The sequence below is a fragment of the Zonotrichia leucophrys genome, unplaced genomic scaffold, assembly GCF_028769735.1.
Source record: "Zonotrichia leucophrys gambelii isolate GWCS_2022_RI unplaced genomic scaffold, RI_Zleu_2.0 Scaffold_55_320004, whole genome shotgun sequence".
Taxonomy (NCBI): Eukaryota; Metazoa; Chordata; class Aves; order Passeriformes; family Passerellidae; genus Zonotrichia; species Zonotrichia leucophrys.
This window is the reverse complement of record NW_026992260.1, coordinates 1-69,698: the sequence shown is the minus strand read 5'-3', so window position 1 is coordinate 69,698 and position 69,698 is coordinate 1. Positions and strand designations below refer to the sequence as shown.

The window sequence follows — 69,698 nt, the reverse complement described above, 5'->3', positions numbered from 1 at the left end:
GGTGGGACTGGTGGGACCGGTGGGACCGGTGGGACTGGTGGGACTGGTGGGGTGTTTTGGCGGGAATTGGGGTGGTGGGACACCTGGGAATGGGGTGGGGGGCACACTGGTGGGACTGGGTGGTACTGGTGGGATGTTTTGGGGGGAATTGGGACACTTGTGGGGAAGGTTTGGGGGTTTTGGGGTGCGTGGGGTCATAGGACACCTGGGGAGGGGTCAGGGATACTGGTGGGATCTTCTGGAGGGATTTTGGGGTGTTGGGGTTTTGGGAGCATTCAGGGGACATGTGGGGGTCTGGGTACTCTGGGGGTCCCTCCTGTGACACGTGGGGGGCTGGGGGGCTCTAGGGGGGTCTGGGGTCCCTCCTGTGCCAAACTGGGGGGTCTGGGGTCCCTGCGGTGCAAATGGGGGGTCTGGGGGTCCCTCCTGTGCCAAATGGGGGGGTCTGGGGGTCCCTCCTGTGCCAAATGGGGGGGTCTGGGGGTTCCTTGTGTGACAAATGTGGGGGGGTCTGAGGGTCTCGCGCACTGCACGAGGCTGTGACCACGCCCCCCCCGGATTAACGCCCCCTGCCCACCCCCGGGTAAGGTGTTGGTGGTGGGGGGGTGTGTGTATGGGGGGGGGGGTCGCGGCTCTTAAAGGGCCCGCGCTATAATTAGCCTAAGCGGCTCAGCGCGTGCCTTAAGCGGCTTTCGGGGCCCCTCGCACGAGATTCCCCCCCCGGGACCCCCCCCCCACGGGAATCCCGACGGGCCCCGGGGCCGCGGGGGGCGACGGGAAAACGGGGTCACACCCCCCCACCCCAAAAAAACGGGGGGCAAAGGATTCTGGGAGAGACCCCCCCCAAAAAATGGGGTGGGTTCGATGGGGGGAGGGACCATCAACCCCGCCCCCGCATTAGCCCCGCCCCTTCAGGTGTCCACGTGACCCCTGACCCTGCGGGACCCCCCCCCTCAAATCCGGGGACCCAGTTTGGGGAGGGGGTCCCAGTTTGGGGTGTTCCCAGTTTGGGGGAATTGGGAAGAACTGGGAGCCCAGTTTGGGGTAAATAGGAGGGAATTGGGAATCCCAGTTTGGGGGAACTGGGAGGGAATTGGGGGTCCCAGTTTGGGGGAACTGGGAGGAACTGGGAGCCCAGTTACCCCATGAAGACCCCCGCCCCTGTGACCCCCCCCCAATAACCCCCCCATTCATCCTTAATAACCCCAGGACCCCCCCCAGAGCCCCCTGACCCCAAATCCCCCCGGTACTCGAGACCCCACGACCCTCACCCTGTGACCCCCCCCCTCCCGGGGACCTCCCCGGGACCCCCGCCCCAATAATCCCCCCATTCATCCCTTAGAGCCCCCCTGCTCCATGGACCCCCCCCCAGGGACCCCAAATCCCATCGATACCCGGCACCCCACGACCCCCACCCTGTGACCCCCCCCCCCGGGGACCCCTCCCCACGACCCCCGCCCGCCCCCCACTACCCCCCATAAATTAACCCCCTCAAATTAACCCCTCTTAGAGCCCCCTCCCCCCTCAGGGACCCCCTCCCCCAGCGACCCCGACCCCAAATCCCATCGATACCCGGCACCCCACGACCCCCACTCTGTGACCCCCCCCGAGGACCCCCCACGACCCCCGCCCGCCCCCCCGGGACCCCCGCCCCGCTCTCACCTGCGCAGCTGCCCCGGCCCGCGGCGGGTCCCGGTGCCCCGGGGCCGGATTAGCCCCGCCCGGGGATTAAACGGCGACAAATCCCCCGGGGGCGGCCCCCCCGTGACCCCCCCTCCCCAAATTAACCCCCGTGACCCCCCCTCATTGATCACGGGGAGCCTGGATTGCTGGGACCCCCCCCAAATTAACCCCAGGGACCCCCCCTCCCCAAACCCCAGTGATCCCCCCCGGTGACCCCCCCTCCCCAAATTAACCCCGGTGACCCCCCCTCATTGATCACAGGCAGCCTGGATTGCTGGGACCCCCCCTCAAATTAACCCCAGGGACCCCCCCTCCCCAAACCCCCCAATGGCCCCCCCTCCCCAAATTAACCCCAATGGCCCCCCCTCATTGATCACGGAGAGCTTGGATTGCTGAGACCCCCCCTCAAATTAACCCCAATGGCCCCCCTCCCCAAACCCCCCAATGGCCCCCCCTCCCCAAACGCCCAATAGATCCCCCTCCCCAAATTAACCCCAGTGACCCCCCCTCCCAAACCCCAGTGACCCTCCCAGTGACCCCCCTCCCCAAATTAACCCCAGTAACCCCCCCGCCCCGAACCCCAGTGACCCCCCCCTCATTGATCACGGAGAGCTTGGATTGCTGGAACCCCCCCAAATATCGCGGGACCCACTCACTCATTAATAACGGGGGGCTCAGGCAGCCGCGACCACCGAATAACGCCCAGGACCCCCCCAAATTAACCCCAAGGACCCCCCCATTAAACCCAGGGGACCCCCGTCCCCAGTTAATCCCAGGGGAATCCCCAAAATTCGGGACCCCCCCCAGGACCCCCCCCCCGAAAATTCAGGATCCCTTTCATAGCTCGGGGAACCCCCGGAAATTCGGGAAACCCCCGAAAATTTGAGACCCCCTCCCCCAGAAATTGGGACCCCCCTCCCCCCAGTAATTTCAGGACCCTCCGGAAATTGTGGACCCCCCAGCCCCCCGAGAATCCGGGAACCCCCAGAAATTCGGAACCCCCGGTAATTTCGAGACACCCCCCCCCCCATTCTGGATCCCCCAGAAATCGGACCCCCCCCCCCGGTAATTTCTGACCCCCCCCGGTAATTGCCCCCCCCCCTTTAACCGTGCCCCCCCCCCGCAGTTCCCGGTGCGGTTCCGGGGGGGCCCCGGGGGGGTTTTGGCGGCGGCCGGGCCGGGACGCGCCGTTACCGGGGAGCCGGGAGCGCCCGCCCGGGCACGCGCGGCCCTTTCGGGGCCCCCCCGGCCCTTTCGGGGCCCCCCCGGATCCTTTTGGGCCCCCCCGGATCCTTTTCGGGGCCCCCCAGCCCTTTCGGGGCCCCCCCGGAACGGTTTGGGGTCACCGCGTCCTCCTGGAGCCCCCCCAAACTGAGACCCCCCCCCCCCCAAAATCTGAGTTCTCCCATTGATAACTGGGACCCCCCCCTGGAATTTTGGGGATCCCCCCAGTTGAGACCCCCCCCCCCCGCCAAAAATCTGAATTCTCTCATTGATAACTGAGACACCCTCTTTGGAATTTGGGGACCCCTCCAGGAATTTTGGGGACCCCTCTATGCTTGGGACCCCCCCTGGAAATTTTTGGGGGTTCCTCGTGGAATTTTGGGGAACCCCCCATAAATGATCCCTCAGCCCAAACTCTGTTCCCTCATTGATATCTGGGACCCCCCCGTGGAATTTTGGGGACCCCCATGCTAGAGACCCCCACCCCAAAATCTGAGTTCCCTCATTGATAATTGGAACTCCCCCCATTGGAAATTTGGGGGTCTGTCGTGGGTTTTTGGGGACCCCCCCCTTAAAATCTGGGATCTCTCCGGACTCCTCAGTCCCCCCGAAACTTTAGCGACCCCTCCCCAAATTTCTGACCCCTCCCAAATTCCTGGCTCCCCACCCCAAATTCCCGATCCCCCCGAATTCCAGACCCCACCCTGAATTCCCGACCCCCCCCAAATTCCGCACCCCCCCAAATTCCTGACCCCCTCCAAATTTTTCGTTGCCCCCCAAAAAATTTGGGACCCCTCTGGGATTCCCTATCCCCCCCAGACCCCCGAGCCCCCCCATTTTGAGGAGGGGTCTCCCAGTTCGGGACTGGTTGAATTGGGAGCGAACTGGGAGCGTTGGGGGCTCCCTTGGAGGGGGGAGGGGGACGGACTTGACCTCGAGTGACCCCGCTCAAGCCACGCCCCAATTAGCCACGCCCCCCAAATGGCCACGCCCACCGCTTTGATTAAAGGCGAGCGTGGGTGGTCTGAGGGCTCCCAGTGCTCCCAGTAAGATCCCAGTGCTCCCAGTAACCCCCAGTTCCCCCCCCGTATCCTTTCCCAGCTCCCATTCCCAGTGCTCCCAGTAAAATCCCAGTGCTCCCAGTTCCTATTCCCAGTGCTCCAGTATCCCCCAGTTCCCCCCATATCCTTTCCCCGTTCCCATTTCCAGTGCTCCCAGTGCTCCCAGTCCCCTCCAGTTCCCCCAATATCTCTCCCAGTGCTCCAGTTCCACCCAGTGCTTCCAGTGCTCCAGTAACCCCCCCAGTCCCCCAGTATCCTATCCCAGTCCCCATTCCCAGTCCCTCCAGTTCCCCCAGTTCCCATTCCCGTGTTCCCAGTACTCCCAGTACCCCCAGTTTCCATTCCAGTCCCCCCAGTTCCTCTCCCAGTACTCCCAGTTCCCCCAGTATCCTCTCCCAGTGTTCCCAGTAACCCCAGTTCCCATTCCCAGTGCTCCCAGTACTCCCAGTGCTCCCAGTTACCCCTCCCAGTACTCCCAGTTCCCCCAGTATCCCCCCTCTCCCCGTTCCAGCGCGGGCCCTTTAAGAGCCCCCCCCACCGCCAGCCCCAATTCTCTCAACGGGGACGGTGGGAACGCCGCGGAGGCCACGCCCCCTTCATTAGCATAGAGCATTTACCCCTTAAATAGATAAATAGGTGGAGCGAAGTGTTGGGGCGGGGCCTGGGAGGGTCTAGGGGTGTTTAAATCTCAGATTAGCATAAGGGGCGTGGCTTGTGAGACTTTGACCTGGTTATTAGCATAAAGGGCAGGGCACAGACATGCAGAGTGTATAATTAGCATAAGGGGAGGGGTTTGGGGATATAAAGTGATTTTAGCATAACAGGCGTGACTAAAAGTGATTAATTAGCATAAGGGGCGTGGCTTTGTAGTCTGACAGTCACTATTAGCATAAGGGGAGGGGCCAGGCAGCTTCAAGGTGGGTTATTAGCATAAGGGGTGGGCTATCTGAATATTATAATGAGTTATTAGCATAAAGGAGGGGGAAATGGGATTTTTAAATGTTATTAGCATATGAGGCGGAGCATATGGGCTCTATAATGGATCATTAGAATAAGGGGAGGGGCATAACTAAACCCTGGCATTATTAGCATAAGGGGAGGGGCATTCCGGGGGTTGTAAATGCTATTAGCATAAGGGGCGGGGCTTGCCAGCTTTAATATTCCTCATTACCATGAAGGGCGTGACACGTTGAACTTTAACCTTCCTCATTAGCATAAAGGGCATGGCAAGTTAAGCTTTAACAAGGTTCATTAGCATAAGGGGCATGACAAATTAAGCTTTAACACTCCCAATTAAGCTTAACCTCTCCTCATTAACATAATAGCCATGGCTAATGGAGATTTAACGCCCCTCATTAGCATAAGGGGTGTTGCAAATTAAGCTTTAACCCTTCTCATTAGCATAAGGGGCATGGCAAGTTGAGCTTTAACCCTCCTCATTAGCATAAGGGGTGTTACAAATTGAGCTTCATTCCTCCTCATTAGCATAAGGGGCATGTCAAACAGAGATTTACCACTGCTCATTAGCATAATGGGCATTGCAAATTAAGCTTTCACACTCCCAAATTGGGCTTTAACCCTCCTCATTAGCATAAGAGGCACGGCAAGTTGAGCTTTAACACTCGCAAATTGAGTTTTATCCCTCCTCATTAGCATAAAGGGCGTGGCCACACCCCTCTATAAACCACCGCCGGCAGAAGAGGCGGCACAAAACCGGCTTTAAAAGGGGGCGTGGCCAGAAAACCCCGATGGGCGTGGCCTCAGCAGGACGGGGCGTGGTAAAACCCTTTGTGGGCGTGGCCTAGGCGGCGGTGGGCGTGTCCCCCGAGCCCATAAAGCGCGGCGGCGCTCGCGGCCCCCGCGGCGTTCGCGGGTTCGAGTCCCGGCGGGAGCGGCGGCGGCGGCGGCGACACCGGGAGGGGGGGGGTGGACACCGGGGACAGCGACAGCGACACCGGGCGGGGGGGGGGACAGCGGGGGGGGCCCCGGGGACACCGGGGGGGGCCCGAGCATGGCGCGGGACAAGGAGAAGCGGAGCTGCGGGCAGGTGGTGGCCGAGTGGCGAGCGTTCCTGTGGGACCCCCGCACCCGGCAGTTCCTGGGCAGGACCGGCTCCAGCTGGGGTGAGTTCCGCGCTTTTTGGGGCTTTTCGTTTGGTTTTATTTTTATTTTTATTTTTATTTTTATTTTTATTTTTATTTTTATTTTTATTTTTATTTTTATTTTTATTTTTATTTTTATTTTTTATTTTTATTTTTGTTTTATTTATATTTTTGTTTTTAATTTTTATTTTTGTTTTATTTTTATTTTTTGGGGGGGTGGGTTTATGGGGTGACCCCCCCTCTCCCCATTATTTTTTAGGGGTGTCCCCGTTTTATTTTTTTTTTTTTAGAGGGGGGGTGATGATGGGTGAGGAAATTTTGGGATCCCCCCCCCCCCCTCAACAGGTTAATGAGGGGGGGAAGGAAATTTTGGGGTGTCCTTGCACCTCCCCCATCCCAAAAATTATAAGGACCCCCCTCAAATAAGGGGGAGGTGGGACCCCCCTAAAGACCCCCCTCACCTCAAATTTGTGCATTAAATGAGGGGGGGGCTGCTCAGAGACCCCCGAAATGTGCCCAGACCCCCCCCAAACCAAAAGGGCCCCCCCAAAACCGGGTGAGAATTGGGGACCCCCCCCCAAAACCGGGTGAGAATTGGGGACCCCCCCCTTTAAACGCCGCTTTTTCTGGGGGGCTCCTTTAGAGGAGGGGCCGAATGAACCCAAGACCACCCCCCCCAAAATTAGTAAAATTTGGGGTGGGGGTGCTTAAACCCCCCCAATTTTTTAGGGGGGTCTCCCCACCCCATAGGAGCCCCCCCCCAAAACTGCGTGAGAATTGGGGACCCCTCCCCTTTTAACGCCGCTGTTTTTGGGGGGAAAGCTCCATTTGAGGAGGGGGGGAATTAACGCAAGACCCCCCCCCAAAAACGCGCAAAATTTGGGGTGGGGGTTCCTTAAAGACCCCCCCCTCTTTATTTAGGGCTGGACCCCCCAAAATCCCTCAAAAAGCGGCGCTGGGGGAGGGGAATTTTGGGGTTCAAAAGGACAAATTGGGGGTGGGGGCGGGGGTGGTTTTGTGCCCCCCCCCCCCCATCTGTCGCGCTGTGGCGACAAAAGTAGGTCAGGCTGGGGGTGGGGGATGGGAACGGCGGGGACCCCCCCCAAAACGGGGGGGGCCGAACCAGCCGGACCCCCCCCCATAACGGGGTGACCCCCAAAATTGGGGTGGGGGGCGCGGGGAGCCCCCAAAATCCCCAAAACCCCCCCAAAAATCCCCCCCCAAAAGGTCCAGATGGTGCGGGGGGATTTAAAGCGTCTGGGGGGGGGATTTGGGGGGGCTCGGGGGTGGTTTTGGGGGGATTTTCGGGCAATTTTCGGAGATTTTTGAGGGATTTTTGGGGTCTCCGAGTGGAGATTTGGGGGGTTCGGGGCAGATTTTTGGGGTTTTTCAATGGAATTGGGGCAGTTTTGGGGCGTTCGGGGCAATTTGGGGGGGGCTCGGGGGAGTTTTGGGGGGGTTCGGGGGGGTTTTGGGGGGGTCGGGGTTGGTTTTGGGAGATTTTTGGGGGAATTTTATGGATTTTAGGGGAAATTTGGGGCTCCGAGTGGAGATTTGGGGCAGATTTTTGGGGTTATTTTAATGGGATTGGGGCAGATTTGGGGCGTCCGGGGCGATTTTGGGGGATTTAGGGGGGACCCGCGGGTCTGGGAAGGTCGGGGTTGATTTTGGGGGATTTTGGGGGAATTTTATGGATTTTAGGGGAAATTTGGGGTCTGCGAGTGGAGATTTGGGGGGTTTGGGGCAGATTTTGTGGGGTTTTTAATGGGATTGGGGCAGATTTGGGGCGTCCGGGGCGATTTTGGGGGGATTTAGGGGGGACCCGCGGGTCTGGGAAGGTCGGGGTTGATTTTGGGGGATTTTGGGAAAATTTTGGGGGGATTTTTGGGGCTCCGAGTGGAGATTTGGGGGGTTCGGGGCAGATTTTTTTTTATTATTTTTTTTATTTTTCATTTTTTAACGGGATTGGGGCAATTTTGGGGCGTTCGAGGAGATTTTGGGGGGGGATTTGGCGTTTCTGGGGTGAATTAACTAAAATTCGAGGTGTTCAGGGCAATTTTGGGATTTTTTACAGGATTGGGGCAGTTTTGGGGCTATTTGGGGCAGTTTTTGGGGTATTTAATGTCTTTGGGGTGAATTAATGAGAATTTGAGGTGTTCGGGGCAGTTTTGGGGGTATTTGGGACAGGTTTTGGGATTATTTTACATTTATGGGGAAAATTAATGAGAATTTGGGGTGTCTGGGGCAGTTTTTGGGGTTTTTTTATGGGATTAGGGCAATTTTGGGGATATTTGGGGCAGTTTTGGGATTATTTGACGTTCATGGGGTAAATTCATGAGAATTTGGGGTTTTCAGGGCACTTTTTGGGGATTTGGGTTTTTCATGGCATTTTTGGGGGTATTTGGTGCCAAATGGGGCAAATTTATGGGGTTTTTGTGCGATTTGGGGCAACATTTGAAGGTTTAAGTGAATTTTTGGGGCAATTTGTGGTTCTGGGGAAGCTTTTGGGGGATTTTGATGCCATTGGGGCATTTTCGGAGGGGGTTTGGGGCAGGTTTTGGGGTCCCAAACCCCAAATTTGCCTCCTCAGAGCTGATCCTCCTCTTTCAAAGTGATTTTATTGGGGTTTATCCCAAATTTTGGGGATTTTCACCCGTTTTGGGTGGGATTTTGGGGGTTTTTCATTTGTTTCCATTGGGATTTTTGGGGGGTTTTTCCCCCATTTTTAATGGGATTTTTGGGGTTTTCCCCCCATTTTTAATGGGATTTTTGGGGTTTCTGCCCCCAGGGGGTTTTTCCTCCCTGGGGTTTCATTTTTAGGGTCCCCGACCCCCCGATTTGCCCCCCAGGGCTGATCCTGCTGTTGTACCTGGTGTTTTACTTTGGAATTTACACCAAATTTGGGGTTTTTTCCCCCATTTCAGTTGGGATTTTGGGGTTTTCCCCCCATTTTTAATGGGATTTTTCGGGTTTTTTCTCCTTGGGATTTCGTTTTTGGGGTCCTCGACCCCCCAATTTTCACCCTTCAGGACTGATCCTGCTGTTCTACCTGGTGTTTTACTTTGGAATTTACACCAAATTTGGGGTTTTCACCCATTTTTTATAGGATTTTGGGGGGTTCCCCCCCATTTTTAATAGGATTTTTGGGGTTTTTCCTCACGGGGATTTCATTTTTGGGGTCCCCGACCCCCCGATTTGCCCCCCCAGGGCTGATCCTGCTGTTCTACCTGGTGTTTTACTTTGTAATTTACACCAAATTTGGGGTGTTTTCCCCCATTTTTAATGGGATTTTTGGGGTTTCTGGGGTTTTCCCTCACGGGGATTTCATTTTTGGGGTCCCCGACCCCCCGATTTGCCCCCCAGGGCTGATCCTGCTGTTCTACCTGGTGTTTTACTTTGTAATTTACACCAAATTTGGGGGTTTTTCCCCCATTTCAGTTGGGATTTTGGGGGTTTTCACCCATTTTTTGGGATTTTTGGGGTTTTCCCTCACGGGGATTTCATTTTTGGGGTCCCCGACCCCCCGATTTGCCCCCCAGGGCTGATCCTGCTGTTCTACCTGGTGTTTTACGGGTTCCTGGCCGGGCTCTTCGCCCTCACCATGTGGGTGATGCTGCAGAGCGTCGACCCCCACGTGCCCAAGTACCAGGACCGGCTGCTGACCCCCGGTGAGACCCCCGGGTGGGCACGGGGGGTCTGGGGGGGGGGCTTGGGTGGGGGGTCCTGGATTTGGGGCTGAGGGGGATTTGGGGTCCTGGGGGGGTCTTGGGTGAGGGGTCCTGGATTTGGGGTTTTAGGTGGGGGTCTCTGGGTGGGAGTCCATGGGAGGGGTCCTGGATTTGGGGTCCTGGATTTGGGGTCTGGGGGGGATTTGGGGTCCTGGGTGGAGGTCTTGGGTGGGGGGTCCTGGATTTGGGTCTGGGGGCGTCCTGGGTGGGGGGTCCTGGATTTGGGGTCCTGGGGGAGGGGGGTCCTCGATTGGGGTCCTGGATTTGGGTCTGGGGGAGATTTGGGGTCCTGGATTTGAGGGGTTTGGGGGGAATTTGGGGTCCTGGATGGGGAAAGGGTCTGGGGGGGATTTGGGACCCCCCCCACACGTCCTCCTGTGACCCCTTTGTGACCTTTGTGTCACCCTGACCTTGTCACCCGGTGTGACCTCCCTGTGGCACCGCCCCACAATGTCCCCAATCCCCAAAAATGTCCCCGATGTCCCCACATTGTCCCCATTGCCCCACCAATGTCCCCAATCCCCCCATTGCCCCTGATGTCCCCAATATCTCCTCATGTCCTCAATGTCCCCTCAATGTCCCCAATGTCCCATAAATGTCCCCACTGCCCCCAACCCCTAAATGTCCCCACTGTCCCCTCAATGTCCCCAAACCCCCCAATGCCCAACGTCCCCAACATCCCATAAATGTCCCCAATGTCCCCCAAACGTCCCCAACATCCCCAATGTCCCCCATTGCCCCCAAGGTCTCCTTGATGTCCCCATTGTCCCTGATGTCCCCAATGTCCCCAATGTCCCCTGGCTCTCCCCCATGTCCCCAATATCCCCTGATGTCCCCAATGTCCCCCAAACATCCCCAATGTCCCCACCCCCCCATTGTCCCCATTGCTCCCAATCTCCTCCCAATGTCCAAAATCCCTTCAATGTCCCCAATGTCCCCGCTGTCCCCAATGTCCCCAGTGTCCCCTGATGTCCCCAATGTCCCCAATGTCCCCAGTGTCCCCAGTGTCCTCAATGTCCCCAATGTCCTCCCATGTCCCCCGATGTCCCCGATGTCCCCGCTGTCCCCTCACTGTCCCCAATGTCCCCTCACTGTCCCCTCACTGTCCCCGCTGTCCCCAGGGCTGATGATCCGTCCCTGTGCCGAGGGTCTCGATGTCACCTTCAACGTGAGCCAGAGCCAGACCTGGCAGCCGTACGTGAGAGCCCTGCACCAGTTCCTGGAGCGTGAGTGCACTGGGGGGACTGGGGGGGACTGGGAGGGGACTGGGGGGACTGGGAGGGAACTGGGTTATACTGGGAGGGACTGGGTTATACTGGGAGGGACTGAGAGGCATTGGGAGGGGACTGGGATGGCCCAACCCCATACTGGGATGATCGTATTTATACTGGGATGGAACAAACCCATACTGGGATGGGTTTATCAATACTGGAATGACTTTATCTACACTGGAACACAACAAACCCATACTGGGATGACTGTAACCCATACTGGGATGACCCTAACCATACTGGGATGACCCTAACCCATACTGGGATGACCCTACCCATACTGGAACACAATAAACCCACGCTGGGATGACTTTATCTATACTGGAACACAGTATAGATACAACAAGCTCGTACTGGGATGACCCTAACCCATACTGGGATGACCCTACCCATACTGGGATGACCCTAACCCATACTGGGATGACTCTAACCCATACTGGGATGACCCTACTCATACTGGGACACAATAAACCCTTACTGGGATGACCCTACACATACTGGGATGACTCTAACCCATACTGGGATGGCCCTACCCATACTGGGATGAGTTTATCAATACTGGAATGACTTTATCTATACTGGAATACAACAAGCTCGTACTGGGATGACCCTACCCCATACTGGGATGACCCTAACCCATACTGGAACACAACAAACCCATACTGGGATGACCCTAACCATACTGGGATGACCCTAACCCATACTGGGATGACCCTACCCCATACTGGGATGACCCTACCCCACTGGGATGACCCTAACCCATACTGGGATGACCCTAACCCATACTGGGATGACCCTAATCCATACTGGGATGACCCTAACCCATACTGGGATGACCCAACCCATACTGGGATGACCCTAACCCATACTGGGATGACCCAACCCATACTGGGATGACCCTAACCCATACTGGAACACAACAAACTGATACTGGGATGATCCTACCCATACTGGGATGACCCTAACCCATACTGGGATGACCCTAACCAATACTGGGATGACCCTAACCCATACTGGGATGGCCCAACCCATACTGGGATGACCCTACCCATACTGGGATGACCCTAACCCATACTGGAACACAACAAACTGATACTGGGATGATCCTACCCATACTGGGATGACCCTAACCCATACTGGGATGACCCTAACCCATACTGGGATGACCCTAACCCATACTGGGATGACCCTACCCATACTGGGATGACCCTAACCCATACTGGGATGACCCTAACCCATACTGGGATGACCCTAACCCATACTGGGATGACCCTACCCATACTGGGATGGCCCAACCCATACTGGGATGACCTTACCCATACTGGGATGACCCTAACCCATACTGGGATGACCCTAACCCATACTGGGATGACCCTAACCCACACTGGGATGACCCTACCCATACTGGGATGACCCTAACCCATACTGGGATGACCCCACCCACACTGGTCAGCCCCGTTCAGCCCCTCTGTCCGTCCCCAGCGTACAATGACAGCGTGCAGGCCGCCCGCAACGCCGCGTGCGCCGCCGGCCGCTACAACGAGCAGCCGGACGACGCCGTGCCCAACTACCCCAAGCGCGCGTGTCGCTTCGAGCGCTCGCAGCTGGGGCCCTGCGCCGGCCTGGGGCCCCACGGCGACTTCGGCTACGGCAGCGGCCGGCCCTGCGTGCTGGTCAAGGTCAACCGGGTGAGCTGGGGCACTGGGTATACTGGGATATACTGGGAGGGACTGGGTTATACTGGGATATACTGGTTATACTGGGATATACTGGGAGGGACTGGGTTATACTGGGAGGGACTGGGTTATACTGGGATATACTGGGAGGCGACTTCGGCTACGGCAGCGGCCGGCCCTGCGTGCTGGTCAAGGTCAACCGGGTGAGCTGGGGGATACTGGGATATACTGGGATATACTGGTTATACTGGGATATACTGGTTATACTGGGAGGCGACTCCGGCTACGGCAGCGGCCGGCCCTGCGTGCTGGTCAAGGTCAACCGGGTGAGCTGGGACTGGTTGTACTGGGATATACTGGGAGGGACTGGGTTATACTGGTTATACTGGGATATACTGGGTTATACTGGGAGTGATGGTACTGGGAGTGTTGTGATGGACTGGTTTATACTGGGATATACTGGTTTATACTGGGTTATACTGGGAGGCGACTCCGGCTACGGCAGCGGCCGGCCCTGCGTGCTGGTCAAGGTCAACCGGGTGAGCTGGGGCACTGGTTATACTGGGATATACTGGGATATACTGGGATATACTGGGATATACTGGGAGGTGACTCCGGCTACGGCAGCGGCCGGCCCTGCGTGCTGGTCAAGGTCAACCGGGTGAGCTGGGGCACTGGGTTATACTGGGATATACTGGGATATACTGGGTTATACTGGGATATACTGGGTTATACTGGGATATACTGGTTATACTGGGTTATACTGGGAGGCGACTCCGGCTACGGCAGCGGCCGGCCCTGCGTGCTGGTCAAGGTCAACCGGGTGAGCTGGGGCATACTGGTTGTACTGGGATATACTGGGTTATACTGGGATATACTGGGTTATACTGGTTATACTGGGAGTGCTGGTACTGGTTTATACTGGGTTATACTGGGAGGCGACTCCGGCTACGGCAGCGGCCGGCCCTGCGTGCTGGTCAAGGTCAACCGGGTGAGCCATGGGACTGGTTATACTGGGATATACTGGGATATACTGGTTATACTGGGTTATACTGGGATATACTGGGTGATACTGGGAGGCGACTCCGGCTACGGCAGCGGCCGGCCCTGCGTGCTGGTCAAGGTCAACTGGGTGAGCTGGGAGATACTGGGAGTGACTGGTACAGTGTACTGGTTCTTACTGGTTTACACTGGTTCATGCTGGGCCATACAGGTCCATAATGGTCCATATAGCTCATGTTGGTCTATACTGGTTTATACTGGTTTGTACTGAGCCATACTGGTCCCTACTGGTCCATACTGGTCCGTACTGGTCTGTACTGGTCTGTACTGGTCTGTACTGGTCCATACTGGTCTGTACTGGTCCATACTGGTCTGTACTGGTTCATACTGGTCTGTACTGGTCTGTACTGGTTCATACTGGTCTGTACTGGTCCATACTGGTCTGTACTGGTTCATACTGGTCCCTACTGGTCCCGCAGGTCATCAACTTCTTCCCGGGCAAGAACAAGAGCATCAACATCGTCTGCGCCGCCAAGGTGACGTCACTGTCCCCTCCCGGTGTCACCAACCCCCCCCCGGTGTCCCCAGGTGTCACCTGGATGTCTCCAAGTCCTCCAGGTGTCCCCAAATGTCACCTCAGGTGTCCTCAAGTGTCACCTTCAGTGTCCATCTTGTGTCACCTCTGGTGTCCCCAAATGTCACCTTGGGTGTCCCCTCAGTGTCACTTCAGGGTGTCCCCAATGTGTCCCCTTGGTGTCTCCCCAAAAATGTCCCCAATCCCCCCAATGTCCCCAAATGTCTCAAAATGTCCCCAAAATGTCTCAAATGTCCTCTCAATGTCCCCAGTGTCTCCAATGTCCCAAAATGTCCCCAATGGCCCCTTGGTGTCTCCCCATAAATGTCCCAAAAATGTCCCCAAAGTCCCCTCCCTGTCCCCAAATGTCCCCAATCCCCGAAATGTCCCCAAATGTCCCCATTGTCCCCAATGTCCCCTCACTGTCCCCATTGTCCCCTCACTGTCCCCAAATGTCCCCAATCCCCGAAATGTCCCCAAATGTCCTCATTGTCCCCAAATGTCCTCATTGTCCCCAAATGTCCCCATTGTCCCCAAATGTCCTCACTGTCCCCATTGTCCCCTCACTGTCCCCATTGTCCCCTCACTGTCTCTTGTCTCTGCCCAGCGGCCCCGGACCAAGGGTGACCTGGTAAGGGAGGGGAGGTCCCAAAATTTCCTTCATTCACCCCAAAATCCCTTTAGAATTCCCAAAATTGGGGAGTTTCACCCCAAAATCCCTTTAGGAATCCCAAAATCCTTTTAGCATCCCAAAATCCCGGAGTTTCATCCCAAAATTCTTTCTAGGAAAAGCAAAATTTACTTAATTCACCCAAAATCCCTTTAGAATTCCCAAAATTGGGGAGTTTCAGCCCAAAATCCCTCTAGGATCCCCAAATCTGCTTATATTACCCCAAAATTCCTCTAGGAATCCCAAAATCCTTCTAGGAATCCCAAAATCTGCTTTTTTCACCCAAAATCCCTTTAGGATCCCCAAAGATGCAGAGTTTCACCCCAAAATCCTTCTAGGAATCCTAAAATTCACTTATTTGATCCCAGAAGTCCTCTAAGAATCCCAAAATCTGCTTTTTTCACCCCAAAATCCTTTTAGAATTCCAAAAAATCGGGTAGATCCCTCAAAAATCCTTGTAACTTGTCCTAAAATCCCAGAATTTCACCCCAAAAATCCTTCTGAGATCCCCAAAATTTGCTGATTTCACCCCAAATTCTGCTGGGTGTCCCCAGAGCTTTTGTGTCCCCCAGTATCCCCCAACACCCCAATGTCCCCAAGTGTCCCCAATGTCCCCTCATTTTCCACAATGTCCCCAAATGTCCCCAAGTGTCTCCAATGTCCCCCATTGTCCCCATTATCCCAATGTCCCATTGTCCCCTCAGTGTCCCCATGTCCCCCCATTGTCCCCTCAGTGTCCCCATGTCCGTCTCACTGTCCCCATTGTCCCATTGTCCCCTCAGTGTCCCCCCAATGTCCCCAGGGTGTCCCCAATGTCCCTCATTGTCCCCATATCCCTCTCACTGTCCCCAATGTCCCCTCATTGTCCCCCCCCATTGTCCCCAATGTCTTTGATGTCCCCATTGTCCCCTCATTGTCCCCATGTCCCTCTCATTGTCCCCAATGTCCCCATTGTCCCCTGAGTGTCCCCCAATGTCCCAATGTTCCCAGTGTCCCCAATGTCCCCATCATTGTCCCCATGTCCCCTCAATGTCCCCACTGTGTCCCCAATGTCCCCATGTCCATTCATTGTCCCCATGTCCCTCTCATTGTTCCCAATGTCCCATTGTCCCCCCAATGTCCCCCCAATGTCCCCAGGGTGTCCCAAATGTTCCCAATGTCCCCATGTCCCTCCCATTGTTCCCAATGTCCATTGTCCCCAATGTCCCCCTGATGTCCCCATGTCCCTCTCATTGTCCCCAGTGTCCCAAATGTCCTCAATGTCCCCATGTCCCCCCATTGTCCCCTCGGTGTCCCCATGTCCATCTCACTGTCCCCATTGTCCCCTCAGTGTCCCCAGTGTCCCCATCATTGTCCCCATGTCCATCTCACTGTCCCATTGTCCCATTGTCCCCTCAGTGTCCCCAGGGTGTCCCCATTGTCCCCTCATTGTCCCCACGTCCCTCTCATTGTCCCCAATGTCGTCAATGTCCTCAGTGTCCCCAGGGTGTCCCCATTGTCCCCAATGTCCCCCCAATGTCCCCATGTCCCTCTCATTGTCCCCAATGTCCCCAATGTCCTCAATGTCCCCATTGTCCCCAATGTCCCAATGTCCCCATTGTCCCCATTGTCCCCCCGATGTCCCCATGTCCCTCTCACTGTCTCTCTCTCGCTGCCCGTGAGGCCCAGGGACACTCGGCCACCACCGTAAGGGAACTGGGACAGACTGGGATGAACTGGGACAAACTGGGATGAACTGGGACAGACTGGGATAGACTGGGATGAACTGGGACAGACTGGGGGGATGAACTGGGACAGACTGGGATGAACTGGGACAAACTGGGATAGACTGGGACAGACTGGGATAGACTGGGATGAACTGGGACAGACTGGGACAAACTGGGAGGAACTGGGACAGACTGGGATAGACTGGGATGAATTGGGACAAACTGGGACAGACTGGGAGGAACTGGGATGAACTGGGATAGACTAGGATGAACTGGGGGGCTTTGAGATAAACTGGGATAGACTGGGACAGACTGGGGGACCTTGGGGGGACAAACTGGGGGGACACTGGGACAAACTGGGATGAACTGGGGGCACTGGGAGGGCACTGGGACAGACTGGGATGAACTGGGACAAACTGGGGGACACTGGGGATATTTGGGGGACACTTTGGGGGAACAGACTGGGGGGGTACTGGGACAAACTGGGATGAACTGGGGGCACTGGGAGGGCACTGGGACAGACTGGGACAGACTGGGATGAACTGGGACAAACTGGGGGACACTGGGGATATTTGGGGGACACTTTAGGGGGACAAACTGGGATGAACTGGGGGGCACTGGGACAGACTGGGACAAACCAGGACAAACCAGGACGAACTGGGACAAACTGGGGGACCTTGGGGGGACACTTTGGGGGGACAAACTGGGCGCACACTGGGACAAACTGGAACACACTGGGGGGCACTGGGGGGGGATTTTGGGGGCAATAAAAGGGAGGAAGTCCTTGGAGGGCAATTGGGGGGGTCCTGGGGGTATTTGGGGTCACTTTTGGGGGTCCCAGGGGGGCTTTGGGGGGAATTTACGGGCGGGGGGTCTTGGGTGTTATTTTGGGGTTTTGGGGAGGGGGATCCTGAAAATATTTGGGGGGGGGGGTCCTGGATGTAATTTGGGGTCACTTTTAGGGGTCCGGGGGTCTTGAGGATTTTTAAGATAATTTTTTGGGGGGTTCGGTGGTTCTTTTAGGGGCTACTTAATGGGATTTGGGGTTTTATGGGGGGGATACGAGAATGGGGGATTTTTGGGGGGGGTCAAGAAGATTTTAAGATAATTTTTTTGGGGGTTCTGTGGCTTTTTTGGGGGGTTTTCAGAGGGGAATATGGGGGATTCTTTGGGGGGGATATGGGGGATTTTTGGGGGGATATGGAGGAATTTTTTTGGGGGGGGTCAGAGGGGGTGTCCCCCCCCCCCCCCCCCTTCAGGGGACATTTGGGGACCCCCCCGTGCCCCCCCCCAGCGAGAGGAGGACGCCGCCCTGCTGGGCCCCCTGCAGCTCTACCCCCCCAACGGCACCATCGACCTCATGTACTTCCCCTACTACGGGAAACGCGTCCACGTGAGCACCCAAAAACCCCAAAATCCACCCCAAAACCCACCCGAGAACCCCAAAAAACCCCAAAATACCCCCTGGATACCCCAAAAACCCCAAAATCCACCCCAAAACCCACCTGGGAATCCCCAAAAAACCCAAATCCACCCCAAAACCCACCTGGGAACCTCAAAACCCCAAAACCACCCCAAAACCACCTGGGAACCCCAAAAACCCCAAAATCCACCCCAAAAACCCCCTGGGAACCCCAAAAACCCCAAAATCCACCCCAAAATCCTACCTGGGCACCCCAAAACACCCCAAAATCCACCCCAAAACCCCCCCTGGGAACCCCAAAATCCACCCCAAAACCCTCCCCGGGCACCCCAAAAACCCCAAAATTCACCCCAAAACCCTCCCCGGGAACCCCAAAATCCCCCCTGGGCACCCAAAACCCCCCTGAGAACCCCAAAAACCCCAAAATCCACCCCAAAACCCCCCCCGGGAACCCCAAAATCCACCCCAAAACCCCCCCCTGGGCACCCCAAAATCCCCCCAAAACCCCCCTGGCAACCCCAAAATCCACCCCAAAATCCTCCTTGGGCACCCCAGAAACCCCCCTGAGAACCCCCAAAACCCCAAAATCCACCCCAAAACCCCCCCTGGGAACCCCAAAATCCACCCCAAAATCCTCCCCGGGCACCCCAAAAACCCTAAAAGCCCCTCTGGGCACCCCAAAAACCCAAATTCCCCCTGGGCACCCCAAAACCCCCCTGAGAACCCCAAAAACCCCCAAATCCACCCCAAAACCCCCCTGGGCACCCTAAAAACGGGGAATGGGGGAGACCCCAAAATCCCCCTGGGAGGGGGCTCAGGGGCACCTGGGGTACCCCAGAAGGGTTTTGGGGGGATTTCTGGAGGTTTTGGGGTTTTTCTCGGAGGTTTGGGATCGCCCCAAAGGGGTTGTGGGATCACCTGGACCCCTGAATTCCTGAAAATGAGATTTTTCTGGACAACCAAATTCCTGGAAATGGGAGATTTTGGGATCATCTGGTCACGCAAACCCTTGGGAATGGGGTTTTGGGATCTTCTGGGCACCCGAATCTTTAAAAAATGAGATTTTTTTTTTGAATCCCCAAGACATCCAAACCCTTGGAAAAATGAGATTTTTTTTTTTGAATCCCCAAGACATCCAAACCCTTGGAAAAATGAGATTTTTTGGGATTTCTGGATATCCAAATCTGTGGGAATTGGCATTTTAGGGAATCCCCTTTACACCTACCCAGGAAATCAGGATTTTGGGAATCCCCCCCAACCCCCAAATTTCCCCCTCCAGCCCCCCAAAAACCCCTTGAACCCCAAAATTCCCCCTCCAGCCCCCCAAAAACCCCCTGAACCCAAAAATTCCCCCTCCAGCCCCCCAAAAACCCCCTGAACCCCCAAATTTCCCCCTCCAGCCCCCCAAAAACCCCTGAACCCCCAAAATCCCCCCTCCAGCCCCCCAAAAACCCCCTGAACCCCCCAAATTCCCCCTCCAGCCCCCCAAACCCCCTGAACCCCCAAAATTTCCCCATCCAGCCCCCCAAAAACCCCCGAACCCCCAAAATTTCCCCCTCCAGTCCCCCACAAACCCCCAAAATTCCCCCTTCCAGCCCCCCAAAAACCCCCTGAACCCCCAAAATCCCCCCTCCAGCCCCCCAAAAACCCCTGAACCCCAAAATTCCCCCTCCAGCCCCCCAAAAAACCCCCTGAACCCCCCAAAATTCCCCCTCCAGCCCCCCAAAAACCCCCTGAACCCCCAAAATTCCCCCTCCAGCCCCCAAAAACCCCCAAAATTTCCCCCTCCAGCCCCCCAAAAACCCCCTGAACCCCCCAAATTTCCCCTCCAGCCCCCCAAAAACCCCCTGAACCCCCCAAATTTCCCCTCTCAGGTGAACTACACGCAGCCGGTGGTGGCCGTGCAGTTCTCCAACGCCACGGCCAACGTGGATCACCACGTGGAATGTCGCCTCAACGCCGCCGGCCTGCGCACCGACGACGAGCGCGACAAGTTCGCCGGGCGCGTGGCCTTCCGCCTGCGCGTCAACCGCGACTGACCCCGCCCCCGGCCCCCCGTAGCCCCCCGGCTCCGCCCCCGCCATGGCCGCCCCCAGCTCGGGTCTAATCGCCCGCCCCGCCCCCGTCGGGATGCTCCTAATCTGAGGATAATAAATGTACATAGATATTTTTTATATGAGGAATCGATTAAAAGGTGCAGTAGGGCCCTGGCTCGTCCCCTCCCGCCTCCGTCGTGGAGTGAAAATGGTCGTGGTTTGTGCTTGGGGTTCGGGGGGAGTTTTGGGGGGTTTGGGGGGAGTTTGGGGGGAGTTTGAGGGGTTTTTTGGGGGGTTTGGAAGGGTTGGTGATGTTGGAGGAGGGCAAGATGGCCGCCTGCCAAGATGGCTGCGATAGGTATGGGGGTATAAGGACCAAAATGGCCACCAGTCAAGATGGCCGCCTACCAAGATGGCCGCCTGCCAAGATGGCTGCCATAGGTATGGTGATAAGGAACCAAGATGGCCGCCTGTCAATATGGTCGCCTCTCAAAATGGCCACCAGTCAAGATGGCCACTTACCAAGATGGCTGCCTGTCAAGATGGTATGGTATAAGGTATGGTGATAAGGACCAAGATGGCTGCCACGGGTGTGGGGATAAGGACCAAGATGGCCATCTGTCAAGATGGCTGCCTCTCAAAATGGCCACCAGTCAAGATGGCTGCCATAGGCATGGAGATAAGAACCAAGATGGCTGCCACAGGTGTGGTGATAAGGACCAAGATGGCCGCCTGTCAAAATGGCCGCCAGTCAAGATGGCTGCCTGTCAAGATGGCTGCCAGTCAAAATGGCTGCCGTGCGTGAGGAGAAAGGGCCAAGTTTGTTGATTTTTGGGATATATTTGTTAAATTTTGGATTTATTTGATGATTTTTTTGTGTTTTTTGTCAGTTTTTTGTGTTTATTTATTGAATTTTGGGTTCATTTGTTGAGGTTTTGGTTTATTTGTTGATATTGTCTTGATATTTGGGTTTATTTGATTATTTTGGGGTATATTTGATGAATTTTTGGGTTCATTTTATGATTTTTTGACTATTTACTAATGTTTTGTGTTAAATTTTTAAATTTTTTTGCTTTTTTATTGGTTTTTGTTTACTTTTTTTATTTTTTTGCTTTTTTGTTAATTTTTGGGTTTATTTTTTGATTTTTAGGTTCATTTGTTGATTTCTTTGTTGATTTTTGGACTTCTTTTGTGATTTTTCGAGTTTATTTTATGATTTTTTGGGGTTTTTTTTGTTGATTTTTGGGTTCATTTGTTGAATTTTTAGTTTATTTGTCGAATTTTTGGGTTTATTTGCTGATATTTTGCTGATTTTTGGATTCACTCGTTGAATTTTGGGTTAATTTGTTGATATTTTGTTGAATTTTTGGGTTCATTTGTGGAATTTTTGCGTCTTGTCGTTAATTAGGCCACGGGTGGGGGCTGGGCCCTTAATGAGCCTTAATGAGCTCGTTAGCGCTGCCAGGCCACGGGGTCCCCTCCCCCCCTTGGCAGGGGCGCCCCCATTCAGGCCAGGGGGCGGGGCCACGGCAGTGACGTCATCGATGAGGGGCAGAGGCACCAAAACCGCCCCAATTTCCCTCCCCAATGAACCAATTAAACCCCGCCCACAATTAACCCTTAATTAACAACTTCCTAATTAACAACCCCCAATTAACCCCTCAAATTAACAACCCTCTAATTAACACCCCTAATTAATACCCTCTAATTAACAGCCCCTAATTAATACTCCCCAATTAACACCTCAAATTAACAACCCCCCAATTAACATCCCCCTAATTAACACCCCAAATCCTCTTCCCTGATGAACCCCGTAATTAAGAATTAAGCCCCCCACTAACAGTTCCTAATTAACACCCCCTATTAAGACTCCCATTAAGACCACCCCAATTAATAACACTTCACAATTAACACCCCTAATTAACAGTCCCTAATAAATGTTTCATTTCCTACCAACCCCTAATTAACAGCAGCTAACTGAAATCTCCAATTAATAATCCCCTAATTAATAACCCACACGCAAACCCCTAATTAATACCCCAAGATACTTCCCAATTAATAATGGGCTTAATTAATAGTCACTAATAGAGACCGATCTAATTACCTGAGCATAATTAATAACTCTTAATTAACCCCAATTAAAACCCCTTAATGGAGGCCCTAAATCACCCTCCATTTATTAGCCCTTAATATGAATACTTCTAATTAATGGCCTCTAATTAATGGCCAACCCTGATTACAACACTAATTAATAATTAATGTTGACCTCACTAATCACTAATTAACTATTACTGAGACACAATTAAGCCCCCATTAATATCCCCTAAAAGAAAAACTTCTAATTAAGGGAATAATTACAATTATTTTAATTAATTACACCTAATACCCCCCAATTAACCCTCAATTAACCCCTCTAATTAACACCTCACTAATTTCCACCTGGAATTAAGCCCCAGACACCCCCCCCCAATTAACGCCTCATTAACCTCTTCTTAATTAACCCCTCGAACTAATTCTTCCTCATTAATTAACCCCCCCTTAATTGACCCCCCAAATTATCATCTCCTCATTAATTAACCCTTAATTACCGCCTCAAAATTAAAAATTTCCCCCCTCAAAATTCCCTTTTAAATAAACCACCCCAATATCTTCCCTCCCCTCATTAATTACCCAATTAATCACCCTAACTTAATTCCTGCCTTCATTAATTAATTTATTCATTAATTAACCCTTAATTACCCCTCAAAATTTCCCTCCCAAATTTCCCTTTTTTTGGAATAAACCACCCCAAAATCCCCCTCCTATGTTAATCACCCCTCTTTTAATTCCCTCCTTTATTAATTAAATAATTCATTAATTAACCCTTAATTAACCCCCCAAAATCCCAAATTTCCCGCCCCAAAATTTCCCTTTTTTTGGAATAAACCACCCCAAAATTCCCCCCCCCATATGAATCAGACTTCCCGTAATTATCTCGTTCATTAATTAATCAATTCATTAATGACCTCACTAATTACCCCTGCCCGGCCCCTCCCCCTCCTGACACCAATCCCCCCCTGATCCCCTCCCCCCCCCCGCCCCTCCCCCCCCTTTAATCCCGTCCAGATGGTTCCGCCCCCCCCCCCCGTTTCCCCTCCCCCACCCTCCGCCATTCGGGGCCGCTTTTGGGCTCAATCGGGGCCTTTTTGGGACCCCCCCGATTTTTGGGGACCCCTCCCCGATTTTGGGGACCCCTCCCCCAAATCCCGGCGGCTCCAAGGGCAGCTCAAGGGCACGGAGGGATTTTCTGGAATTTTCCGGAACGTTCCTTGGCAGGAGCGGGAATGGGGGGGGGGCGGTGAGGAAGCCCCGCCCCCTTTCTTAACTCCTCCCACCCCAGGCTGGAACTGAACTGGGACCAGTTAAAGGCGAGCCGAGATCCCAGTTTGGCCAAATGGGGATCCCAGTTCATCCCAGTTACCCCAAACTGGGATCCCCCAGTTCATCCCAGTTACCCCAAACTGGGATCTTCAATTCCTTCCCAGTTACCCCAAACTGGGACACCTCAAACTGGGAGATCCCCCCAAACTGGGACACCCAAATCCCTCCCAGTTACCCCAAACTGGGCTCCCAGTTCTTCCCAGTAACTGCAAACTGGGATCCCAGTTACCCCAAACTGGGACCCCTCCCCAATTCCCTCCCAGTTACCCCAAACTGGGATCCCAGTTCCTCCCAGTTACCCCAAACTGGGCTCCCAGTTCATCCCAGTTACCCCAAACTGGGATCCCAGTTCATCCCAGTTGCCCCAAACTGGGACACCCAAATCCCTCCCAGTTACCCCAAACTGGGCTCCCAGTTCATCCCAGTTACCCCAAACTGGGATCCCAGTTCCTCCCAGTTACCCCAAACTGGGACCCCCCAGTTCCTCCCAGTTACCCCAAATAGGTTCCCAGTTCCCCCAAACTGGGATCCCCCATTCCCTCCCAGTTACCCCAAACTGGGCCCCCCAGTTCCCCAGTCTGGGATCCCAGTTACCCTAAACTGGGACCCTCCATCCTTCCCCGTTACCCCAAGCTCGGATCCCCCCAAACTGGGCTCCCAGTTCATCCCAGTTACCCCAAACTGGGATGCCCCAGTCCTTCCAGTTGCCCCAAACTGGGACCCCCCCAGTCCGCCCAGTTACCCCAAACTGGGACCCCCAATTCCCTCCCATTTACCCCAAAGTGGGATCCCAGTTCCTCCCAATTACCCCAAACTGGGATCCCAGTTCCTCCCAGTTACCCCAAACTGGGCTCCCAGTAACTCCAAACTGGGACCCCAAATTCCCTCCCAGTTACCCCAAACTGGGACCCCCCCAGTTCCTCCCAGTTACCCCAAACTGGGACACCTCAAACTGGGAGATCCCCCCAAACTGGGACACTCCAAACTGGGACCCCAACTCACACCCAGTTACCCCAAACTGGGCTCCCAGTTAATCCCAGTTACCCCAAACTGGGCTCCCAGTTAATCCCAGTTACCCCAAACTGGGATCCTCAATTCCTTCCAGTTGCCCCAAACTGGGATCCCTGTAACCCCAAACTGGGACACCCAAATCCCTCCCAGTTACCCCAAAATGGGCTCCCAGTTCCTCCCAGTTCCTCCCAGTTCCTCCCAGTTCCCCAAACTGGGACCCCAAATTCCCCCCCAGTTACCCCAAACTGGGACCCCCAGACACCCCCCGGGTGGGGGAGGGGCGCTATAAAAATCCCTTTATTGTATAAAAACCATTAAAAACCCGAAGGGGGTGGGACCAAGGGATGACGTCATGCAGGAGGGGGTGTGGCTTAAAAAATTGCGTGGGTGTGGATGAAGGGCGGGGCATAATCATGTGGGCGTGGCTAAAGCAGGGTGGTTACAACGGGAAAAGGGGTGTGGTTAAAAGGTGGGGGCGTGGCTACAGCGTTGATTGATGGGTGGGCGTGGCTAAATAGAAAGTGGGTGGGGTCAAACAGGACAAGTGGGCGGGGTTACAGATTAGTGGGTGGGGCTAACCAGGACAAATGGGTCAATAGGAAGCAGGAGTTGAAGGGTGTGGTAGGGGAAGGGGTGTGGCTTCCAGATGAAGGGGGCGTGGCCTCCAGGCGAAGGGGGCGTGGTCAATCGGACTCCCCCGACTCCGCCTTGAGCAGCAGCTTTTTCCCACGGGGCACCCGCCCCTCCCCCCGCGGGCGCCGCCCCTTGGACCTGGGGGGGGGAGGGGAGAGAGTCAGGGACCCCCCCCAAAATTCTGAGAGTCCCAAATTGTCCCCAAAAGAACCCCAAAAAAGAGACCCCCAAAATCCTGGAGTCACAAATTCCCCGTCAAAAAAAAAACCCAAAGAGAGATCCCCAAAAACCCCCAAAAAGTGACCCCCAAAAATCTTAAAATCCCAAATTCCACCCCCCCACAAAAAAACACCAAAAAGGAATCCCCAAAATCTGAGAGTCCCAAATCCCCCCCAAAAAATGGGAGTCCCAAATTCCCCCCAAAAGTGACCCCCAGACCCTCTCAATGCCCCCAAAGTGACCCCAAACCCCTCAAATGATCCCAAACCCTCTCAACCCCCCCAAATTACCCCAAATCCCCCAAAGTGACCCCAGACCCCCCCAAAATTACCCCAAACCCCCCAAAGTGCCCCCAAACCCCCTCAGATTGACCCCAAGCCCTCTGAAACCCCCCCAAAATCCCCCCAAATTTACACCAAACCCCCCCCAAATAACCCCAAATCCCCCAAAAATTACCCCAGACCCCCCCCCAGCCCCTCCATTTTTGGGGTCTCACTTTTGGGGGGCCGCCCCCCGGTCGTAGGTTCGCTCCAGGGCCTCGTTGACCATGCGGAACATCTCGTAGCGCTTGCGGCCCCGCACCTGAACCCCCAAAAAAATTGGGGTGAGAGGGGGTCAAAAAAAGGGCTGAGACCCCCCAAAAACCCCTCAAAAAATTGGGATCATAGAGGGGTGGAAATCCCCCAAAAAATTGGGGTGAGAGGGGGTCCCAAAAGGGCTGAGACCCCCCAAAAACCCCCCAAAATAACGGGGTCAGGGGGGGCCCAAAAGGGCTGAGACCCCCCAAAAAATTGGGGTGAGGGGGGTCCCAAAAGGGCTGAGACCCCTCAGGGACCCCCCAAAAAATTGGGATCATAGAGGGGTGGAAATCCCCCAAAAAATTGGGGTGAGGGGAGGTCCCAAAAGGGCTGAGACCCCCCCAAAAAATTGGGGTGAGAGGGGGTCCCAAAAGGGCTGAGACCCCCCAAAAACCCCCCAAAATAATGGGGTCAGGGGGAGGCCCAAAAGGGCTGAGACCCCCCAAAAACCCCACAAAAAATTGGGATCATAGAGGGGTGGAAATCCCCCAGAAATCCCCCAAAAAATTGGGGTGAGGGGAGCTGGAAAGTGCTGGAGACCCCCCAAAAATAACGGGGTGAGGGGGGGTCCCAAAAGGGCTGAGACTCCTCAGGGACCCCCCCCAGAAATTTGGGGTCACAGAGGAGAAGGAAACACTTTTAGAGACCCCAAATTTTCCCCCACGAACCCCAAATTTCCCTCTTGGGACCCCAAACCACCCTTTAGAATCCCTAAGGGACCCCAAATTTCCTCCCTAGGACCCCAAATTCCCTCTTGGGACCCCGAATTTCTCTTTCAGAACCCCAAATTTCCCCCTGGGACCCCCAAATTTCTCTCTTAGGACCCCAAATCTCCCCCCAAGAACCCCAAATTTGCCTCTTAGAACCCCGAATTTCCCCCCTGGGACCCCCAAATTTCTCTCTTGGGAGACCTAAAATCCCTGTGGGACCCCAAAAAACCCCCCGGGGACCCCAAATTTCTCTCTTAGGACCCCAAATTCCACCCAGGAACCCCAAATTTCCCCCCTGGGACCCCAAATTTCCCTCTTGGGACCCCGAATATCCCCATGGGACCCCAAACCACCCCTTAGAACCCCTAAAGGACCCCAAATTTCTGCCCTGGGACCCAGAATTTCTCTTTTAGAACCCCAAATTTCCCCCTGGGACCCCCAAATTTCTCTCTTGGGACACCTAAAATCCCTGTGGGACCCCGAAAATTTCCCCGGGGACCCCAAATTTCCCTCTTGGGACCCAAATTTCCCCCAGAAACCACAAGTTTACTTCTTAGAACCCCGAATTTCCCTCTTGGGAACCCAAATTTCACCCCAGGAACCCCAAACCACCCTTAAGAAACCCCTAAGGAACCCCAAATTTCTCTCTTAGGACCCCAAGTTCCACCCAGGAACCCCAAATTCCCCCTGGGACCCCAAATTTCCTCCCTGGGACCCCAAATTTCTCTCTTAGAACCCCAAATTTTCCTCTTGGGATCCCAAATTTCCCCTTGGGACCCCAAACCACCCCTTAGAACCCCTAAGGGACCCCAAATTTCTCTCTTAGGACCCCAAATTTCCCCCCAGGAACCCCAAATTTCTCTTTTAGAACCCCAAGTTTCCCCCCTGGGACCCCCAAATTTCTCTCTTGGGAGACCTAAAATCCCTGTGGGACCCCAAAAAACCCCCCGGGGACCCCAAATTTCTCTCTTAGGACCCCAAATTTCCCCCCAGGAACCCCAAATTTACTTCTTAGAACCCCGAATTTCCCTCTTGGGAACCCAAATTTCACCCAGGAACCCCAAATTTCCCCCCGGGACCCCAAATTTCTCTTTTAGAACCCCAAGTTTCCCCCCTGGGACTACTAAAATCCCCTTAGGACCCCTAAAAACTTTGCTGGGACCCCAAATTTCCCTCTTGGGACCCCAAATTTCCCCCAAATCCCCCCAATTTCCCCCCGTTCCCACCTGCAGCAGGAAGATCTCGCTCTCGGGGTCCTGCATTGGCTTCTTGGAGCTCTCGGGGGTCTCGGCCGGGGGGGACAGGGCTGGGGGAGGGGCGGGGGGGGTCAGGGACCCCCAAAAGGGCCCAGAGACCCCCCAGAGTCAATGGGGGATCCCTGAGAGGCCACGCCCATTATTCATGAGCATGGCAGCCGCTCATTAGCATATCTGGCCACACCTTTTCAGACCACACCCATTATTCATGAGCACAGGATCGGCTCATTAGAATATTGGCCACACCCAATTTGACCACGCCCATTATTAATGAGCACAGCTCTGCTCATTAGCATACTGGCCACACCTTTTCAGGCCACACCCACTTTGGCCACACCCATTATTCATGAGCATGGCAACAGCTCATTAGCATATTGGTCACGCCTTTTCAGGCCACACCCACTTTGGCCACACCCATTATTCATGAGCATGGCAGCAGCTCATTAGCATATTGGTCACGCCTTTTCAGGCCACACCCAATTTGGCCACACCCATTATTCATGAGCATGGCCGCTGCTGATTAGCATATTTGGCCACGCCCCTTTAGGCCACACCCTTCTGCGGGTATAGCCACACCCAGTTTGGCTCCACCTCCCATCAATCACTTGGCCACGCCTGTTTCTTTAGGCCACACCCCCTCAGATTTGGCACAGTCATTAATTTGCATAGGCCACACCCACCCAGCCCCACCTATTCTCTTTTAGCCCCACCCCCAGCAGAATTGGCCCCACCCACTTGAGCCACACCCTACTGCAAGCTCCACCCCCATTGTCCAGTAACCACACCCACACTTAGGCCACACCCACTCGTGGATCAGGCTCCTCCCACTCCTATCCAGGCCCCACCCCTACCCCACATCAAGCCACGCCCCTTTGGAGGCCCCACCCTATCCAAGCTTAGGCCACGCCCACCCAAACCCACCCCAGCCAGTAACAGCCTCACATTCATTGGCCACGCCCCCACAGAGGCCACACCCCCATCCAACTTAGGCCACGCCCACCCAGCCATATATTGCCATCATCTCCCTTGGCCCCACCCCTTTCTGAACTCAGGCCCCGCCTCCATTGAAGCCCCTCCCTCACCTCTATTGGCCACGCCCCCATCCAAGCTTAGGCCACGCCCACCCAGCCATATATTTTTATCATCTCCTGTGGCCACGCCCCTTTAAGAGCTCAGGCCCCGCCCCCACTGAAGCCACGCCCTCACCTCTCTTGGCCCCGCCCCTTTTCCGCTGGGTCTCCTCCTCATGGCGCCGATCGCGGCCAGGGCAGGCGCAGACCCGAACCTCGAAACAGCGCCGGCCCAGGATCTGACCCCTGAAAACACCCCAAAATCAGCCAAAAATACCCCAAAATCATCCAAAACCACCCCAAAAACATCCTGGGGATCCCTGAAAACCTGGGGAACCCCAAAATCCCCATCCTGATCCAACCAGGAACCCCAAAAACCCAACCCAGGAACCCCAAAAACCCCAAATTCAGGCTCAGACCCGAACCTCGAAACAGCGCCGGCCCAGGATCTGACCCCTGAAAACAGCATTGGGAACCCCAAAATCAGCCAAAACCACCCCAAAAATATCCTGGGGATCCCTGAAAACCTGGGGAACCCCAAAATCCCCATCCTGATCCACCCAGGGACCCCAAAAACCCCAAATTCAGGCTCAGACCCGAACCTCGAAACAGCGCCGGCCCAGGATCTGACCCCTGAAAACACCCCAAAATCAGCCAGAAATACCCCAAAAATATCCCAAAAATATCCCAAAATCCATCCTAGGACACCCCAAAACCTGGGGAACCCCGAAAACCCCATCCACGAACCCCAAAATTTCAACCAAGGGACCCCAAAACCCCAAATTCAGGCACAGACCCGAACCTCGAAACAGCGCCGGCCCAGGATCTGACCCCTGAAAACACCCCAAAATCAGCCAGAAATACCCCAAAATCATCCAAAACCACCCCAAAAACATCCTGGGGATCCCCGAAAACCTGGGGAACCCCAAAATCCCCATCCTGATCCAACCAGAAACCCCAAAAATTCAACCAAGGGACCCCAAAACCCCAAATTCAGGCGCAGACCCGAACCTCGAAACAGCGCCGGCCCAGGATCTGACCCCTGAAAACACCCCAAAATCAGGATTGGGAACCCCAAAATCAGCCAAAAATACCCCAAAAACATCCTGGGGATCCCTGAAAACCTGGGGAACCCCAAAATCCCCATCCTGATCCACCCAGGGACCCCAAAAACCCCAAATTCAGGCTCAGACCCGAACCTCGAAACAGCCTAAAATGGGAATTAGGGACCCCAAAATCATCCAAAATAACCCCAAAAATCATCCAAGGGACCCCAAAATCCATCCAGAAATCCCTCAAAATATTTTAAAAATATTCTAAACTTCGAGGGCTAAAACTCATGGATTTTAGAGAAAAAAAAACCCAGCTTTTAGGAAAAATAATCTCAATTTTTTGGGGTTAGTTCCCAGGTTTTTAGGGTGAGGGCTCCTCAGTTTTGGGGTTTTTTGGGGGGATTTTTGGGGCTCACCCAGGTCCCTCCAAAGTGAGGATGGGTCTCCTGTTCATGCCCAAGTTTTTGGGAATTTTGGGGATTTTTCAGAGGATTTTGGGGGAATTTTTAGGGTTTTTTTAGGGGATTTTGGGGTTTTTTGGGAAGATTTTTTGGGATTTATTTTGGTTATTTTTGGGGTATTTTTGGGGCTCACCCAGGTCCCTCCAAAGTGAGGATGGTGAGGATTTTGGTGCATTCTTGAGCATTTTTGGGGGTTTTTTTGAGTTTTTTAGGGGGGGATTTTGGGATTTTTTCAGGGATTGTTGGGGGGATTTTTGGGGTATTTTTTGGGTTATTTTTGGGGTTTTTGGGGCTCACCCAGGTCCCTCCAAAGTGAGGATGGGTCTCCTGTTCATGCCCAGGTTTTTGGGAATTTTGAGGATTTTTCAGAGGATTTTGGGGGAATTTTTAGGGTTTTTTTTAGGGGATTTTGGGGTTTTTTGGGAAGATTTTTTGGGATTTATTTTGGTTATTTTTGGGATATTTTTGGGGCTCACCCAGGTGCCTCAAGGGTGAGGATGGTGAGGATTTTGGTGCATTCTTGAGCATTTTTTGGGGGTTTTTTTTGAGTTTTTTAGGGGGGATTTTGGGATTTTTTCAGGGATTGTTGGGGGGATTTTTGGGTATTTTTTGGGTTTTTTTTGGGGTTTTTGGGGCTCACCCAGGTCCCTCCAAAGTGAGGATGGTGAGGATGGGTCTCCTGTTCATGCCCAAATTTTGGTGCATTCTTGAGCATTTTTTGGGGGTTTTTTTTGAGTTTTTTAGGGGGGATTTTGGGATTTTTTCAGGGATTGTTGGGGGGATTTTTGGGTATTTTTGGGATATTTTTGGGGGTTTTTGGGGCTCACCCAGGTCCCTCCAAAGTGAGGATGGTGAGGATGGGTCTCCTGTTCATGCCCAGGTTTTTGGGGTTTTTTGGAAGAATTTTGGTTTTTTTGGGGGGATTTTTGGGGCTGTTTTAAAGGTTTTTTTGGGGTATTTTTTGGGTATTTTTTGGGATATTTTTGGGGGTTTTTGGGGCTCACCCAGGTCCCTCCAAAGTGAGGATGGTGAGGATGGGTCTCCTGTTCATGCCCCCCATGCAGGAGCTGTTGCACATGAAGTTGTACAGGACCGTGGTGCACTCTGAGCCCACCTGGGAATGGAGAAAAATGATCAAAAACTGAAAAAAAAAACCCAAAAAAACTCTTAAACCACCCCAAAACCAAGTTCAGAATCAGCCCCAAAAATACCTAAAAAAAACCCCAAAAAAATCACCCAAAATACTGAATAAAATCTCTAAACAAACCCCAAAATCACCTGCAAAATTAGCCCTAAAAATACCCCAAAACCGACTCTAAAAAATCCCAAAAACCCCTAAAACTCACCCAAATACCCCAAAACCACCACCAAAAAAAAACACCCCAAAAAAACCCATAACAAATCCCCAAAAATATCCCCAAACCACCCAAAAATAACCCCAAAAGCATCCCCAAAAAAACCCCAAAACTGCTGCAAAAAAATCCCTTAAAAATTCCAAAAAAACCTCCCCAAAATACCCCCAAATCACCCTGAAAAAAAAACCCCAAAATCCCAAAACCACTCCCAAAAAATGCCAAAATCCCAAATAAAAACCCCCAAAAATCCCAAATAAAAACCCCAAAATCCCAAATAAAAACCCCCAAAAATCCCAAATAAAAACTCCAAAATCCCAAATAAAAACCCCAAAAATCCCAAATAAAAACCCCCAAAAATCCCAAATAAAAACCCCCCAAAATCCCAAATAAAAACCCCAAAAATCCCAAATAAAAACCCCAAAAAATACCCCCAAACCACCCCAAAGTCACCTCGAAAAAAATTCCCAAAAAACCCTAAAAAAAACCCAAAAATCCACCAGGGATGGGGGGGACATTGTTAGGGGGATTTTGGGGTTTTTATTTGGGATTTTGGGATTTTTATTTGGGATTTTGGGGGGTTTTATTTGGGATTTTGGGGTTTTTATTTGGGATTTTTGGGGGATTTTTATTGGGATTTTTTGGGGTTTTGGGGTCACCTCGGGGGGCTCATAGGGCACGGCCACGCTGTGTCTGTGATGGGATTTTGGGGTTTTTATTTGGGATTTTTTGGGGTTTTATTTGGGATTTCTGCAGGGATTTCAATGGGGATTTTTGGGGTTTGGGTTTTTTGGGGTTTTTGGGATTTTTTGGGATTTTTTTGGGGTCACCTCGGGGGGCTCATAGGGCACAGATGGGCTGTGTCTGTGATGGGATTTTGGGGTTTTTATTTGGGATTTTGGGGTTTTTATTTGGGATTTTGGGGTTTTTATTTGGGATTTTGGGGTTTTTATTTAGGATTTCAATGGGGATTTTTGGGATTTGGTTTTTTTGGGATTTTTTTGGGTTTTTGGGGTTTTTTGGGGTTTTGGGGTCACCTCGGGGGGCTCATAGGGCACGGCCACGCTGTGTCTGTGATGGGATTTTGGGGTTTTTATTTGGGATTTTGGGGTTTTTATTTGGGATTTCAATGGGGATTTTTGGGGTTTGGTTTTTTTGGGGTTTTTGGGATTTTTTGGGGTTCAGGGGATTTTTGGGGTCACCTCGGGGGGCTCATAGGGCACGGCCACGCTGTGTCTGTGATGGGATTTTGGGGTTTTTATTTGGGATTTTGGGGTTTTTATTTGGGATTTTGGGGCCGTTCTTTGGGATTTCTGCAAGGATTTCAATGGGGATTTTTGGGGTTTGGGTTTTTTGGGTTTTTGGGATTTTTTGGGGTTTTTTTGGGGTCACCTCGGGGGGCTCATAGGGCACGGCCAGGCTGTGTCTGTGATGGGATTTTGGGGTTTTATTTGGGATTTTGGGGTTTTTATTTGGGATTTTGGGGTTTTTATTTGGGATTTCTGCAGGGATTTCAATGGGGATTTTTGGGGTTTGGGTTTTTGGGATTTTTTGGGGTTTTTGGGATTTTTTGGGGTCACCTCGGGGGGCTCATAGGGCACGGCCACGCTGTGTCTGTGATGGGATTTTGGGGTTTTTATTTGGTTTTTTGGGGTTTTTATTTGGGATTTCTGCAGGGATTTCAATGGGGATTTTTGGGATTTGGGTTTTTTGGGGTTTTTGGGGTTTTTTGGGGTTTTGGGGTCACCTCGGGGGGCTCATAGGGCACGGCCACGCTGTGTCTGTGATGGGATTTTGGGGTTTTTATTTGGGATTTTGGGGCCGTTCTTTGGGATTTCTGCAGGGATTTCAATGGGGATTTTTGGGGTTTGGGTTTTTTGGGGTTTTTGGGGTTTTTTGGGGTTTTGGGGTCACCTCGGGGGGCTCATAGGGCACGGCCACGCTGTGTCTCTTGGTGGTTTCATCGTCCTGGTACCGAGCCTGGGGGTTCCCCTCCACCCGGATCAGGTGCTGGGCGGGGGCGTTGCCTGGGGAGAGCCCAAAAATCCCAAATTAACCCCAAAATTAACCCCAAAATCCACCTCAAAATTAACCCCAAAAACCCAAAATCCAAATACCCAAATAACCCAAATCCACCCAAAATTACCCCAAACACCCAGAATCCAAATTAATCCCAAATTAACCCAAAATCAGCCAAACATCAAAAATCAAAATTAACCCAAACCAGCCCAAAAATCCAAATTAACCCCAAATCACCTCAATTACCCAAACCACCCCAAAATCCCGATAACCCCAAAATTAACCCCAAATCACTCAAATTAACCCCAAAACCACCCCAAAAATCCTAAATTAACCCAAATTAACACCAAAATCCACTCAAATTAACCAAACCAGCCCAAAAATCCAAAATTAACCCCAAAATCAGCCCAAATTTATCAGAATTAATCTATTTTTCCAATTCCCCCAATTTTCCCAGTTTCTCTAGAATTTAAACCAATTTTTCCTCCAATTTTTTTCCCAAATTTCCTCAATTTTTCCCAATTTCCCAATTCTTTCCCAATTTCCCCCATTTTTTCCAAATCTAATCCAACTTTCCCAATTTTCCCAATTTCCCCCAATTATTCCCATTCCCCACATTTTTTCTAGTTTTCTCCCCAATTTTCCCCAATATTTTTGAGTCCCCCCCACTTTTCCCAATTTGTCCCCAATTTCCCCCATATTTTCCCAATTCTTCCCAAATTTCCCCCAATTTTTCAGAATCTAATGCAATTTTTTCCATTTTTCCCCAATTTCCCCCCAATTCCCATTTTTTCCCATTGTTTTCCAATTTTCCCCATTTTTTCCCAATTTTTCTCCCCAATTTTCTCCCAATTTTCCCATTTTCTCCCAATTTCTCCCCATTTTCCCCCATTTTTCCCAATTTTTCCCAATTTTCCCCATTTTTTCCAATTTTCTCCCCAATTTTCCCCCATTTTTTCCCCAATTTTCCCCCATTTTTTCTAAATTTTCCCCCATTTTTTCCAATTTCCCCACTTTTCAATTTTCTCCCCAATTTCCCCACTTTTTCCAATTTTTCCCCAATTTCCCCCATTTTTTCCCCAATTCTTTCCCAATTTTTCCCCAATTTCCCCCCATTTTTCCCCAATTTCCCCCACTTTTTTCCCAATTTTTCCCCAATTTTCCCCATTTTTTCCCAATTTTTTTCCAATTTTCTCCACAATTTCCCCCATTTTTCCCCAATTTTTTTCCCAATTTTCCCATTTTTCCCCAATTTTCCCCCATTTTTTCCCAATTTTCCCCCAATTTTTCCCAAATTTCCCCCCTTTTTTCCCAATTTTTCCCCAATTTTCCCCATTTTTTCCCAATTTCCCCATTTTTCCCCAATTTTCCCCCCATTTTTTCCCAATTTTTTCCCAATTTTCCCCCATTTTTCCCCAATTTTCTCCCCAATTTCCCCCATTTTTCCCCCAATTTTCCCCCCATTTTTCCCCATTTTTCCCCCCACATTTCCTCACCGTCGGGGCCGCCGCCGGCCCGCTCGTGGTGGGGGCACCTCCGCACCACCTCGGCCACGTGCTCCGATTTCTTGTACACGGCCACGGCCCTGAGCAGGGCCCCGGGCGGCGGCGGCACCGCCACGCGCACCTGCACCGGGCACGGCTTGGCCAGGCGGCAGAACAGCTTGTTCAGGGCCGGGGAGTACTGGGGGAGACTGGGAGTTACTGGGAGGGACTGGGAACCAAAAATCCCCAAAAAAATCCACCCAGAAACAAAAAATCCCCATGAAAATCCCATAAAAAATCATAAAAATATACCCCAACAATAGAAGTCCCCATGGAAACCACCCAGAACAGCTTGTTCAGGGCCGGGGAGTACTGGGGGAGACTGGGAGTTACTGGGAGGGAACTGGGAACAACCCCTGAGCAAAAAAACCCCGTGAAAATCCACCCAGGAATCAAAAATCCCCATAAAAATCCACCCAGAAACAGAGAAACCCCATAGAAACCCCATAGAAACCCCATAGAAACCCCATAGAAACCCCCCAGAACAGCTTGTTCAGGGCCGGCGAGTACTGGGAGAGACTGGGAGTTACTGGGAATGAGCTTAGAGCGAAAAAACCCCGTGAAAATCCACCCAGAAATCAAAAATCCCCATAAAAATCCACCCAGAAACAGAGAAACCCCATAGGAACCCCATAGACACCACCCAGAACAGCTTGTTCAGGGCCGGGGAGTACTGGGGGAGACTGGGAGTTACTGGGAGGGACTGGGAACAACCCCTGAGCAAAAAAACCCCGTGAAAATCCACCCAGAAACAAAAAATCCCCATAAAAATCCCATAAAAATAACCCCAGAAACAGAGAAACCCCATAGAAACCACCCAGAACAGCTTGTTCAGGGCCGGGGAGTACTGGGAGAGACTGGGAGTTACTGGGAGGGACTGGGAGTGAGCTCAGAGCGAAAAAACCCCGTGAAAATCCACCCAGAAATCAAAATCCCCATAAAAATCCACCCAGGAATGAATAAACCCCATAGAAACCCCATAGAAACCCCATAGAAACCCCATAGAAATCAACCCAGAACAGCTTGTTCAGGGCTGGGGAGTACTGGGGGAGACTGGGAGTTACTGGGAGGGACTGGGAACCAAAAATCCCCCAAAAAAATCCACCCAGAAACAAAAAATCCCCATAAAAATCCACCCAGGAATGAATAAACCCCATAGAAACCCCCAGAACAGCTTGTTCAGGGCCGGGGAGTACTGGGGGAGACTGGGAGTTACTGGGAGGGACTGGGAATGAGCTCAGAGCGAAAAAACCCCGTGAAAATCCCATAAAAATAACCCCAGAAACAGAGAAACCCCATAGAAACCCCATAGAAATCAACCCAGAAATCAAAAATCCCATAGAAACCCCATAAAAACCCCATTACTCCCATCTCCCCTGTCATTTCCCCATTTTTTGCCCCATTTTTTCCCAAAATTCAAATTTTTTCCCTGTTTTTTTCCCCCATTTTGTCACTCACGGTGCAGGCGACGCTCTTGGCCATTCCCTTTAATCCCATTTATTCCCATTGTTTTATCCCCATTTCTTTCACCATTTCCCGCTAGTTTTCAGCCATTTTTTCACCATTTTTTTCCCAAAATTCCAATTTTTCCCCCCATTTCTCGCTCATGGTGCAGGTGATGCTCTTGGCCACTCCTGTTATTCTCACTTTTCCTATTGTTTTATTCCCATTTTCTCCCTGTTTTTCACCATTTTTTCACCGTTTTTTTCCCCGTTTTTTCCCAAAATTCCCAATTTTTTTTCCCAAATTCCCGATTTTTCCCCCCAATCCCCACTCACAGTGCAGGTGACGCTCTTGGCCACTCCCATTTCCCGGAACTCCACCCTGAAGTCGCGCTCCCCCCCCCCGGGATCTCCTTGGTTTTACCCCATTTTTAACCCTTTTTTTGCCCATTTTTAACCCTTTTTTTGCCCGTTTTTCGTCAGTTTTTCAGCGTTTTTCACAGTTTTTTCCCAAAATCCCCGTTTTCAGTCCTATTTCTCACTCACGGTGCAGGTGACGCGCTGGGCCGTCCCGGTTTCTCTGAATTCCACCCAGAAGTCGCGCTCCCCCCCCTGGGATCTCCTTGGTTTTACCCCATTCCTTCCCCGTTTTTTGCCCGTTTTTCGCCATTTTTTCACCGTTTTTCACCATTTTTTCACCGATTTTTTCCCCGTTTTTTCCCAAAATCCCCGTTTTCCCCCCATTTCTCACTCACGGTGCAGGTGACGCTCTTGGCCATCCCGGCTTCACAGAACTCCACCCTGAAGTCACGCTCCCCCCCCCCCCCCGGGATCTCCTTGGTTTTACCCCATTCCTTCCCCGTTTCTCGCCCATTTTTCGCCCGTTTTTCACCCTTTTTTCACCGTTTTTTCCCCCGTTTTTTCCCAAAATTCCCGATTTTTCCCCCCAATCCCCCCCTCACGGTGCAGGTGACGCTCTTGGCCACTCCCATTTCCCGGAACTCCACCCTGCAGTCGCGCTCCCCCCCCCGGGATCTCCTTGGTTTTACCCCATTTTTTCCCCTTTCTTTGCCCGTTTTTCAGGCATTTTTTGCCCGTTTTTTCGTCATTTTTTCACCGTTTTTTGCCATTTTTTCACCGTTTTTTTCCGTTTTTTCCCAAATTCCCCATTTTTCCTCCCAAACCCCCCTCACGGTGCAGGTGACGCTCTTGGCCACTCCCCATTTTTCTGAACTCCACCCTGCAGTCGCGCTCCCCCCCCGGGATCTCCTTGGTTTTACCCCATTTTTTCCCCTTTCTTTGCCCGTTTTTCAGGCATTTTTTGCCCGTTTTTCGTCATTTTTTCACCGTTTTTTTCCCCGTTTTTTCCCAAAACCCCCATTTTTCCCCCCATTTCTCACTCACAGTGCAGGGGATGCTTTTGGCCGTCCCGGTTTCCCTGAACTCCACCCTGAAGTCACGCTCCCCCCCCCCCCCCGGGATCTCCTTGGTTTTACCCCATTCCTTCCCTGTTTCTCACCCGTTTTTCGCCATTTTTTCCCCCGTTTTTTCCCAAAATTCCCATTTTTCTCCCCCATTTCTCACTCACGGTGCAGGTGACGCTCTTGGCCGTCCCCGTTTCCCTGAACTCCACCCGGAAGTCGTGCTCCCCCCCCGGGATCTCCTTGGTTTTACCCCATTTTTACCCCATTTTTTGCCCATTTTTCGCCATTTTTTCACCGATTTTTTCCCCATTTTTTTCCCAAATTCCCCGTTTTTCCCCCATTTCTCACTCACGGTGCAGGTGACGCTCTTGGCCACTCCCATTTCCCGGAATTCCACCCGGAAGTTGCGCTCCCCCCCCGGGATCTCCTTGGTTTTACCCCATTCTTTCCCCTTTCTTTGCCCGTTTTTCAGGCATTTTTTGCCCGTTTTTCGTCATTTTTTCACCGATTTTTTCCCCGTTTTTTCCCAAAATCCCCGTTTTTCCCCCCATTTCTCACTCACGGTGCAGGTGACGCTCTTGGCCGTCCCCGTTTCCCGGAACTCCACCCGGAAGTCGTGCTCCCCCCCGTAATCCTCGGTGGACGGGACCACGGCCGAGGGGGGGGGGAGGGGCGGGGGGGGCTCGGCGGGGGAGGGGGCAGCGCCCGCCCCTCCCCCACCCCCGGCCCCTCCCCCTCCTGGGGGGGCTCCGGGGGGCTCAGCTGCTGTGGGGGAGGGGAGAGACACAAACATTGGGGGGGTTTGGGGCATTTTGGGGCGAAAAATCCCAATTTTGGGGGCGAAAAATTCAAATTTTTGGGGGGGGAAATTTCAAATTTTTGAGGTGAAAAATTCAAATTTTTGAGGTGAAAAATTCAAATTTTTGAGGTAAAAAAATCAGACTTTCAAAGTGAAAAATTCAAAATTTTGGGGGCGAAAAATTCAAATTTTCGAGGTAAAAAATTCAAATTTTTAATGTAAAAAATTCAAATTTTTGGGGGATTTTAAGGTCGTTTTTTGGGGAGAAGGAAATTCAATTTTAGGGGTTTGAGGAGGTTTCGGGCATTTGGAATTTTTGGGGGGTGAAAATCAAAAGTTTTGGAGGTTTGGGGGTTTTTTGAGGGGGAGAAAATTCAATTTCTTGGAAAATTTTTGGGGTCATTTTTTTTGGGGGGGAGAGAAATCAAATTTTGGGGGTTTTGGGGAATTTTGGATTTTTATGGGAGCGAAAATACAAATTTGTGGGGTTTTAAGATTTTTTGGGGGAAAATATCCAAATTTTTGGGGTATTTGGGCCTGTTTTAGGGGAAACCCAATTCTGGGGATTTTGGGAGAGCTGGGATCATTTTAGGGTAAAAAATTCCCATTTTTGGGGGTTAAAATCCCAATTTTGGGGGGGATTTTGACCCCTCCCCGTCCCTTTTGGGGTTCCCCACCCATTTGGGCAAATTTTGGGGAATTTTTCTCATTTTTTGGAGATTTGACCCCAATTTTTGGTGCTCACCCATTCCAGCAGATCCTCGGGCAGGGAACCGATGTTATTGGGGAGCCTGGAAGGGTCAAAGGTTACCCAAAAAATCCCAAAAAAATCCCAATCCCACCCCAAGCAAACCCCAAAAAATCCCCCAAAATCCCAAAGAAACCCAAAAATCAAAATAAACCCAAAAATCTCCCGCAAAACCAACAAAAAAAAATCCCAAAACTGTCGCCAAAACCCACCAAACCCCTTAAAAAAAACCCCAAACTCCTCAATAAATCCCAAAACTTCCCCAAATTCTCCCTCAAAATCCCAAATAACCCCAAAAATCCCCCAAAGAAGTCCCAAAATCCCAAGTAAATCCCAAATAAACCCAAAAATCCACACAAAACCCCCAAATAAACCCGAAAATCCCACCAAAAATTCCAAATGAACCCAAAAATCTCCCCAAATCCCCCACAAAATTCTAAATAAACCAAAAAAAAAATCCTAAATTCCTCCCAAAAATCCCAAATAAACCAAAAAATTCCCTCCAAAAATCCCCCCAAAATCGCAAATAAACCCAAAAATGCACCCAAAAAAACCCCAAAAATCCCAAATAAACCCCAAAATTACCCTCAAAAAAAACCCCAAAAATGCCCCAAAAATCCCAAACCCCACAAAAAGCCCCAAAAATGCCCCAAATGCTCACATGTTCCATAAATCCAGGAATCCTTCGCCCCCCAGGAGCGGCTCCAGATCCTCGGCCATGGCGGGGGAGGGGCGGCCCCGGGGCACCCCTGGGGGGAGGGGAAATTCCGGATTTTGGGGGAAAAATTCCCTTTTTTGGGGGTGACCCCAAAAATTCCCATTTTTTTTTAATGGGGGCTCCCGCTGAACCAGCCCAAGCCACGCCCCCTTCTCACCAAGCCACGCCCCTTCATCTAAGCCACGCCCCCTCCCATTCAGGAAGCGAATTTTGCTCCGTTTGGATAAAATCCGGGTAACGTTTAGATAAAATGTGGATAAAAATTGAGTAAATTGGGGTAAAGTTTAGGGAAAATTCGGGCAAAATTTAGGTAAAGTTTAGGTAAAATTTCGGTAAAGTTTGGGCAAAAAATGGATAAAAATTGGCTGAAACTGGTAAAGGTTAAGAAAAATGTCGGGAAAAATACGAGAAAATTTGGACAAAATTGTGGTTTAAAATTGATAAAAATAGGGTAAAATTTGGCCAAATTTTGGATAAAGTTTAGATTGCAAATGGGCTAAAAATTGGGGTAAAATTTCAGCAACGTTTTGGCAAAATTCAGATAAAATTTGAGTTAGTTTTGGGTAAAGTTTCACCGAAGTTTGGGCAAAAACGGGCCAAAATTTGGGTAACATTTGGGCACATTTTGGCTAAAATTTGGATAAAAATTGGGCAAAATTTGGGGGACCTCGCTCAGGTCACCCCTTCCCCATTTTGAACCCCACACCCTCCCCCCTCCCCGTTTTTGGAGTGCCCCCTACCCCCCCCTCAGGGGCCCCCGGGACCCCCAAAATCCACCAGTGAGGGGGGAAGGAAACCCTGATTTTGGGGGGAAATCTTCTTTTTTGGGGGGTGACCCCAAAAATTCAATTTTTTTAAAGGGGGGGTCCCGCCAAAGCCAGGCCAAGCCACGCCCCCTTCTTTTAAGCCACGCCCCCTCCCCCCTTCCGGCAGCAAAAATCGCCCTATTTGAGTAAAATTGGATAAAACTGGAGTGAAATTTTGGGTAAAAGTCGGGTAAAAACTGGGAAAAACCTGGGTAAAATTAGATTAAAAATTGGGCAAAATTTGGGGACCCCCCCGCCATTTTGGGCCCCTCCCCTCTCGCCGTTTTTAGGGTGCCCCCCCCCCCATTGACTCCTCAGGACTGGGGGGGTCCCCCCGAATCCCCGAGACTCCTGAAAATGCGCTTGGGACCCCTCAAAACCCCCCTGGGATCCCCAAAATCCACCCGGGACCCCCGAAATCCCCTCTGGGCCCCTCGAGACCCCTCAGGACCCCCCGGGACACCCCAAGATCCGCCCAGGACCCCCCAAATTCCCCCCGGGGCCTCCCCGGTACCTCCGGTGCTTCCCGCGCCTCATGCGCTGGGGAATCCCCACTCCCGGCGTGCCCCGCGCGGGGGCGGGGCGGGGTGGGCGGGGCCTTGAAGCCACGGCGCCATCTTTGGTGAGGGCGGGCGCCATTTTGAGTTTGGGCAGGCGCCATTTTCTGTGAGGGCAAAAAGGGGCGGGGTTTAACTGCGGGCGCCATTTTGCGTGAGGGCAAATGGGCGGCGCCATCTTGGCTGAGGGCCAAAAAGAGGGCGGGGCTAAGAGCAGGAGGCCCCGCCCCCTCTTGGGCGCCCTTTGCACGGGTTTGGGGGGGTGGGGATGGATCGATGATTAATTAACAGCGACCCCTCCCCCCCCTCACAGGACACGGGTGACCCCCCCCGCCCCCTCCAGGGGACTTCGCCCCCCCACCCCCAAAGCTGTCCCTGAGCTGCACCAGGTACGGAGCAGGACCGGACACTGGGACCCCCCCGGCCCCCCAATTACCTGGGACCACCACCCCGAACCACCCAATTACCTGGTAACCCCCCCCCGGGACCCCCCAATTACCTGGGACCCCCTAAATCCCACCAGGGTCCCCCCTGACCCCTTGGTGACCTCTGACCTCAGTGTCCCCCCCAGAATTTTGGGTCCCTGACCCCCTTGGGACCCCCCCCGTGACCCCAGGTCCCTTTTCTTTCCAGGCCGCTGCACCCTGGGGACCCCCAAAGCTCCTGGGTCACTCCTGACTCCCCCTGACCTCGTGTGACCCCCTAAATCCCCCTGTCACCCTCCAGGTGACCCCATGACCTTTTGTGACCCCCTAAATCAATGAGCCCCCCGTGACCTCTGGTGTCCCCTCAGTGCCCCCTCATTGTCCCCAGTGTCCGCCCACTGTCCCCGTGTCCCCATATCCCCTCACTGTCCTGGTGTCCCCTCACTGTCCCTGTGCGCCATCACTGCCCTGTGTCCCCTCACTGCCCTGGTGTCCGTCTGTCCCCTCATTGTCCGTCTGTCCCCCCGCGCTGGCTCTCGGGTGGCCGTTCCCCCCGGGTGCACTCCTGTGACCCCCATTGCCCGGTGTCCCCCTGCTGTCCCCTCCCTGTCCGTCTGTCCCTGTGTCCGTCTGTCCCTGTGTCCGTCTGTCCCCCTGCGCTGGCTCTTGGGTGGCCGTTCCCCCAGGTGCACTCCTGTGACCCCCATTGCCCAGTGTCCCTCTGTCCCCTCACTGTCTGTCTGTCCCTCTGTCCCTCTGTCCCCCACTGCGCTTGCTCTCGGGTGGCCGTTCCCCCCAGGTGCACTCCTGTGACCCCCATTGCCCGGTGTCCCTGCTGTCCCCTCACTGTCTGTCCCTTTGTCCCCCCCCGCGCTGGCTCTCTCGTGGCCGTTCCCCCGCGGTGCACTCCTGTGACCCTCATTGCCCAGTGTCCCTCTGTCCCCTCTGTCCCCTCATTGTCCGTCTGTCCCCCCGCGCTGGCTCTCTCGTGGCCGTTCCCCCCAGGTGCACTCCTGTGACCCCCATTGCCCAGTGTCCCTGTGTCCCCTCTGTGTCCCTCTGTCCCCTCACTGTCCGTCTGTCCCTCCCCCGCGCTGGCTCCCTCGTGGCCGTTCCCCCCGGGCGCGCTCCCGGCGCTCTCGGCCGCGTTCCTGCAGGTGGCGCTGGTGAGCGGCTCGGTGCGCGCGCTCGGGCTGTGCCTGCCGCCGCTGGGGGGCGCCTTCGGGGCGGCGGCGCGCGCGCAGGCCTGGGTGGGCTCCTGCCCCCTGGCGGCGCTGCAGCTCGGCGGTAAGAGGGACAGACGGACAGATGGGGAACAGATGGAAGGACGGACATATTGGGAGTAATGGGATGGGGTATGGGGATAATGGGGACACTGGGTGGGCTCCTGCCCCCTGGCGGCGCTGCAGCTCGTGGTAAGAACAGAGGACAGATGAGACAGACTGACAGACAGGGCATGGGAGTAAGGACTGGGATACTGGGGTGATGGGGAATGGGGTGTGGGCTCCTGCCCCTGGGGCGCTGCAGCTCGGCGGTAAGAAAGATGGACAGAGGAGATGACAGATGACGACTGGACGAAGAAAATGGTGGGCATTGGGAGTGATGGGCTGGGGTATGGGGGCACTGGGTGGGCTCCTGCCCCCTGGCGGCGCTGCAGCTCAGGGGTAAGATGGACAGACGGACAGAGGGACAGACATTGGGGGCATTGGGAGTGATGGGGGTAATGGGGACACTGGGTGGGCTCCTGCCCCCTGGCGGCGCTGCAGCTCGGCGGTAAGAAAGATGGACAGACGGACAGACAGACACCTGGGGCATTGGGAAGTGATGGGGGTAATGGGGGGCACTGGGCGGGCTCCTGCCCCTGGCGGCGCTGCAGCTCAGGGTAAGGGACAGACGAGGACAGATGGACAATGACAGAGAGACATGGAGGGATGGGGAATACTGGGTGGGGAACTGGGAGTATGGGGGATGGGGTGATGGACACTGGGTGGGCTCGCCCTGGCGGCGCTGCAGCTCGGCGGTAAGGGGACAGACGGACAGGACTGAAGACATTGGGGCATGGGAGTGAGGGGGTAATGGGACACTGGGGGCTCGCCCCCTGGCGGTGCTGCAGCTCGGCGTAAGATGGACAGATGGACAGTCGGACAGACAGATATTAGGGGTAATGGGGTAATGGGGGTAATGGGGACACTGGGCGGGCTCCTGCCCCTGGCGGTAAGGGAGGCTGACAGACGGACAGACGCACTGGGGCACTGGGAGGGACACTGGGAATACTGGGACCCACTGGGAGGGGACTGGGATGGACTGTGAGGGAACTGGGAGCACTGGGAGGAACTGGGCAGGACTGGGGAGGGCAATGGGAAGGACTGGTAGGGACTGAGAGCACTGGGGGTAATGGGGGAATTGGGGGCGATGGGGGAACTGGAGGAACTGGGAGCACTGGGAGGGACTGGGATGGACTGGGAGGGGAATGGGGGTAACTGGGAGGGACTGGGATGGACTGGGGGGGACTGGGAGCACTGGGGGTAATGGGAGAATTGGGGGCAATGGGGGGAACTGGGAGCACTGGATGAGTTGGGGGTAATGGGGGATAATGGCGGAACTGGGAGCACCGGGAGGGGCGGGTGGGGCACTCCCAGTGCTCCCAGTGCTCCCAGTAACACCATTCCCCCCCCCAGGCCCGTTGGCGGCAGCGCTCAGCGCCCGGTTCGGCCCCAGGGGCGTGGCCATGGCCGGGGGGGCCATGGCGGGGGCGGGGCTGTTCCTGGGAGCCTTCGCCACCCGCCTGGAACACCTGTACCTGAGCCTGGGGGGGCTGACAGGTACTGGGCTATACTGGGATATACTGGGAATTATACTGGGTGAATACTGGGATATACTGGGGATCGGACACTGTACCTGACCTGGGGGGGCTGACAGGTACTGGGTATACTGGGATATACTGGGGAACACCTGTACCTGAGCCTGGGGGGTGCGTGATCGATAGGTACTGGGCTATGACTGGGGGCTAATACTGGGATATACTGGGGAACACCTGTACCTGAGCCTGGGGGGGCTGACAGGTACTGGGATATACTGGGATATACTGGGGAACACCTGTACCTGAGCCTGGGGGGGCTGACAGGTACTGGGATATACTGGGAGGGAATTGGGGGGTACTGGGAGGGACTGGGGACCTAAACCCCAAACCCTCACCCCATAGAATGACTTAGAACCCTCCTGAACCTCACATAACCCCACAGAATGATCTAGAACCCTCCCAACCCTCCCCATCCCGGTGTCCCCACAGGCCTGGGCTGGTCGCTGTCCTTCACGCCCGCCCTCGGCGCCGTGTCCCGCTGGTTCCCAAACCCCCATCTAACCCCATAGAACATTCTAGAACCCTCTCCATCCCTCAGGCCTGGGCTGGTCGCTGTCCTTCATGCCCGCCCTGGGTGCCGTGTCCCGCTGGTTCCTACACTCCATAACCCCAAGAACATTCTAGAACCTCTCCATCCCTCAGGCCTGGGCTGGTCGCTGTCCTTCACCCTGCCCTGGGTGCGTGTCCCGCTGGTTCCTAAAACCATCTAACCCACAGAACATTCTAGAACCCTCTCCATCCCTCAGGCCTGGGCTGGTCCCTGTCCTTCACTCCTGCCCTCGGTGCCGTGTCCCGTTGGTTCCCAAAACCCCATCTAACCCCATGGAACATTCTGGAACCCTGTCCATCCCTCAGGCCTGGGCTGGTCGCTGTCCTTCACGCCCGCCCTGGGACGTTCCGCTGTTCCCCCTAGTTAACCCATAAACTCGACCCCACTCTAAACCCATAGAACATTCTAGAACCCTGTCCATCCCTCAGGCCTGGGCTGGTCGCTGTCCTTCACTCCTGCTCTCGGTGCCGTGTCCCGCTGGTTCCAACGCTACCCCAGGACCATTCTGCACCTCTCCACCCTCTCCCGGCGCCGCCGTTCGGCTGTCCTGGCGCCGCCCCCCTCGTGGACCCTGGTGGCGCGGCGCCCTCTTCTCACCTACTCCCTGCACATTCCGGACCGCCCTGTCCCCCTCCCCGCGCCCTGGAGCTGTCGGTCCTTCAACCCTGCGCCTGGCGCCAGGTCCCTCTGCCTGGTTCCCCATCTGCTAACCATCGCTTCTAGCACCCCCCCCCATCTGAAACCATGAGACGGTTCAGGACCCCCCTTCCGATCCCCTAGGCCTGGGCTGTTGCGTGGCTTCGACGCCCGGCCCTGGGCGCTGCGTGTCCCGCTGGTTCCCAAACCTTGTCTAACCCCACAGAACATTCTAGAACCCTCTCCATCCCTCAGGCCTGGGCTTGTCCCTGTCCTTCACTCCTGCCCTCGGCGCCGTGTCCCACTGGTTCCTAAACCTCACATAACCCACAGAACATTCTAGAACCCCCCAAACCCCCATCTAACCCCATAGAACATTCTAGAACCCTCTCCATCCCTCAGGCCTGGGCTGGTCGCTGTCCTTCACGCCCGCCCTCGGTGCCGTGTCCCGCTGGTTCCTAAACCTTGTCTAACCCCATAGAACATTCTAGAACCCTCTCCATCCCTCAGGCCTGGGCTGGTCGCTGTCCTTCACGCCCGCCCTGGGTGCCGTGTCCCGCTGGTTCCCGCGCCGCCGCGCCCTCGCCACCTCCGTCACCGTCTCCGGCGCCGCCGTCTCGGGCCTGGCTCTGGCGCCGCTCCTCCCTCCCGCCCTGGACTCCTATGGCTGGCGCGGCGCCCTCCTCCTCCTCGCCGCCGTCTCCCTGCACCTCGTGGCCGCCGCCGCCCTGCTCCGCCCTCCTCCCCGCGCCCCTCCGGAGCTCGCGGAACCTTCGGGAACCGTCCCGCGGCTGCTGCGCCACGGGCCCTTCCTGCGCTACGCCGCCGCCTTCGCCCTGCTGGATCTGGGCTACTACGTGCCGTTCGTGCACGGCGCCGGCCGCGCGCTGGAGCTGGGCTGCGACGGTCAGCGCGCCGCCGCCGTGGTGGCCGCCATGGCCGCGCTGGACGGCGCCGGCCGGCTGTTGGCGGGCTGGCTGGCGGAGCGGCCGGCGGCGGTGCTGCTGCGGCAGCTGGCGGCCTGGGCGGCGCTGGCGGGGCTGGTGGCGCTGGCGACGCCGCTGGGGACGAGTTTCGGGGCGCTGCTGGCGCTGGCGGCGGCGTACGGCGGCTGCGCCGGGGCCGTGGCGCCGCTGCAGTTCGCCGGCGTGGCCGAGGTGGTGGGCGCGGGACGGGCGGCCATGGCCATCGGCGTCATGCAGATGGTGGAGAGCGTGGGGTCCCTGCTGGGGGCGCCGCTGGCCGGTACGGGGGGCGATGGGGGCAATGGGGGGACTGGGGGGGTCTGGAATGTAGAGGGGAACTGGGGGGGACTGGGGGACACTGAGGGGGATTGGGAGTTTGGGGGGGTCTGGAACGTGGGTAGGACTGGGAGGGACTGGGATGGACTGGAGGGAACTGGGTGGGAATTGGGAGGGACTGAGGGGGACTGGGAGGGATTGGGGGTTTGGGGGACTGGGAGGGAATGGGGGCAATGGGGGGTCTGGAATGTGGGGGAGTTTAAGGGAGTTGGGGTCTTGAACATGATGGAATTTGGGCGGGTGTGGGGGGTCTAGAACATGGGCAGGACTGGGGGGGAATGGGGGATTGTGGGGATTGGGGGGGATTTGGGGTTTGGGGGGTCTGGAACGTGGGTAGGACTGGGAGGCACTGGGATGGACTGGAGGGAACTGGGTGGGAATTGGGAGGGACTGAGGGGGACTGGGAGGGATTGGGGGGACTGGGGGGGTTTGGGGGTTTAGAATGTGGGCAGGACTGGGGGGGACTGGGAGGGATTGGAGGAGTTGGGGCTCTTGAACATGGGGGAGTTTGGGGGGTCTGGAATGTGGGGGGGGTGGGAGAAATGGGGGAAGATTGGGGGTTTGGGGGTCTAAAATGTGGTGGGGAACTGGGAGGGATTGGAGACACTGGAGGGGGCTGGGGGGGATTGGGGGTTTGGGGGGGTCTAGAATGTGGGTAGGACTGGGGGGAATGGGGGGACAGGGGCAATGGGGGGTCTGGAATGTGGGGGGAGTTTAAGGGAGTTGGGGGTCTAGAACATGATGGAATTTGGGTGGGTTTGGGGAGTCTAGAACATGGGCAGGACTGGGGGGAAATAGGGGGATTGTGGGGATTGGGGGTTTGGGGGGTCTGGAACGTGGGTAGGACTGGGAGGCACTGGGATGGACTGGAGGGAACTGGGTGGGAATTGGGAGGGACTGAGGGGGACTGGGAGGGATTGGGGGGACTGGGGGGGATTGGGGGTCTAGAATGTGGGCAGGACTGGGGGGGACTGGGAGGGACTGGAGGAGTTGGGACTCTTGAACATGGGGGAGTTTGGGGGATTGGGGGGTCTGGAATGTAGTGTGGGGGGGTGGGAGAAATGGGGAAGATTGGGGGTTTGGGGGTCTAAAATGTGGTGGGGAACTGGGAGGGATTGGGGGGCACTGGAGGGGACTGGGGGAGATTGGGGGTTTGGGGGGTGTAGAGTGTGGGCAGGGCTGGGGGGGACTGGGGGGCAATGGGGGGGATTGGGGGAGTTAGGGGTCTGGAAAATGGGGGAGCTTTGGGGGGTTGGGGGTCTAGAATATGGTGGGAGCTGGGAGAAAAGGAGGAAGATTGGGGGTCCAGAACCTGGGAAGGACTGGGGGAGTTGGGGGTCTTGAACATGATGGAGTTTGGGGGAGTTGAGGGGGTCTAGAACGTGGTGGGGAGTGGGAGAAAGGGGGCAAGATTGGGGTTGGGTGGTGTGGAATGTGAGGGAAAACTGGGGGAGTTGGGGGGTCTAGAACTTGAGTTTTGGGGTGGTGGGGGTTAGTTGATCCAGAACTCAATATGGGGGGCACTCAAGTCTTGGATTGGGGTGTCATGGATGACCTAGAACCCATTGGGGAGCACCCAAGGGTGGGTTGGGGCTCATGGATGGGTTGGGGGATCTAGAACTCAACATGGGGGTGGTCCCAATTGTGTTGGGTGGTTTCAAACCCATTGGGGGAGCACCTAAGGGTGGGTTGGGGGTCATGGATGGTTTGGGTGACCCAGAACCCCCAATTTTGGTGGTTCCAGACCCCCCCAATGCCGCCATTTTGGGCGGTTCCCGACCCCCCAACGCCGCCATTTTGGGTGATTCCCGACCCCCCCTCAATGCTGCCATTTTGGGCTGTTCCTGACCCCCCCAACGCCGCCATTTTGGGTCATTCCGACCCCCCCAATGCCGCCATTTTGGGCGGTTCCCGACCCCCCAACGCCGCCATTTTGGGTGATTCCCGACCCCTCAATGCTGCCATTTTGGGCTGTTCCTGACCCCCCTCAACGACGCCATTTTGGGTGATTCCTGACCCCCCTCAACGCCGCCATTTTGGGTGGTTCCCGACCCCCCCAACGCCGCCATTTTGGGTGGTTCCTGACCCCCCCCAACGCCACCATTTTGGGTGGTTCCAGCCCCCCCCAATGCTGCCATTTTGGGTGATTCCAGCCCCCCCCCCGCCATTTTGGGTGATTCCAGCCCCCCCCCCCCACCATTTTGGGCTGTTCCTGACCCCCCCTCAATGCTGCCATTTTGGGCTGTTCCTGACCCCCCCCCCAACGCCGCCATTTTGGGCGGTTCCTGACCCCCCCCCCCCCCCAATGCCGCCATTTTTGGCGATTCCAGCCCCCTCCGCCATTTTGGGCGGTTCCAGCCCCCCAACACCCCCATTTCCCCCCAGGTTGGCTCCGTGACGTCACCGGCGATTTCACCGTCTCCTTCCTGGCGGCTGGCGCCTTCCTCCTGGCCTCGAGCCTCCTCATCCTCACCCTGCCCCCGGCACCCCCCGAGCCCCCCCCCAGCCCCCCTGAGCCGCTCTAGAACCGCCCAAATCACCCCAAAATGCGAGCCCGGATCTCGTCCTTATGGGGGAAGGGGTAGGGCAAGGGGGGGACCCCAAAAATGACTTGGGGGGTGGGGCATGGTTTTTGGGACTTTTTGGGGGGTTTTTGAGGTTTGGGTTTCCATTCCCCTTAATTTTAGGTTTTTTGGGTCTTTATAGTCCTCAATTTGGGGTATTTGGGGCTTTTTTTAGGATTTTTGGGTGGTTTTTTGTTTTTTGGGTTTTTGGGGGATTTTTTGGGGGCTTTTTCAGGTTTTTTTTTTTTTGGAGTTATTTTGGGGTTTCTGGGTTGAGGTATTTCGGTTTTTTTGAGGGGTTTTGGTTTTTTGGCTTTATTTTTTGGTGGGTTTTTATTTTCTTGGATTTTTAGGGTTTTCTTCAGTTTTTTTGGCTTTTGGTGGGGTTATTTTGGGTTATTTGGAGTTTTTTCAGATTTTTTTCCCTAGGTTTTAGGGTGTTTTCAGGTCTTTTAGTCCCTTGATTTTGGGGCATTAGGGGTTTTTTGGAGGCTTTTTTTTGGGATTATCTTGGGAGTTTTTCAAGGGGTTTTGGAGGTTTTTTTGGGGGTTTTGGGTTTTTTTGGTGTTGGGGGGGTTGTTCTAGGTCACACAACCTTTGGGGGGGGGGTGTCAGTTCTAGGTCACTTTGGGGTCCCCATTTTGGGTGGGATTCCAGTTCTAGATCACCAAGAGGGTTCCCAATTTTGGGATCCCCAATTTTGGGGACAGTTTGGGGCGGGGTCAGTCCTAGGTCACCCCAGTGAATTTTGATCAAACCCAGCCTTTATTCCATTGGCTACTGCTCGTAAAAGGGGCGTGGCTTTTTCTGAGGGAGGCGTGGCTTTGGTGAGGGGGCGGGGCTAGAGGGTGGAGTGTTTGGGGGGCGGGGCCCGGGCGAGTTTCTCGGGGTGGTCCGAGGCCATCAGGGAGATGTCGCGGAAGATGTCGAGGTAGGTGTCGTCACCTGGGGGCGGCAGGGGAGGGGACCCCGAGTTTGGGACCCCAAAAATCAGAGATCCACCCCAAAACCCACAGATTCCACCCCAAAATCCCCGAGACCCCCCAAACCCACCGGTCTGTCCTTGGGCCACCTCCAGCTCTCTCATCTTGGCCAATCGCAGCCTGGGGAGGAATTTGGGGTCACTTTTGGGTGGGAGGGGTCACATTTGGGGTGTCCTCCCCCCAGCCGAGGGCGCCCCCCGGGGGTCTCACAGGGTGACGATGTCGGCGTTGGCCAAGTCCATGGCGATGGTCAGGGGGTCCCTCCCGTCCGCGTCCACCGCGTTAACGTCGGCCCCCCGCTTCAGGAACAGGCAGGCCAGGCTGCAATTTGGGGAGGGGGACATTGAGGGGGCGTTTTGGGGACATTTTTGGGACATTTTAGGGACATTGGGGTCGGGGGAGATACCGAGATTCGAGGGGATGTAGCAAGATTGAGGTTACCCATCCAGGCCCTGACCAGGGCAGACCCTGCTTAGCTTCCCATATGGAAAACTGCGCTATGGACCCCCCAAAATGGGGAGAATTTTGAGAGATTTGGGGGTTTTGCATCTCCAAAAGAGAAAAGGGACACCCAGCAATGGAATAGAGAACCCAAAAATGAAATAGGGATCCTCAAAAATAATACAGATCCCAATATTAGAAGGGAAACTCTCTAAAGGTTAAAGGTGCAGCCCAAGGGAACAGGGACACCCCCCCAAAGGTATTTAGGCACTGCCCCCAAATAACAGCACCCCAAAACCAGAACAGGAACCCCGATAAAAGGCAATAGGGATCCCTAAAGAGCAGCAGGACCCCCAAAAGGAAACAAACCACCCTCCAAGCAAACAAGGTGAACCCTCTTTAAATAACCCCATTTAGGTCACCCATACCGGCTCTGACCAGGGCAGACCCTGCTTAGCTTTGCACACAATCAGCTTAGGGGTGTGCAACACCACCATTCACCAAATGAAGATGGTTTTAAGGTCCTCTCCCAGTCCTTCCCAGTTGCTCCCAGTTGGTCCCAGTCCCTCTCAGTGCCTCCCAGTTCCCTCCCAGTCTCTTCCAGTCCCTCCTGGTCACTCCCAGTTGCTCCCAGTCCCTCTCAGAGCCTCCCAGTTCCCTCCCAGTCTCTTCCAGTCCCTCCTGGTCACTCCCAGTTGCTCCCAGTCCCTCTCAGTGCCCTTCCAGTCCCTCTCAGTCCTTCCCAGTGCCTCCCAGTTCCCTCCCAGTATCACCCAGTTCCCTCCCAGTTCCCTCCCAGTGGCTCCCAGTACCCGGTGTGTCCCAGCATGGTGGCGTGGTGCAGCGGGCCCCGCCCGTGGCTGTCGCTCTGGTTGACGCTGGCCCCGTTCTGCAGCAGGAACTCGCAGGCCAGCAGGGAATTCTCAGGGAATGGGAAGGGGGGGGGACACAGGGTCAGGGACCCCTCCCCAAAACAGAAACGGCCTCCCAGTGCTCCCAGTGCTCCCAGTTACCGCCAGCACGGCCTGCAGCAGGGGGGTGCTGCCATAACCCCCCTTGGAACCCCCAAAACTGAACAAAGACCCTTCCCAGTTCCTCCATGCTCCCCAGTTCCTCCCAGTGCTCCAAGTTGTGTCCAGTGCCCCGGTTCTCTCCCAGTCCCTCCAGTGCTCCCAGTTACCGCCAGCACGGCCTGCAGCAGGGGGGTGCTGCCATAACTCCCCCAACCCTTGGGACCCCCAAAACCCAACAGGAGACCCTCCAAGAGCCTCCCCAGCTCCCAGTTTCCTCCCAGTTTGCTCCCATTTTCTCCCAGTGCTCCCAGTTTGTTCCCAGTGTTCCCAGCTCTCCCAGTTCCCTCCCAGTTGCCTCCCAGTGCTCCCAGTTCCCTCCCAGTTCCCTCCCAGTGCTCCCAGTTGTGTCCCAGTGCTCCCGGTTCTCTCCCAGTTCCCTCCCAGTGCTCCCAGTTTGCTCCCAGTTGCTCCCAGTTGCTCCCAGTTGCTCCCAGTTCCCTCCCAGTGCTCCCAGTTCGCTCCCAGTTCCCTCCCAGTTGCTCCCAGTGCTCCCAGTTTGTTCCCAGTGTTCCCAGCTCTTTCCCAGTTCCCTCCCAGTGCTCCCAGTTCTCTCCCAGTTGCTCCCAGTTTGCTCCCAGTTGCTCCCAGTTCCCTCCCAGTTCCCTCCCAGTGCTCCCAGTGCTCCCAGTTCCCTCCCAGTTGCTCCCAGTTCCCTCCCATTGCTCCCAGTTCCTCCCAGTTTCCCTCCCAGTGTTTCCCAGTTCCCTCCCAGTTGCTCCCAGTTCCTCCCAGTTCCCTCCCAGTGCTCCCAGTGCTCCCAGTTACCACGGCCACGGCCTCCAGCAGGGGTGTCCGGTTTCCCTCGGCGCCGTTGGCCCAGCCGGGGTCGGCGCCCTGGGCCAGCGCCTCGGCCATGGTGCGCAGGCGGCGCCGCCGCGCGGCCCAGGACAGCAGCGCCCCGGGGTGCAGGCAGGGGGCGCCCTCGGGCTCGGCCGCCTCGGGGGGCGCACCTGGGGGACACGCCCACAAATGGTGAGGCACGCCCACCCGCGGGAAACCACGCCCACCCGCGGAAAACCACGCCCACCCACAGAAAACCACACCCACCTGAAGGAAACCACACCCACCCACGGGTAAACCATGCCACCCACAGGAAACACACCCACCCACAGCAGAAACCACCCCACGCACTGAAAACCATGCCCACATTGGAGAAAACCACGCCCAACAACAGCAGAAAACCCCACACCAGCGAGAAACGCCCACCACCGGGAAACAACGCCCACCCCAGAAAACACACCCACCTAACAAAAACCACACCCACCCGCAGAAACCCACGTCCACTGTGGAAGACACACCCTCACATTGCGAAGACCCCCTCCCACAATGCCCACCGTGGGAGACACCCCACCCACGAAAACCACACCACCCCACAGAAAACCATGTCACAAACAGAAACACGCCACACAGAAAACACGCCCACGTTTTGGAGCCCACCCCACAGGAGGAATAGGACCAGTGCTTAAACCACGCCCACTTGAGGCATCCAAAATGAGACCATAACCACACCCACCACAGAATAAGCCACCCATTAGTTGTGAAGCCACGCCCACAACAGATGCCCGCAAACAACCATGCCCATTGGTTGAGAAGCCACGCCCCAATAGATCGAATGAACCCCCCCACCAAGGAACAACGCCATCGCTGTGAAGCCACTCCCACAGCACCTGTAACAACCCCAAACAGAATTCAAGCCTAACTAAAGCCATGCCCCATAAGCCACACCTGACATAATAACACTAACTTATAATCAAGCCCACCCTTAAATCAAGCCCACCCATTTTCATTAAGCACCTCCCATTACAACAACTCCCCCCTTTTACAACCACACCCATTTCCACCACGCCCCCATTACACAGCCCCATCCCTTTTATAGCAAACCACGCCCCTTTATGAGACCACAATACCCCCCCTACCGACAACAAACCCCGCCCCTTCCACAACAAACCATGCTCATTTACACTAAGCCACGCCCCTTTACATTGAGCCACACCCTTTCATAGCAAACCCAGCCCCTTTTACACCAAGCCACGCCCACTGACACTAAGCCACGCCCTTTTACATTGAGCCACACCCTTTCATAGAAAACCTAGCCCCTTTTACACCAAGCCACTCCCACTTACACGAAGCCACGCCCCTTTGCATCAACCACGTTGACTTTCCATCAGACCACGCCCCTTCATAAACTAGCCTCACCCCTTTACAATCCCCACTTTACAACAAGCCACGCCCCTTTCTTACCAAGCCCTGCCCCTTTCCAACAAGCCCTACCCATATATAGCAAGCCACGCCCCTTCACAACAAGTCCCACCTCTTTTACACAAGCCCCTCCCCTTTACCTCAAGCCCCTCCCCCTTTCCCCACCCCACCCCTTTACCTTGGTTGGGGCTCCCTCGGGGGGCGGGGCCTGCTCTGGGGGCGTGTCCCTGCCGCGGGGGGCGTGGCCTGGGGGCGTGTCCGGCCACGCCCCTCAGGAATTTCTTCTCCACGTATTTGGCGCGGATCCAACTCTCGCGCTGGGCCCTGGGGGGGATTGGGGGGATTTGAGGGGGTCCTGGGGGGGTTTGAGGGGTGTTGGGGGGAAATTGGGGGTCCTGGGGGGTTTGAGGGGTGTTGGGGGGGCTCTGGGGGGAATTTTGGGGGTCCTGGGGGGAATTTGGGGGTCCTGAGGGAGCTTTGAGGGGTTCCAGGGGGTCCCAGAGGAGTTTTGGGGAGGTCTGGGGGGAGTTTGGGGGGATTTTGGGGGTCCTGGAGGAGTTTGGGGGATCCTGAGAGGGATTTGGGTGTGGTTTGGGGGGTCCTGGGGGAATTTTGGGGGTCCTGGGGGGGGATTTGGGGGGTCCTGGGCAGCATCTTTGGGGTCCTGAGGGTCTTGGGGAGGTCTCAGGGGATTTGGGGGAGAATTTGGGTTTTCTGGGGTGAATTTGGGATTTTTGGGGTGAATTTGGGATTTTTGGGGGTTTCTCACTGGGAGCAGCTCAGGGGGGTCTCAGGGTGGATTTTTGGGGTGAATTTGGGGATTTTGGGGTGATTTTGGGGTATTTTTCGGGGTGAATTTGGGATTTTTGGGGTGATTTTTGGGGGTTTCTCACCGGGAGCAGCTCGGGGGGGGTCTCGGGGTGGATTTTTGGGGTGAATTTGGGATTTTTGGGGTGAATTTGGGATATTTTGGGGGGTTTCTCACCGGGAGCAGCTCGGGGGGGGTCTCGGGGTGGTTTTTGGGGTGAATTTGGGATTTTTGGGGTGGATTTTGGGGTGAATTTGGGGTATTTTGGGGTGAATTTGGGATTTTTGGGGTGAATTTGGGGGGGTTTCTCACCGGAGCAGCTTGGGGGGGTCTCAGGGTGGATTTTGGGGTGATTTTGGGGTGAATTTGGGATTTTTGGGGTGAATTTGGGATTTTTGGGGTGATTTTTTGGGGGGTTTCTCACCGGGAGCAGCTCGGGGGGGGTCTCTTCACCCCCATCTCCTCCACCCGCGCCTCGTAAATCCCGTTCAGGGCCAGGTTCCCCAGGGAGCACATCAGCTGCGGACCCCAAAATCACCCAAAAATACCACAAAATTACCCCAAATCACCCCAAAATACCCCCAAAACACCCTAAAATCACCTGGGGACTCCAAAATACTCTGAAATCACCCCCAAATCAGCTGGGAAACCCCGAATTCCCCCCAAAAATCCCCTCAAGATCCCCCAAATTCTCTCCAAAGCCCCTCCCAGTATAACCCAGTCCCTCCCAGCCTGTCCCAGTTCCCTCCCAGTATAATCCAGTAACCGCCAGTTCTCTCCCAGTCCATCCCAGTCCATCCCAGTTTATCCCAGTTTGATCCCAGTTTATCCTAGTCCATCCCAGTCCCTCCCAGTATAACCCAGTCCAACCCAGTCCATCCCAGTCCCTCCCAGTCCATCCCAGTATAATCCAGTAACCCCCATTTCTCTCCCAGTCCGTCCCAGTTTATCCCAGTTTGATCCCAGTTTATCCTAGTCCATCCCAGTCCGCCCCAGTATAACCCAGTCCATCCCAGTTCCATCCCAGTCCATCCCAGTTTGATCCCAGTTTATCCCAGTTTGATCCCAGTCCCTCCCAGTCCATCCCAGTTCCCTCCCAGTCCATCCCAGTTAATCCCAGTCCATCCCAGTCCCTCCCAATCTCATCTCAGTCCCTCCCAGTCCATCCCAGTTTATCGCAGTTTGATCCCAGTCCCTCCCAATCCCATCCCAGTTTGATCCCAGTTTATCCCAGTGTCCCCCCAGTCCCTCCCAGTTCCATCCCAGTCCGTCCCAGTTTGATCCCAGTCCCTCCCAGTCCATCCCAGTCTATCCCAGTTTATCCCAGTCCATCCCAGTTTATCCCAGTTTATCCCAGTGCCCCCCAGTCCCTCCCAGTCCATCCCAGTCCCTCCCAGTTCCATCCCAGTCCATCCCAGTTTATCCCAGTTTGATCCCAGTTTATCCCAGTCCATCCCAGTCCACCCCAGTATAACCCAGTCCATCCCAGTTTGATCCCAGTCTCTCCCAGTCCATCCCAGTCCCTCCCAGTCCATCCCAGTCCCTCCCAGTCCATCCCAGTTCCCCCCCAGTTCCCTCCCAGTCCCTCCCAGTTTGATCCCAGTTTATCCCAGTCCCTCCCAATCCCATCCCAGTCCATCCCAGTCCCTCCCAGTTTGATCCCAGTTTATCCCAGTATAACCCAGTTCCATCCCAGTCCCCCCCAGTCCCTCCCAGTCCCCGCCCACCTTCACCAGTTCGGGTTCCCACGAGTCGAGGGTGAGCGACCGAACCTTGGAGAAGTGAACGCCCAAACTCCTGCGGGGAGGGGGGGTCAGCCAGCGGCCATTTTAATGGGATTTTTTCGGGGATTTTTGGGGTGTATTTTTTCCCAGGGATGTTTTTGGGGTTCAGGGTTATTTTTGGGGTGTCCCACCTGTGGATGGCGGAGCACTGGATGCACAGGGTGAGGATTTTGGGTGTATTTAGGTTTATTTTGGTGTATTTTGATGCCCGATAATGGGATTTTAATGGGATTTTTTGTATTTTTATGGATTTTTTTGGGGTTTTTAAGGGATTTTATTATTTTTGGGGTTCGGGGTTGTTTTTGGGGTACCTGTGGATGGCCGAGCACTGGATGCACAGGGTGAGGATTTTAGCTGTATTTCAAGTCCCATTAATGCAATTTTAATGGGATTTTTTTGATTTTAATGCGATTTTGACGGGGGTTTTTTTGGCTATTTTCTATTTTTGGGGTTCGGGGTTATTTTTGGGGTACCTGTGGATGGCGGAGCACTGGATGCACAGGGTGATGATGAATTGTTATTTTAGTGTTATTTGGCTCCCGATAATGCGATTTTGACGGGGTTTTTTGTATTTTTATGGGGTTTTTTTTGGATATTTTCTATTTTTGGGGTTCAGGGGTGTTTTTGGGGTACCTGTGGATGGCGGAGCACTGGATGCACAGGGTGAGGATTTTGGGTGTATTTAGGTTTATTTTGGTGTATTTTTGTCCCCAATAATGCGATTTTAATGGGATTTTTTTGATTTTAATGCGATTTTGATGGGGTTTTTTGGGGTGTATTTTTTCCCAGGGATGTTTTTGGGGTTCGGGGTGTTTTTGGGGTACCTGTGGATGGCGGAGCACTGGATGCACAGGGTGAGCATGAATTCAGGATTTTAGTGCATTTTTGCTATATTTTGATGCCCAATAATGCGATTTTGACGGGATTTTTTGTATTTTGATGGGGTTTTTTGGGGTGTATTTTTTCCCAGGGATGTTTTTGGGGTTCGGGGTTGTTTTTGGGGTACCTGTGGATGGCGGAGCACTGGATGCACAGGGTGAGGATTTTGGGTGTATTTCAGCTCCCGATAATGGGATTTTGATGGGATTTTTTGGGGGATTTTTGGGTTTTTTGGGGTGTATTTTTTCCCAGGGATGTTTTTGGGGTTCGGGGTTGTTTTTGGGGTACCTGTGGATGGCGGAGCACTGGATGCACAGGGTGATGCCCAGGTTGACGCTGGCCCACTCGGGCCGGGGGTCCCGGCAGTCGCAGCAGCTCCCGTTCCCCTCCAGCCCCAGAACCGCCCCCAGCACCGGGGGGGGCTCCGGGGGGCGCCCCGAGAGCGACCCCGACCTGGGGGGGGCCTGGGGGGGACACGGACATTGGGGGGCCCGGCCGGGGGGGGGTGGGGGGAGTTTGGGGGGAGTTTGGGGGGATTTTTGGGGATTTGGGGTAAATTTGGGGGGGGATTTTGGGGATTTGGGGGGTTTTGGGGGGATTTTGGGGGGATTTGGGGCGGTTTTTGGGGTATTTTAGGAATATTTTGTGTCCCCACCATGTCCTGGGGGCCCCCCTGGCTTTTTTGGGGTATTTTGGGGCTATTTGGGGTGGTTTTTGGGGTATTTTAGGATATTTTGGGGGTATTTGGGGTGTTTTTTGGGCTATTTTAGGCTATTTTTGTGTCGCCACCAGGCTGTGTGTGCCCCCCTGGCTGTTTTGGGGTATTTGGGGGTGGTTTTGGGGTGGTTTTGGGCTATTTGGGGCGGTTTTTGGGCTATTTTAGGGTATTTTTGTGTCCCCACCAGGCTGTGTGTGCCCCCCTGGCTGTTCTGGGCTATTTGGGGCGGTTTTTGGGCTATTTTAGGCTATTTTGTGTCCCCACCAGGTTATTGGGGTCCCCCTGGCTGTTCTGGGCTATTTGGGGTAGTTTTGGGGTATTTGGGGTGGTTTTTGGGGTCCCATCAGGTCCTGGGGTCCCCCTGGCTGTTCTGGGCTATTTGGGGCGGTTTTTGGGCTATTTTGGGGGTATTTTTGGGCTCCCACCACGTCCTGGCCGTAGGCGCAGGCGATCCCGCTCTGCACGGCGCTGAGCCAGCGCTGCTGCCCCGAGCCCGAGTCCGCCTGCAGCACGCACGACCTGGGAAAGGGGGAAAATAAAAAAGGGAAATTTGGGGTGCCCCGAAGGGTTTTGGGGTCCCCCAGGGGGAATTTGGGGTCTTTTCCTGCAGTTTTGGGGTGATTCTGAGGTAATTTTGGGGTTTTTTTAGGGAAGATTTGGGGATCCCAGGGGGGTTTGGAGCTCCCTGGTTTTGGGGATTGGGGGGTTTTGGGGTCCCCAGGTGGATTTTGGGGTCCCCAAGGGGGTTTTGGGGGTCCCCAGGGGGGTTTTGGGGTCTTTTCCTGCAATTTTAGGCCATTTTGGGGGAAGATTTGGGGATGCCAGGGGGGTTTGGAGCTCCCTGGTTTTGGGGATTGGGGGGTTTTGGGGTCCCACCCCAGAATTTTGGGGTCCCCAGGAGGATTTTGGGGTCCCCAAGGGGGTTTTGGGGTCTTTTCCTGTGGTTTTGGGGCCATTTTGGGGCAGATTTGGGGATCCCAGGGGGGTTTGGAGCTCCCTGGTTTTGGGGATTGGGGGGTTTTGGGGTCCCACCCCACAATTTTGGGGTTCCCTGAAGTTTTTGGGGTCCTCAGGAGGATTTTGGGGTCCCCTGCAGGATTTTGGGGTCTTTTCCTGTGGTTTTGGGGCAGATTTGGGGATCCCAAGGGGGTTTGGAGCTCCCTGGTTTTGAGGATTGGGAGATTTTGGGGTCCCACCCCAGAATTTTGGGGTTCCCTGAGAATTTTTGGGGTCCCCCAGGAGGATTTTGGGGTCCCTCAAGGACAATTTTGTGAATTTTAGGGGGATTTTTTTAAGCTTCCGCCTTTAAAAATTGGGATTTTTTTGGGGTCCCTCGGGTGTTTTTTGATCCCCTGAAATTTTGGGGCATTTTTGGGGTTCCCCAGGAGGATTTTGGGGTCCCCCCCGGGGTTTTTTTGGGGTCTCACTTGGACGGGGAGACGACCTCGAAGCAGAAGCGGCGCTCGAGGTCGGGGCAGGGTTTGACCGTGCAGAGCCTCAGGTCCTCGATCACCACCGTGGGGGGGTCCTGGGCACCCCAAAATCTCATTCGGGGTCACCCCAAAAAATCCCGAACCCCCCAAACCCCAAACCCTGAATTCGGGGTGAAAAATACCCAAAAAAAACCCCCAAAATGTGAAAATAAACGGAATAAATCAGCGCGAAAATCTGACACAAATCCTCCCCAAGGAACCCCCAGAGCTCCCAAATTCACCCCAAAATTCTTCCAGGAACCCCCAAATCCCCCAGACCCTCAAATCTCCTAGGACACCAAATCCCCTCAGACCAAATCCTCCCAATTCCTCAAAATCCTCAGGACCCCAGATGCCCAAAATCCCCTCAGGATCCCCAAAAATCCCCAAAATTTTCCCAAATTCCCCCGAATTCCCTCAGATCCCCAAAATCTCCCCAAACCCCCTGGGACCCCCAAAACCTCCCCAGGATTCTCAGACCCACCCAGGACCCCCAAAATCCCCTAGGACCCAAAAATCCTTCAGGACCCCAAAAAGTCCCCAAATTCCCCACACCCGAGGACCCCCAACCTCCAGACCGCTAAATCTCCCCAAATCTCCAGGACCCAAACTCCCTCAGAACCCCCAAATCCCTGATCCCAAATCTCCCAAATCCCTTGGGACCCCCAAATCCCCAAGTGCTCCAAAATCCTCACGACCCCAAAATCACCCCAATCCCTCTAGACCCCAAATCCTCCAAAATCCCCCCGGACCCCCGACCCACCCGGGCCCGTTTCAGGTACAGCAGTTGGTTGCTCTGGATGAAGAACCAGCGCCTGGAGGGGAGGAAAAAATGAAAAATTTGGGGCATTTTGGGGCTTTTTTGGGAAAATTGGGGTATTTTGGGGTGATTTTGGGATGATTTTGGGGTATTTTGGGGTGATTTTGGGGTATTTTGGGCGTTTCAGTACCTGCTCCAGGTGCGGAAGGCGTTGCTCGCTCTCTTGTACAGGTAACCCTCCATGGGCGGAGCCTGAGGCCCCGCCTCCCCCGAGGCCACGCCCACCTCCTCCTGTGATAGGTCCTGAGAGCCGCCAATCAACACAAGCCCCGCCCACAACCCCACCCACACAAGCCATGCACCCTCCCAGAGCTGTCAATCAAATGGGCTCCACCTCAAGCTGCCAATCAAGTCCAACACAGCTGTCAGTCAAAGCCTGGCCACGCCCCTCACACAAGGGTTCAAGCCCCACCCCTCCCTGACCTGTCAATCAAACGGATCCCATTTCAAGCTGTCAGTCAAGCAGATCCCACCCCAAGCTGTCAATCAAATGGATCCCATTTCAAGCTGTCAATCAAACAGATGCCATCTCAGAGCTGTCAATCAACTCCAGCAGAGCTGTCAATCAAATCATGACTCTGCCCTACCACCTGTCAATCATCCAAGCTCACGGCCTGTCAATCACAGCTGGCCACACCGCATCCACCAATCCAGCTGTCAATCAACAGTGACCACACCCCCACTGTGCTGTCAATCACTCCCAGCCCCGCCCACCACAGAGGCCACACTCCTTGTATATGACCACACCCACCAAGGCCACGCCCACTCTCAAACAAACTACTGACATCTCCTTTGATTTTAGCCACGCCCCAATTTTTGGTCATGCCCATTCACAACTGGCCACGCCCCAAAGCCACGCCCACACAAGCCACGCCCACATTCAAACCAAAGTGCTTTCCCACCATTGCTTTAGCCAGCCACATTAACCACGCCCATTCATGACCAGCCCTGAGAGACCACGCCACCAACCACGCCACTAACCACGCATCGCCTTGAATTTAGCCACGCCCCATTTTTGGTCATGCCCATTCACAACTGGCCACGCCCCAAAGCCACGCCCACACAAGCCACGCCCACATTCAAACCAAAGTGCTTTCCCACCATTGCTTTTAGGCCACGCCCCTACATTTAAACCACACCCATTCACTTGACCATGCCCCTGAGTAGACCACGCCCACTCATAAACCACGCCCACCATGACCACGCCCCCTCTGGCCACGCCCACCTGCTGCAGGAGGAGCTGCTGCCGCTGCTCCAGGTCCCGGCGCCTCCGCGCCCCCTCCAGCTGCCCCTGCTCCAACTGGGGCAAAAAACCCAAAATTTGGGACCCCCCAAAACCTCAACACCCCAAAATCACCTCTGGGGGGGGCTGGAGGGTTTTTGGGGGATTTTGAGGGTTTGGGTTTTTTTTGGGTTTTTTGGGGGGGATTTGGGTGTTTTGGATTTGAGGGATTTTTGGGGTTTTTCGGGTTCTTTGGGTTTTGTAGGGATTTGGGGTTTTTGGGTGGAATTTTGGGGTTTCCTGGGCTTGATTTGTCCCTCCAGGTGTCCCCAGTAGTGACGGCTCAGGGTGGGTGTGGGAGTTTTGGGGGTCCCTGGGGTTTTTGGGGAGGCATTTTGGTTCTTTTTTTAATTTTTGGGCTTTTTTGGGATTTTGGTGGGATCTATGGGGTGTTTTAGAGGGATTTGGGGTTTTTGGGGTGATTTTTTGGGATTTTTTAGGGATATTTGGGCTCACCTGCGTCCCCAGGTGTCCCGTGGGTAGGTGACAGTTCTGCAGTTCCTGTGTGTTTTGGGGTTTTGGGGGATTTTGTTTGGTGATTTTTTGGGGATTTTGGGGTTTTTTTTTGGTTATTTAGGGATATTTTGGGGCTCACCTGTGCCCCCAGGTGTTCCTGGTAGTGACAGTTCTGCATTTCTCTGTGTGTTTTGGGGTTTTGGGGTCCTGGGTTTTGGGGATTTTTGGTGATTTTTTGGGGGATTTTGGGGTTTTTTTTGGGATTTTTTAGGGATATTTTGGGGCTCACCTGCGCCCCCAGGTGCCCCTGGTAGTGACAGTTCTGCAGTTCTGTGTGTGTTTTGGGGTTTTGGGGGTTTTGGGGGATTTTTTGGTGATTTTTTGGGGGAGTTTAGGGTTTTTTTTTTGGGATTTTTTAGGGATATTTTGGGGCTCACCTGCACCCCCAGGTGCCCCCGGTAGTGACAGTTCTGCAGTGCTGTGTGTGTTTTGGGGTTTGGGGTTTTGGGGATTTTTGGTGATTTTTGGGGAGTTTAGGGTTTTTTTGGGATTTTTTAGGGATATTTGGGGGCTCACCTGCACCCCCAGGTGCCCCCGGTAGTGACAGTTCTGTGTGTGTTTTGGGGTTTTGGGGGTCCCTGGGGGTTTTGGGGGATTTTTTGGTGATTTTTTGGGGGGGTTTGGGGGTTTTTTTGGGATTTTTTAGGGATATTTTGGGCTCACCTGCGCCCCCAGGTGCCCCCGGTAATCGCGCGTCGCTGTCGCCCCCTGGTGGCCGCGGCTGAAAAACGCGGCCTGAGCCTCCCACAGCGACAGCACCTGGGGGCGGGGCCAGGGGAGGGGTCACGGGGGGTCAGGGGGGGTCAGCGGCACCCTCGGGACCCCCCAAAACCCCACAGGGACCCCCAGACCCCTCCCCAAATTCAGGCACTCAAAAATCCCCCACAGGACCCCCCAAATCCCCCTAAATCCACCCCCCCCATCCCCCAGGAGCCCCCCAAATCCTCCCCAACACCAAGACCCTCAGAGCCCCCCAAAAACTCTGAGGATCCCCCAAAATCTCCCCAAAATCAACCCAGGAACCCCAAAAATTTACAGGACCCCCCCCCAAATCCATACAGGACCCCCAAAATCCACTCAGGACCCCCCAAAACCCCCCCTGGGCCCCCCAAAACCTCCCAAATTCCAAGATCATCAGAGCCCCCCAAAAATCCCCCCAGGACCCCCCAAAATCCACCTGGGACCCCCAAAACCTTCCAGGACCCCCCAAATCTTCCCAGGACCCCAAAACCCCCAAATTTCGCTCACAAATTGCAGAATTTCCGTTTTCTGCTGGTCCTGAAGCAGCTTCAGCTGTGGGGGAGGGGACGGGTGAGGGTGGGGCCAGGCCACGCCCCTCGAGGCCACGCCCACTGATCACACCCCTTTAATAACCTACCCTGATTGGTGCCACCCCTTTAAACTAGGTTAAGCCACGCCCCCAAAACACACCCATTCTAGCCCCACCCACTGACAGGACATAACCCAACCCATTTATCTGGCCACGCCCACCCTCATTTAAACCACGCCCACGTTTAGGCTGTCGTAACAATAAGCCACACCCACTTCTACTTAAGCCACACCCACTTCTATTTAAATCTTGCCCACCTTTAGGGTATAGTTCAGGCCCAAGGCCTGACCACGCCCACTCATTTTAAGCCACGCCCACCTTTAGATGCAGTCCAGCCCCGCGGCCACACCCCGACTTTTATAGCCCCACCCACTACAATTAAGCTCCGCCCACATTCACATCACAGACTCGCTCCTGGCCCTGACCACACCCACCCAATTTAGGCCCTGCCCATCCCAATTAAGCTCCACCCACCACTGCTAAGCCCCACCCCCCTTGAGGACATTGTCCAACCCATGGCTCTGACCACACCCACTCCATTTAAACCACACCCACCCAATTGAAACCACACCCATTCATGTATGCCCCGCCCACCTTGAGCACGTGCTCCAGCCCTCTAACCCTGACCACGCCCTCCCCATTGAAGCCCCGCCCACCTTGAGCACGTGCCCCAGTCCCCTGACCACACCCGTCCCATTGAAGCCCCGCCCACCTTGAGCACGTGCTGCAGCCCCCTCACCACGCCCTCCCATTAGGCCCCGCCCACCTTGAGCACGTGCTCCAGCCCCCAACCCTGATCACACCCTCCCCATTAAGCCCCGCCCACCTTGAGGACATGCTCTAGTCCCTGTCCCTGACCACACCCGCCCAAGCTAAGCCCCGCCCACCTTGAGCACGTGCTCCAGCCCCATAATCCTGACCACGCCCTCCCCATTAGGCCCCGCCCACCTTGAGCACCCGCTCCAGCCCCCTGACCACGCCCACCCCATTAGGCCCCGCCCACCTTGAGCAGCCGCTCCAGCCCCTAACCCTGGCCACACCTCCCCATTGAAGCCCCGCCCACCTTGAGCACGTCCCCCAGCCCCTGACCACGCCCACCCCATTAGGCCCCGCCCACCTTGAGCACGTGCTGCAGCCCGCGGGCCCTGGCCACGCCCCTGGCCCCGCCCAGCGCCGCCGCCGCCTCCTTGGCCTCCAGGGGGCGCCTGCGCGGAACCTCGGCGTGGTGCTGGAGCGCCCCCTGCAGGGCCTCGGCCGCACGCGCGCGGTCACGGCCCGCAGAGCGCACCGAGCGCAGGGAGCTGGGAATGACCAAAAACGGGGTTAGAACCTCAAAAAATGGGATTAGAACCTGAAAAAATGAGATTAAAACCCCCAAAAATGGGTCAGAAATGGGAATTATCCCCCCCTGAAACCCTGCAGGGCCTCGGCCGCACGCGCGCGGTCACGGCCTGCGGCACAGACTGAGCGGAGAGAGCTGGGAATGACCAAAAATGGGGTTAGAACCCTGAAATATGGGATTGAAACATCAAAAATTGGGATTAGAACCCGAAAAAATGGGATTAAAACCCTCAAAAATGGGTCAGGAATGGGACTGAAACACCCTGGGAACACACAGAGCCGCGGTCACGGCCTGCGGAGACCACCGAGCGGAGAGAGCTGGGGAAAACCATCAAAAAATGGGGTGAAAACATCAAAAAATGGGGGGAAAATATAAAAAAATGGATTAGAACTCGAAAAAATGGTATTAGGACGCTAGAAAATGGGATTGAAACCCAAAAAAATGGGTCAGAAATGGGAGTTAAACACCCTGGGAACACACAGAGCCGCAGTCACGGCCTGCAGAGCGCACCGAGCGCAGGGAGCTGGGATGGAACAGAAATGGGGTAAAATTTCAAAAAACGGGGTTAGAACCTGAAAAAATGGGATTAGAACCAAAAAAAATGGGATTAAAACTGCCAAAAATGGGTCAGAAATGGGAGTTAAACACCCTGGGAATACTCAGAGCTGCAGTCACGGCCCGCAGCACGGACTGAGCTCAGGGAGCTGGAGAAAAACCAAAATATGGGGTTAAAACCCTGAAATATGGGATTGAAATATCAAAAAATGGGTCAGAAATGGGGCTGAAACACCCTGGGATACACAGGGCCGTGGTCACGGCCCACCAAGTGCAGGGAGCTGGAAAAAAACCAAAATATGGGGTTAAAACCCCAAAATATGGGATTGAAACATCAAAAAATGGGATTAGAACCCGAAAAAATGGGACCAAAACGCAAAAAAAGGGGATTGAAATGCCAAACCCCCCCACTCAAATCCTCTCCAAATTGCCCCAGATCCACCCAGGACCAGCGAAATGCCCCCAAAATCCCCCCCGGATTTCCCAAATTTCCCCAAATTTCCCCAAAATCCCCCCAAATTTCCCCAAAATCCCCCTCACTCTCTCAGCAGCGGCTCCAGGTGCCTCCTCAGGGCGCTCTGGGTGCAGCTCAGCAGCTCCTGGGGGCGGGGCCAGGGCACAAAGGGGCGTGGTCAGGTCACAAAGGGGCGTGGTCAGCATTGGAGAGGGTGGGGTTTGAAAAGGGGAGGGGCAGTGGTGGGTGGGGTTTTGAAAATGAGGTGTGGCTTGCTGGGGAAATGGGCGTGGTCAGGGAAATGGGAGCGGCATTGTGGGGGAATGGGCGTGGCCTCATGGGAATGGGTGTGGTTTGTTGGAAAAAAAATGGGCGTGGTTGAGGTAATTGTGTGGAGATGGGCGTGGCCTTACAGATGGGCGTGGTCATATCAGAGCCGTGTGGTATAGCAAGGAGCCTGGTTATGCAAATAAGGGGTGGGGCTTAAGGAGAATGGGCGTGGTCAGAACAAGAGGGCGTGGCCAGCAGTGAATGAGGATCTGAGTGTGGCAAATGGGTGTGGCTTAAGGAGATGGGTGTGGCACAAGGGAATTGGGTGCGGTTTAAAGATAGTGGGTGTGGCTTAGACAGAATGGGCGTGGCTTAAAGGACATGGGTGAGATTAGGGAATGGGGCGTGGCCTGGTGTAGGGGGGCGTGGCCTGCAGACCTCGTGGCTGTCCATCATCTGCTCCAGCGAATCACAGAACTTGGTCAGAGCCTCCTGTGGGAATGGGGGGGAGCAGGGGGGGTTGGGACCCCCAAAATTCACCCCAGAGACCCCAAAATCCCCAAAATTCACCCCAGGGACCCCAAAATTCCCCTCAAGGGCCCTCAAACCTCTCCAGGATCCCCCAAATTTGGGATTTTTTTGGGGTCTCACCCTCCCAGGACCCCCCAAATTTTGGGATTTTTGAGTCTCCCCCTCCCAGGACCCCCCGAATTTGGGATTTTTTGGGGTCTCACCCGCACCAGGGGGTCCCCCCGGGGGGTCCCCGCCAGCCCCCGCAGCCCCGCGGCGAAGGCGCGGCTGGAACCTTCCAGAACCCGCCCGGCCTCCAGCACGGCCGAGCACAGCTTCAGCACCTGGGGGGCCCAAAAACCACAGAATTCACCCCAAAATCAACCCAAATTCAGCCCAAAATTCGCCCCAAATTCTTCCAAATTCACCCCAAATCCAGCCCAAAAACCACCCAAAATTCACCCCAAACTCAACCCAAATCCAGCACAAATCCAGCCCAAAAATTCCCCCCAAATTCCTCCAAATTCACCCCAAATCCAGCCCAAAACCCACCCAAAATTCACCCCAAAATCAACCCAAATCCAGCCCAAAAATTCCCCCAAAATTCCTCCAAATTCACCCCAAATCCACGCAAAATCCGCCCCAAAATTCCTCCAAAATCCAGCCCAAATCCAGCCCAAAAAACCCCGCAGGTGACCCCGAAATCCACCCAAAATTCCCCCCAAAATTCTCCCCAAAACCTCAAGGGTGACCCCAAAATCTACCCCAAAATTCGCCCCAAGTCCAGCATAAATTCAGCCCAGAAATTCCCCAAAAATTCCACCAAAATTCCCCCAAAATCCATCAAAATCCACCTCAAATCCACCCCAAAATTCCACCCAAATCAACCACAAAATCCACACAAAATTTCTCCAAAATCCACCTCAAATAAACCAAATTTTACCCCAAAATTCCCCCAAAACTTCACCCCAAAATTCACCCAAAATCCACCCAAAATTTCTCCCAAATCCACCTCAAATCCACTCAAAATTCCCCCCCAAATTCCCCCAATATCCACCCCAAATCCATCCCAAAATCCACCCCAAATCTATCCCAAAATCCACCCAAAATTCCCCACAAATCAACACCAAATCTGCCCCAAATCCACCCCAAAATCCCCTCAAAATCCACCCAAAATCCCCCCAAAAATCCCCCAAAAATCCACCCAAAATTCTCACAAAAATCCACCCAAAATCCCCCCAAAAATCCACAAAAATCCACCCAAAATTCCCTCAAAATTCCCCCAAAATTTCTCCAAAATCCACCTCAAATTCACCCAAAATTCCCCCCCAAATTCCCCCAAAATCCACCCCAAATCCATCCCAAAATCCACCCCAAATCTATCCCAAAATCCACCCAAAATTCCCCACAAATCAACACCAAATCCACCCCAAATTCCCCACAAATCAACACCAAATCCACCCCAAAATTCCCCTCAAAATCCACCCAAAATTCTCACAAAAATCCACCCAAAATCCCCCAAAAATCCACCCAAAATCCCCCAATATCCACCCCCAAATCCCCCCAAAATCCCCCAAAAATTCACCCCAAAAATCCCCCAATTTCCACCCCAAATTTCCCCAATATCCACCCCCTAATCCACCCAAAACCCCCCCAAAAATCCACAAAAATCCACCCAAAATTCCCTCAAAATTTCTCCAAAATCCACCTCAAATTCACCCAAAATCCACCCCCAAATCCATCCCAAAATCCACCCCAAATTTCCCACAAATCAACACCAAATCTGCCCCAAATCCACCCCAAAATCCACCCAAAATTCTCACAAAAATCCCCCAAAAATCCACCCAAAATCCCCCAAAAATTCACCCCAAAATTCCCCCAATATCCACCCTCAAATCCACCGAAAATCCCCCCAAAAATCCACAAAAATCCACCCAAAATTCACCCAAA

At 54.4% G+C, this 69,698-nt stretch overlaps 5 protein-coding genes across 5 annotated transcripts in view; 2 read left to right on the top strand and 3 right to left on the bottom strand.

The window, feature by feature from the left end:
* The window catches only part of GRK1 (G protein-coupled receptor kinase 1), a 9,602-nt gene extending 7,841 nt beyond the window's left edge, over positions 1-1,761 (bottom strand). Inside the window, exon 1 of the mRNA XM_064737400.1 lies at positions 1,663-1,761. The gene's annotated coding sequence lies outside the window, so the exon portion shown is untranslated. The remainder of the gene's footprint in view (positions 1-1,662) is intronic.
* Positions 1,762-5,927: 4,166 nt separating this feature from the next.
* On the top strand, positions 5,928-20,330 carry ATP1B2 (ATPase Na+/K+ transporting subunit beta 2). The gene is made up of 7 exons (XM_064737414.1): positions 5,928-6,091; positions 9,610-9,738; positions 10,920-11,024; positions 12,552-12,757; positions 14,227-14,283; positions 17,992-18,090; positions 19,995-20,330. The coding sequence occupies exons 1-7, from the start codon at positions 5,980-5,982 to the stop codon at positions 20,157-20,159; spliced, it is 873 nt and encodes a 290-aa protein (XP_064593484.1). The 5' UTR covers positions 5,928-5,979; the 3' UTR covers positions 20,160-20,330.
* Positions 20,331-24,868: 4,538 nt separating this feature from the next.
* Positions 24,869-42,206, bottom strand: TP53 (tumor protein p53). The gene is given in 12 exon segments (XM_064737420.1): positions 24,869-25,358; positions 25,936-26,021; positions 27,954-28,033; positions 29,190-29,299; positions 31,571-31,680; positions 33,833-33,945; positions 35,434-35,620; positions 38,910-39,002; positions 39,005-39,112; positions 39,892-39,937; positions 40,556-40,643; positions 41,933-42,206. Coding segments are annotated over 11 exon segments (1,080 nt in total). The 5' UTR covers positions 40,615-40,643; positions 41,933-42,206; the 3' UTR covers positions 24,869-25,270.
* A 1,216-nt stretch (positions 42,207-43,422) lies between these two features.
* LOC135460537 (monocarboxylate transporter 13-like) lies at positions 43,423-50,284 on the top strand (the record flags this gene model as incomplete). The annotated part of the gene is made up of 4 exons (XM_064737412.1): positions 43,423-43,687; positions 45,079-45,222; positions 46,957-47,691; positions 50,133-50,284. Coding segments are annotated over 4 exons (1,284 nt in total), but the record flags the coding sequence as incomplete, so codon positions are not given.
* Positions 50,285-51,054: 770 nt separating this feature from the next.
* ACAP1 (ArfGAP with coiled-coil, ankyrin repeat and PH domains 1) lies at positions 51,055-68,092 on the bottom strand (the record flags this gene model as incomplete). The annotated part of the gene is made up of 20 exons (XM_064737396.1): positions 51,055-51,257; positions 51,366-51,415; positions 51,506-51,616; positions 52,549-52,658; positions 53,575-53,759; positions 55,187-55,332; positions 56,241-56,335; positions 57,544-57,613; positions 58,768-58,943; positions 59,623-59,716; positions 60,625-60,725; positions 61,433-61,484; positions 61,620-61,732; positions 62,715-62,789; positions 63,951-64,046; positions 64,536-64,580; positions 65,735-65,918; positions 67,055-67,113; positions 67,677-67,730; positions 67,973-68,092. Coding segments are annotated over 20 exons (2,040 nt in total), but the record flags the coding sequence as incomplete, so codon positions are not given.
* Positions 68,093-69,698: the final 1,606 nt, after the last annotated feature.

What these genes read in the sequence shown, in the direction of transcription:
- ATP1B2 (XM_064737414.1), top strand. Translation starts at nt 5,980, where the DNA reads ATGGCGCGGGACAAGGAGAAGCGGAGCTGCGGGCAGGTGGTGGCCGAG. An exon ending in TGCTGGTCAAGGTCAACCGG is followed by an intron (nt 12,758 to 14,226) that starts GTGAGCTGGGGC and finishes CTGGTCCCGCAG; the next exon opens with GTCATCAACTTCTTCCCGGG. An exon ending in ACTACGGGAAACGCGTCCAC is followed by an intron (nt 18,091 to 19,994) that starts GTGAGCACCCAA and finishes TTCCCCTCTCAG; the next exon opens with GTGAACTACACGCAGCCGGT.